Source organism: Eurypyga helias, unplaced genomic scaffold (assembly GCF_000690775.1).
Source record: "Eurypyga helias isolate BGI_N326 unplaced genomic scaffold, ASM69077v1 scaffold10836, whole genome shotgun sequence".
Taxonomy (NCBI): Eukaryota; Metazoa; Chordata; class Aves; order Eurypygiformes; family Eurypygidae; genus Eurypyga; species Eurypyga helias.
The window spans coordinates 4234-66106 of NW_010257221.1; the positions used below are offsets into that span (position 1 = coordinate 4234).

Genomic DNA, 61873 nt, shown 5'->3' on the forward strand with positions numbered 1-61873 from the left:
GCATGCGCGTGGTGCATGCACATGCATGCTGGAGGGTCTGGAATGAGTGCTGGGTGCTGCCATACTCTTAGAAGACCAGAGGAGAGCATGGGGTGAGCAAGGCCATAGGCTTTGCTCCCTCTCCCTGAGGCTGGAGGGAACTTGCAGGGAAGGAACAGCAGCCCATGGTAGTGGTCAAACTGAGCAGCTCAGGTGTGTGATTATTTTATTCCTGGACAAGTGTTCTGTGCCAGTATTTGCTTTTCTTCCCTGTTTGATTAAAAAAAAAAATCGTAATGTATGTAACCCCATACATGCAGGTGTGATGAGTGTCCTCTTCTTACAAGCTTTTTAAACAAACTTCTAAAGCACTGTTTTTTTATCTCAGTATTAAAGTACACTATGCTTGTTGGGCAGCAGGGATGATACCTAGAGTCCCTTTCATAGGACCATTTCATAGGTCTCTGAATAACATTTCCAGAGTGTTTCCACAATAAAGCATATAAATTCAGAAAGCAACTTCCTTAAAGTTATTATATTATCTTGACCACATACCTGCAAATGAGAAGTAATAGGTTGTTTTAGTAATACCACCTAGGGTTTTCTTCAGCCATGTATAATGGAAGTAAAATGTATGGGTTTTTTTATTAATTCTATTTGTAGTAATAAAAATGTGATATGCCGGTGATAAAGGGAAATTGAAATTAAATACAATGAAAGTACTATTGTTGATGCTTTCATTGTATTTCATTGACAGGCTAACTTGCATTGATAGGCTAAGACTGCTCTCAATAATATTCGTGCTCATCAGAATAAAGTCGAAGTGTAATTCATGAAAGAAATTATCTTTCGGTAGAAATTAAATTATATTAGCACTTCACCAGAAGAGTATCTGCATTAGCGTCTTTAAAATCAGCTTGTTCAGCTTAAATGGAAGCATGGTCTTACTACTCTTGGATCCTTTAATGAAATGCACTGGGGGACTGAATGTTGTCAGCCTGGGCCAGGATCTGCTTTTAAGCTCTGTGTCAGTAAGCATGGAATGCTGTGAAGTCAGGCAACACACTTAAATCAGTTTTTATCTCAAACCAGCCTACATAAGACCAAACAAAAGAAGTATTTATTTGCCAAACATAAATATATGACAAACTTTGCAAACATTCAGAAATAAATAGAAGTAACATATAAGTACCTAGTGTTTTAGCTTTCAAGGTCCGTGCCACACTGCAGAGGTCAGCTAGGAAGCTGACAGATGCTTCACAGCCTTCCTGTCAAGCCTGTTTTGTAAGCAACCCGACTTTGTCTGATTGCGTTCATGGAAATAGATCCAGGATCTGTTGTTCCTACTTCACAAATAACGTAATTCTCCTGCTGAGGTTTAACAGAATGAAAGTTCCCTCTGCAAGACTCAGTATTTTGGGCAAAGTTTCAACTTTCCTGCCACCAGAAAAGTGTCTGCTTTATCTAACCTGGAAAAGTTAATGTCTCTTGGGTATGATCCAGAGCTAACCTTATTTTTCCATACAGCAAATGAAGGATTATTTTCAAGGTGAGCTAAGCGAGTAGCTAAGTCATTCACTATGGGGCAAAAGCATTTCCTACTTGCTAAGTCAATGAATGACATCTCTTCACACTGACCCTGATATTTTCTAGGAACATCTAACTGGACAACTACACGTTGTACATATACTGACACACACATTGTACTAAAATACTACAACTTTTTTCTGGCTTTTGATTGAAAGGCAGTTTCAACAGACATGACATTAATGGATCACTTTGGACGGCTGCAGATTTGGAATGTTTTTCTTTGAGCAATAGTGTAACACCAGAATAAACTACACACAGTGACAAGTTATGTTAATAAAGTAAGTTTGTACTGAAAAATAATTTGTGCCTTGCTCTTAATTTCTGGTTATCTACATGGAACTTTTTAAAGTTATGGCTCAATTGTCCTTGCGGCCTATGGGAGACACTTTCTGTAACATTGTCAGTGAATTTTTGAAAGAAGTGTCAATAAAGTATGTGGATTACAGCTCTGGATTTTCATAGCAAATAAAAACCCAAACAACATTAGCCTAATGTTAGACTATGTCTCTGAAAAGGAAAGGACCATAACATATGAGCAGGTAATATTGTAAACATTGCGGTTATGCAAAAAAGGTGACATAATTTGTTTATCTGAGAAGTATCAGCTTGGGTTAGAACCCCTTCTGCCTTCACAAACAATTGATCTCTACATCCATCACAGTGTGCTTGAATACTTGGCTACAACCCTGGGCTTAGCAGCTTATGCATAAATATGTTGCAAAGAAATGAGAAGTGGCAACCTATGCAAAACTTGCATCTACTTTTCCATCTGCTTTTCTTCTATTTTGTGCCTTTTTCCTTACAAGGTCCTCGCAGATTCTGCAGAACTTCAGGCAGAAAGCAATTTGCATATGCAAGTGCAAACAGAATGACATTGGAGAGAGAGAGATGCAATTCGATTATCTCCCTTAGTTAAATGCTGAGAAAATCTGTGATCTGTGGGGATTACTGAGAATGTCTTAGGAGACTGTAAAAACCTTACCCCGATAAAAGTCACTTTGAATATATCATCTAATCTTTCGATGTGAAAAGATGTTTTTCTCCCCATCCCCCTGCTAAATTCTGGCAAGCTCTTTGTACTATCTAAAGCCACCAGCATTTCTGCAGCTTCAGGAAACGATCTACAGAATCCCGAGGAATCTGCATTAGCATCTCCGGGGTTTGGCTAGGTTTTGTGTTCCTTGCAGACTTCTCCAGGGACTGTATACACTTCATGCCAGTGTGTTGATGGATGTTTCATGATGCTATATAAATATTTTCTTACTTTTTGCATTATATTAAACACTGCAGGTGGACATAGGTATTCCATGTCTCAGCTAGGGTGATTGTGACAGACTTTATCAAAGGCCAAGTTAAAACGACTGCTTGTGTTTTAAAATTCATTTCCATTTTGGACACTAAAAATGCTGAGGATGCCACATCTCCTTATTCTTTGTTTATACACTTTGCAGCTGTGCCACTATCCCTAAATATTCCATTATGAAAATGTATGGACTTATTCAGAGAAATTAGTATCGCATACAGGACACAGTTTTGTTCTAAGTCATTTGCTGTAGGGTGCCTGGTGTAGTAATTTTCAAGTTAAAAAAGGCACTACAGTCTATTTCTGTAGGGCTGCAAGAACGGGATTTTATAGAGAGCTATTCCCAAGGGCAGGCCTGTGGGAAAAGTTTTAATAAACTGGCTCCCACCATTGTATTGTCCAGCAGACAAAAAAAAAGCAAACAAATAGGTCCCTTCCTTTCTTTTTAAAGAAACATATATCACTGTAATTCTGTTGTTTAATCTCTATGTATTATGAGTAATGTACACAAATTAAAAAAATCCAAATCTTATCCCAAGCAGCTGCAGCATGGTCACAGATGAGATGCTTTCTCCAAAGAGAAATGATACAATGCTGTCCCAATTCATTGCGAAGAGAGGACGACAACTTCTCAGATCTATTTGAGGCATACCTTTTTCTTTATTCAAAATATCTTTTTCCTTGTTCACTTTTAAAATAAATGTATAAAAACACTGCCACCAGAGCCCATGCAGCTATCAAACCTAGAAAGACTTCCAGCTGCTTCTTGAGAAGGATTGCCTGGACTAGGAGAAATGCCAGCTTATTAAAAAGGCATCAAAACCACAGTCTATGCTGGGGAAAACAACGACAGAAAACATGGCTCAAAGCAGGTCTAAGCTGATCCTCCAGACACAAATGGCAGTTCATTCCTGTGGAGCATGAACAGACCTTGGTAGAGGTGGGACCTGGCTCAGAGGGACATGATTTACCCAGCCAAGAGCTCTGGAGACCGAGCAGGAGCTGGCGTTGTATGCCTTTTACCACATAGTCTAAGGGCTCATGCAAGTAGGAAAGATTGGAAAGATCCTGCCCAGCCTCAAACACTGACAATCTAAGCATTTGCAAGGAGAACTAAGCTGAGATCAAAGGATATTTAGATGATTTCAGGGGCCTGGGCACAGCATCACCCCTGCTTTATGCAAGAGTTGAGATAAGAAATCTAGTCAAGGAATATGAACAGTCAAGCCATAAACAATGTGAAAGCTCTCCTGAAACCTGCCTGTCTTGGGAGCCCTAGGCTAACCCACAGAAGCCTTTTGAAAATACCGAGCCAGGCTGTGGTATGGATGATGGTGGCTTTTTGCATTCCCGTTTTGCCCAAATCCTCTTAGCTAATCCATAGCTAAATATGTCTAAACTGAGTCAAAAAACCCACCTTTTTCATTATCCAAGTCTGTCCAATAATTATTCATTAAAACCAGTTTTCTTATTTTAAAGGAACACTGTTTTTTGTATTTTTCTTGTGCAATCTCAGAAGACTAGTCTTTATGAAAGTTTCCCTCAAGCAAAGCAGAACAGTAGACAGCAGAAGCCTTTCTGCAGTTTGTTTTTTATCTATAATGTTAAAAGTAGAAACATCAACAGGAATTGTCATAGATGATGCAGACTCTTACACAAGACCAGGTTTTGGCAAGGTGAGAGACAGGTTCACAAATCCTCTTTGGAATCTGGACATGTTACCTCCAGCTCAGAACAAGCAGACAGCCATCAGGGAAGACAAGCTGACAGTAACTTCACTCTGGTTTCTTCTTAAGTCCCACCTTCTTTAGCACATGGTAAATATGTTAGTTGTCTCCTAAAATCTTGTTTGGAACAGACTAGTCTGTACTGACACTGTGACGTAGCTCAGGAAGTGCTTTGCTCCGGTAATGATTTCCTAAAGTTTCTCTGGACAAGATCTGAGTGTCCTTGCTCTGCACTGCCTTTAATACTGCCCCAGCAGGTTTGAAGTCCTCAGCTAACCCTTCTTACCTTTACTCCACACCTGAACATATGCAAGGTCTACCATCGACACTCTGCCATCCTGTTGGGCTCTGCAGTATTCTCTGTGTTATTTTAGGTACTTTCAACAGAAAAATCACAACAAATGATACATCTTTCATGGTTCAGATGGGTACCACGTGAGATTCAGAGGACATTAAGATGAGGGCTTTGGGCCAAGTGTTATTCAGCATGCACACAGCTTGTGTGCTTCAAAGAGCATCCCCATCTGCAGTGAGAACGTGACCCGTGCTGCGCAACTTGGCCTGGACTTCAGGGAATGATCCCAAGGGACAATGTCACTGGCAGCTTAGATGTAACAGAAAGTAGTAATGTGCGCTCTCAGTGAAAGCTACTCCTTAAAAAGTTGGGTGAAGTTTCATAGGCAGCTTCAGATTTTTGACTGGGGCATGTTATAGAACAGTTCAAACTGTCAAAGCCACAGGTTACAGAAGCCAGTTGCTGCAATGGAGAGCAACATCCATTCCTCAAACACAAACAGATCTTTGAAGACTGAACCTAGGGTAACTGACTTTTATGACCACCCATCCTCTAGTAAGCACAAGCCCTGTATTAAGTGTGGCTGGATTAATTGAGGAAAAGCAGAAGATTCTCCAAACCAGCCCCTGTTTTTCTAAAAATTTTATTAATTTCTTGCTCTCACACAAAGGAGAGACAGACAGAGAGAAAGAGGAGGAAAAATTAGTTCTGATTGAACTAAATAAAGGCATGAGAGTAACAATTTTGTTCAGTGAAACACATCCCATAGGCAATTGTATTTAATACTCCCTTCCCTGGACATTGATGAAATGGATTTGGGCCAGCCTGTTGTCTCTCCTTCTCTCTCCCATTTTCAGTACCACTGATATGAAATTTAATCTTATAAAAGTCCTATGGATATCTATTCCTTAGATTTAACTCGATATGTATGCCAATACCTGATGAGAATTCTGTTTTCCTAAGATTATTAGGAATTATTTTGCATTTCAAATGCAGAATTACTCAAGCAATTAGTGGAAATGCTGCTAACTTCATAGGCTGAGTTTTTATCAAATGGTACTTCTGTATGTTTCAATGCTAGGTTTCATTTAGTGAAAGAGGCTGTCATTTTTGATTAGTGTGATGTGGGGATTTTTTTTTTAATCAGAGAAGACCCTGGGAAAATTAAGAGCTTAAACACATCCCTTATATTCCTTCTGATGAAAATGATCTGATCTAGCTTGTTAACAAGTAATGCTTGAATAAAAAAAGTTACTTCTATTTGAGATCTAGCTATTTTTAGTCTGCCTGCACTCTAGTCTAAGTTCATACAGCTTCATTCACTCAAGAGAATTCTTAAAGGTTTTTCTGAGGGGGATGGGAACAGGAGGGTGGGAACACTGTAGTAGTAATTCCTTAGTCATTTGCAGACTTCCTTTCTGTCTGAGTAAGATATTTATGCACTATCTGTAGTTGTCAGTTTAATACATTATGGATTCATAGAAAAATCTAGTTCATTTTAAAAGAATCTGATTATGAAATCTGTCAGAATTGCAGTTTTATAAATAAAAATACTTTTATTGTGTTGACATACCTAATCCTTGAGTTGAGGAAAGGAAAAAAAGAGTTAACAAGTTAAATATATCTGAAGTGGCTACTGTTGGCTGTTCCTCAGTATTTCAGAAATGCTCCATATGGAAGGAAGCAGATCTGATACATTTTTTCAAGAGGGAACCAAAAAATATGATGATGAAAATAGACGGAGTATCTTCTGTCATAATTAGAAGCATTTGGTCCCTCAGGTCAGAGAACTAAAGTTTGCCAAGAGAAAAAAATTAAGTTTCCCTGGGAGGAAATAGAGATGACAGTAATACTATCAGTCTCAGATGTGAGAAAAGACCATCAGTCAGAATAATAAAAAATATGAAATCAGTTTTTGACACTGAAATTGTCAAAGAATAGGTACTATTGTGTGGGCTTCCTTGTCTTTGTCATTTTAAAAAAAAATTATTTTGTAGTATTTCTCCAATGAGAGGATATAGATTGAGCATTTATATACAGAGTTTATAAATAACAGTAACTTCATATGTGAACAGTCTCCTACAAACAATTGTCATCATTTTCATGAACACCATATCTTAATCCAATTTAAATTCCGTTGCAAAAAAGTTGGGTTTGGTTTTGAACTGAAGGCTATATTTCACAGTCTCAGTCGATGGACTTGGGTGCTCCTCTTCCACCCAGCCTATCATGGCTCTTCTTCTCTAATCTTTCCCTGCTGAGCTGTTGATGCCACACACATCTTGCAGTCTATTGGAAATCTTGTAAAAACCTACACTCAGGCCTTATACCTCCAGAGGATGGTCATTGAAAGCCTGCCAGAAACTTTCTAAGACTCAGTACTGCTTGTGCAAAGAACAGTGCTGGGAGCCTGGGGCAGACTGTGATGCTGCCTGATGTCTCCACCAGCCAAAAGCTGTGCCGGCTCTCTTCTACCCACTCCTGCGACCTGATTGCGATGGAAAGGTTTCATTTTCTCCTAGCTTTCACTGAGATCAACAAGAGCTTCGACATCAGCTGAATGGGCATTTCTCCCTTTCTGTTTGCTGCCTGCTAACTGCTAAGCTGCCCTGAAATGTACTCTTGATCCTGTAGGCTTAGTGAAGGCACGATATAAGGCAGGATTACAGAAAGGCCTTGGTTTTCTCATGATACTTTGGTGTTACTAAGTAGATTGCCAATTTGTAGATTCCCTGGTCTACAGCCTATCTCACTTATAAATGTACTCCCATTTCAGCGTTTGCCCTACTTCAGTGCTTGCTATGGCTTCTAGAAATGGGTGATTTGTAATACTTTTAATGTCAATCAAAACACATCTTGCCTGAAAAGTTTCAAACTTTGACAGATAACTTACATGCTTACAAATACATTGAAATGTGAATAGAAGGAGTTAAGGTACACAGCTTAGAATCTCTAATTTCTGCTTTGTGTCAGGGTCTGCTTTTCAGAGGTCATGGGGAAGAACTCTGTCTATGGTCTTCACTAAATGTTTTTGATGCTCTGTAACTGAGGTTTTAAGTATTTGAAGGATGGGGCTTGTGATCAAGTTTGGCAGTTAGGATGTGGCAAGTTTAATCAACTTTTAACCCAGGTATTGTAATTTCCTATGTCTACAGATAAACTATCTACAGGTAAACTATCTATAAATGTGCTTGTAGTTTACTTCAGAACAAAATAAAATCGGCTAATTAAATCTTTTGTGAAATAACATTGCACCTGAAATTTTGCTGAAACTTTGATACTTATTACAAGCTTACATTTTAAAAATATGTTTACGTTATTAAAACCCAAAATAGGGCCCTGCTACATTTTTTCAAATAGGACAAAAGGTTTATTTCATGAAACAACTATATCTTTAGCAAAATATTTATTCACAATATAAACACAGTGTCTTGCTTGCCTATCCAGAGAAATAAAAATCAGCAAACATGTTTCTTGCTCAGAAATACTCAGGTATGAGTAAGCTTCTTGTTGAAAAAGCTTTGGCTTCTTTCCTTCTTCCTAGTGCAATATTTCAGCTGCATCTGCCACTTCGCCCTCTCAGAAACCCACAGTTGGTGTTGATACCATCACCTCTACACTGGCTCCTAGATTAGATTTGGAAAAATTCATGATTAGATGCTTGAACAGTAGCCCTTTTTATCCGCATCTTATTTTATTCTGGGCTTGTTGTGCAGTCATGATGGAATACCAAACTAAATGGAGACTTATGAAAATCTCCATCTGAGCGTTAGTGTCTAACATCTCAGTGCTCTGGCATTTCCTTCCAAATGAGTTGTTGTTTTAATATCCAAAAGAGCTTAGTTGGTCTTTTGTTGAGCCTGATGACGTGTGGCTGGGAAATTCACTGGCTCTTTGAGTTGTTCGTTTTGGTTTGAAACTTGTGTCATATTGCAGCCGTTTGCTACCTTCTGCAAAACAAGATGTTGTAAATAAACATTAGAAATACTACTCTGACTCTTGTGTAACATTGATTAGAATATAAACTGTAATGCGAGCACTTCCATGGTGGCTGTCCTAAAGTGACTTTCTATACAGACACCCTTCACATATTGGAAACTCCAACAGTTCCCACTGAGGAGACAGGACATTTACTTTTATATGGAACATATAGAATTGCTGGTACAGGAAAGATAATTTTCCAATGATTATTCTAGGAAAATTCCACATCACATTAACTATACATTTTCTCATCCTTGGGGTCACTTGGCCCCAGCTATTTTTAGCCTTTCTTGCTACTTGGAAACCAGTAAACAATTTTACTTAGGTCCTCGTTTTTCCTTCCACATCATCTATTGTAGTATTTGTTTTCAATATTCATGTATTTTTGGGTTCTTTTTTTTCACTGTTCAGTAACTAATAAGGAATGGAAAATGAGTTCCACAGAGATTAAACTCATACACTGAAAGCATGGTAAATGAGTTTTGTAGTAAGGCAGAACATATATTTTTGTTGTAAGGATGCAAAGTTAAACTGTTCTACACTTTCTACACTGTGATGGGCCAGAAAAAAATGTTTACTCCTTGGGAAAATTAAGGTAATATCTGGAAAAAAATGCAGGCTCTTCAGGCTCAGGTTTCTGCTTCATTGCATGTCTGCTCACTGGTCATACACACAGCATAATGCTTTGCCACGATGACATGTTAATTCACCTTCTTAAAAGATTAAGAGTCTTTTATTTTCTCAGTCTCCCTAGTAAATTACAGAAAGTTAATTTTATGTCTCGTTACCTGTGTGAAAGTAAAAACCCAGACTGCACAGAAAACTGACTTCAGGATAAAGCAAATTGTGCACTGGCTCTGAGCCTCCCAGCTATTCTTCTGAAGGGTGAAGCAAAAGTACTTATTTAATGCATCATATTCCTACAAATTTCCTATTAAACCGGAGGAATGTAATTACTGAGTTGTCGTTGCTTACCTCCAGCTGGCAACTAAGCGCTATGCAGGCACTTGTTTTCTCCCCTACCCTGGGAAAGAATTGGAAAAAAACCCTCATGGGTTGAGATAAAACCAGTCTAATAGGACAGCAAAGGGAAAGGAGATAATAGCAATATTACTGATAAAGGAATATACAAAACCAAGTGATGCACAATGCAAAGATTGTTCATCACCTGGTGATTGATAACCCATCCGTGAGCAGTGATCCCTTCCCTGGCCGTCTCCCCCCCAAGTTTATATACTGAGCATGATGCCCTATGACATGAAATATTCCTTTGTTCTGTTTGAGTCAACTCTCCTGGCTGTGCCTCCTCCCAGCTTCTCTTAGAGAGAGAAGCTGGGAGTACAGGTCCTTGTCTTAATGTAAACATTGCTTAGCAACAGCCAAACCATCAGTGTTATTGACATATTGACAGTCAATTCTGCCACTTTGGGGACTGAACTACACCTTTTATTGGTCAACTACTGGCTCTGGGTTTTTTATGCGTGGTAACAGGGTTCTGGGAAAATAGATGTTCATTTGCTTCCCTGCTAATCTTTCAGCTCTCCTAAAGTGCTATAGGAAAAATACAAAAACCGAAATAATCCACATCCTCCAAGCACTCTGCAGTGTCTCTGCCAACAATAGAAAGCTTGTTATTTCATCCTCCCCTAAAACACTTTACATGAGACACTTAGCTCTGCCTTTTCTTGCCTTCAGTTGAGACCAGTCGTTGTGTCCAGCCATTGGAAGTTGGCATCTGCACAAGAATATTTTATGGGGTTGTGCATGTTCAGATGAAATGTGCTCCAGTGTTCTCTGCTGTGCTTGTGTGTCTGGATGAGCATGTGCTGGGGCAGGAGGAGAGGAACAGGCCACTCACAAAGGGCAAGCTGGCACTTACGTAATGCTATCTGAATTTTGAATGCTGGGAACTATGTACATGTGGCTGTGGATATAGCTTTAAGCTTGACTTTGACTTTTCATAGGCTGGCAACCTACAAACTGTAGACTAATCATGGATACCGAACACATCCCTCCTTCCTGTGTTGTCGTTCAATCTTGCACTTGTTTGCTCCTTATCTCCTCTCTGCTCTGGAGCTAACAGCTTCCCAAACGATCTCTGCTGCAATAGAAGACTGCCTTACAGTTTGGGGGATTGCATTCCTGTAAAAAAGTGAAAAATAAGGAAGTCAGAAAGGCATGTTCTGAATCAGACTACAGTCCTAAGAGACAGTCTCATTAACGGTGCTAACTGCCAAACGCTGTTTCACTTGCCTTCAGAACTGTCTGCATTAATGACTACCTCCATTTGGAAGTTATTTACATAAAGTATTGTTCTCGTGTCACTGCTACAGATAGCAGCTCCTTGCTAGGTGAGATGAAAAAGAAACAGATAGAGCAGGTTACAAATGATTTCAGAGAAAGTTGGGCTTAATACAGTGATGGGAAGGATGAAGTATTCCTCCCATAATGTTCCTACCGTGCACAAAGGCAAACACATCACCACCAGAGATACCCTTCCGTGAGACCCTCACAGGTAGGTCTTCACAGTGGAAGTGCTGATCTGTGATAAGGTGGTCTGTGCTTCACTAGTTCCCATCATTTAGTGTCTTTACATCGTTTCCCAGCCTTTCCTGGCAAACATAGGTGGGACTATGGGGAAAAAATCCAGAGGACATACAGACCTCTCCTTAAGGAGAGGTCATAGGAAAGAAGAAATTGCAGATGTGCTCGGTGTCTGGGCTGGGCAGCACTTTTCCAGAATCCCTTGTGACTGGCAGTGAAGAAATTCATATAGCTAGAGGGGTCACCAACCTGTCCGTCGTCTTCTGTTGCCACACCGCTTCTGCTCGTGTCTTGAATCAGCTTCAGGTGCCTGGTACCAGATAAGCAAGTACAACATACATTGCGTCCCCTCCTTGAACTTAAGTGGCTTCCCAGAGAAAATGAAACGATTCAGATACATAATGATACTTAGGTGTGATTTATATTCTGCTCAAAAGGAGCTGCTTTTGCACTTTTGGCCTGTGGCACAGAACTGGCTGGAGAGATTTTACGTGAAAAACAAACCTTATTGTATAGATGTCCATTGGTAATACAAGCTATGTTTTCACAGACAGTTCTAATATACTTTGAATAGGCTAGTGCTCCAAAGGGTGCTAGACTCTGTTGCTATCATGACAGTGAATGACTCCTCATCTAGGCAAGAGACAAACTGAGTGTAACGCCTGTGTCTAAAAACACAGATTTCACTGCAGTTGTCTGATGCTGAAACGCCAGTGCCTACTGATCTCATTCCAATATGACAGAGCTCTTTATTGTTTTGATTTTTTTGTCAAAAAATATAAAACTTGATGACTTTTAATGGCTGTAATAACTGGAGCCTGAAAGTTAACTGCATTTTTACTTAAATGACAGATATTGTGCATTTATTGAAGGCGGTGGAATAATATATACTAATATTTTGAGAAAATCCTGTGAGAAAAAAATATATTAAAAAGTTAGGTGAATAAATAGTTTCCAGATAGTATGTTCTACAGCTTTGTACAACTCTATTGTCTAATGGGTTTTGACACTTTTCTATTGCTGGCATTTTTATGGAACCAGGGATGTGATTGGGTTGTTGACTTATTTATCAGCAAAATTAATTTTTATAACAACAAGGTTTAAATTAAAACAAAAAACCCCAAACCAAACCAAATCAAACCAAACCAACCAACCAAACAAACAAAAAAAACACCACACCACAATTTTCCTCTTTATCTCCATTTCATAGTTAATTTGCACATGGTGTTGGATATCCTCACTAAAAATGAGACTGTTTGTACCAAATGAATTTAATTTCTTTTCAAAATGAGTTAACTTATTTGAAAGCATACAGTATTAGCTGAGATTTAGAAGGCCCATTCCTATATTTAATCAGAAGTAGCTATTCTGGAACAACTCCCATGTTTAAAAACTTTTATCTTCCTTCAGAGACAGAGCTGGAATTTCCTTCTTTAGAGGGAAATTTCCTTCTTTCCTTCTTCTTTAGAGAAATGCTAAACTACCCAAAAAATGTTTAAGTTTTAAAGTAACACACTATTACCATTTTTCAGAAAGTCTAAGGAAAACATCTTGTGAACACTGTTACTTGTAAGAGAAAAATATTTCAATATTTTGGATGGCAGTACTTTAAATAATAAAAATAAACAGGCACACCTACTGTTGTGTTCCTCAAAAGTTGATGAAGTTCAGAGAAAATATTCTGACCTAGAAAATATATAAGCAACAGGAGCTCACTTGTAACTATGTTGTTTCAGAGAAAAGTGAAATCTTTAAGGGATTCTGTTCCAGTGTTTTGGCATCTACTGATCAAGTCCAGAGAAGTAAGTAAATACTTTAATCTTAGTAATAGTAAATGCTATTTCACAAAGCAGCCACTTTGAGAATGTACTGCTAATTTATAGACAACACCTTTTGGATGTATTTGAAGAAGCTGGAGAGTCCACAGGATAGAAGCAAGTGGAGCTTGCTGGAAACATGGCCTGTGAAGAAGGACTGAAGCAAGTGGGGTTGATTAATCTGGAAACAGCTGAAAAGACTGAAGTTAATAGACTTGAAATTTATAGAAGGCTTCTGAAGAGAGAAAGGGAATAGTCTCTTCTCCATTCTTTAGGCAAATAAGTAACACAGTGCAGCTAGGAAGTGATAAGTGAGACACTGGAGGACATTATTTTAAGAATAAGATTGATATTTATTTGAATACACCCAGGAAGACCATGGGCTCTTACTGACAGGTAAAATCTGACTTGCCTCAGGACTGACAAAGATACTGCTGACTTTGTTCTGGATAGTAGGATGGGTGATTCTTCTAGGCTCTTTTCCTAAAATACCAAAGTAAAGAAACTGGTAAGTTGTAGAGCTTTAAAATTTATTTATTTATAAACTGATAAATCTTAAAGTTTTACAACATAGTTAAAACTTCTGATAAAACATTTCAGTTCAGGTTTCTAGAAACATGGGATAGGAGAACATACAGATAGTTGTAAGTAAGAGGAAGAAAGGTGATCTCTCACAAGCTGAAATGCCTGTTATTGCTATGAGGCTTATTCATCTTTTGTATCTTTGTCATACTACATACTTAATATAACAGGGTTTATCTAGATCCACCTTAACATGGTAAACCTGAGTTACATCCACATCAGGTTAAATACTAGATCTTTCAAAAAATTGGTTAACAGTTGTGGTGGGATTTTTTGTTTGTTTGTTTGTTTTTCCCTGGAAAAACCTTTAGTATTTTTCTAAAGCTTCTGTTTGACAAATTGTTCTAGTTTGTTATTCCTAGAGGTAGGCAGAAAAGGTCAAACAAAAGTTGAAGAGAGAAACAACCAGAAGTGGCTTAAGTTTAACAGAAAAAGATTGCAAAAGACTCTGAAGAAAAAAGGAATAGGAAAAGTACAATAGTCCTTGAAATAAACAATGCAGATACTATGCTTGGCTGAACTCTAAACGGAAAATTTTTGTAGACACTAATCAATTTTGTACATGGTAAAGTAAATATTCCCAATAGATGGATAAAATGTAACGTTATTTTTCTAGAGCAAAAACTTGAATCTTTGTCCTCAAGATTGCAGCAGGAAGTAAATTCTGCACATCAGTACTTGCAGCAAACAAACCGAGTGACTCAAAACTTTTTTTTTTTTTAAACCAGAAAAGTAATGTTTTAGAAAAAGCACTATAAAACTCTTTTCCATATTTGTTTCCAGCTGCAACAGCCAGTGGATTTGGTTATTTTTGCCCCACTGGTACTCTGAGGTCCTGGCTGTCATTGAGAAACACTGCCTGGAATGAACAAAGTGTGCCTCATGTAACTGGAAATTAGGCAAGAAGGGAGGTTTCATCCTTCTGATTATGGTAAATGAAGTTTCTAGGGAATAACTTCAAAACTGGAGCTTGTGCTTTGATGTTTCTGAAGATTATATGGTATGACCAAGTATCGGCTTTTGTGTTGCTATGCTCAGTCAACACACTTGTTCTCTAGATAAGCGATTTGCCAGCTCACTGTTGGCATGGGGTTTTTCTGTTTATTTTTAGTAGCAGCCTGGAGTCAGATGATTGCCACTGGCTATGATGTGTTTGACATTTTCAGGTGTCCATTACCAGTTCTTTGCTGGACATTGTTTTTCCCTCCAGAGCTGGAAGAATGTACGATGAGAAAGGCTCAACCCTTTCTGTGCTGTATTGCCTACCTCAGCTTCATTTATTAAACAGTGGTTTTTAAAGTGTTTCAGGTTGGTCTGGTTGATTTTCTACCAAAACAGACAAGAAATGCTTACCTGAGCTGTTCTTCCAGCTTTGCTCTGAAAGCAGTAACCTCAGGCAGAGGAGCTGTGATGAATGGTGGGAAACTGTAACACACACACAAACTCTAGAGACTTCTCTGCAGATAAATTTTTACTAGAGCTGTAGCTTTGGTTGATTTCCAGAAGTGCTAAGATCCAAAACATGTGTTGAAACAGAAAGAAACTTGTAGTGAGACTGGAAACAATTCATGAAAGAATCAGTCACGAATGAAGCTCAGTTCAAAAACGTATTCAGTGTCTTGAAAGCAAGTTACAATCCTTACTGATAGAGAAGTGTTTAAGGCCATAAAAATGATTGTGAACAGAAAGAATATCCTACACTCTTCAAAGAAGAAAAACTGTGTTTTTTTGTTTTGCTGCTTCCTTCTCAAACAGATTTTTTCATTTCCAAGAAGACTAACATTTAATCAAGTAGATAGCAAGTTCTGATATTTCAAATGCTTTCTTTAATTGCCAAAATCATGATGGCTGCCTCTGTCTCCTGTAGTTGAACTTTGCCCTTATTAGAGCACTGTTATCGCTTTATAGAACCACACACAGAAAAGTTTGAAGTGGAAATGACTATATATTTTTTTTATATAATGAAAGTTAATAGTTTTCTGCATAGTAAATTTGTTTTCATATCTCTTTCTGTTCAGATTAAATGGATATTTGTGATGTACAAAGTCTGTTACAAATTGGCAGATCAAATTCAGGAATCTCTGTGAAATTCTATGGTTTATATGCAAGAGTTTCATGTAAATAACTGGTCAATGTGAATTAACAGTTTGCAACATTCTCATCTTCTTTTGTGCTTATTCTGTCCTTCCAAAGAAGTTACAGAATTCCAGAACCTGGAAATAAGTTTTTCTAAAAAATAAGTGACCTGCAAACATCCAAAACTTGATCTCTTGAGTGCAGGGCTGCTCTACAATATAACTTCTTTCTTTGATGTTGCTTTCTTAATTTACTGGGTTGCTTGCTGCCACTAGGCAGATTTAGTATAATTTAAAACATTTTAATTTTTGTGAAGGCTATTTAACTTTTTGCTACTGTACAGTTTATTAATTTCATTTTTTTAATCTTAGAAATGTAGAAAATTAAAACTTTGTCTTTTATTTTTAAGCCATGTCATGATATTTAGACATGGTATTTACAAAACCACCAGGAAATTTAACAGCAATCTCAGGCTGCATTCAGTCACACTGACTTCCTGCGTTGTTGCTTATCTTTACATTTTCTTTAGAAACATTGCTTTTTTTTTTTTTTTAATATCAGGGATCAGGCACCCACCTCCCCATTGCTACACACAAGGAGAACAATGGTTATTCCTCCTGTTGCTCAATTTGTTTATCACTAAAGAGTTTGCCTGGGAAAGAGGAAAAATTAAATACAGGGCTTCCAACCACCTACCCACCAGGCTGGGAGTGAGGCCATGATCCTCTCTCCCTCTGAATCTGGGTTGCTGTGCAAAATACAGTGTAGTGCTCCTGGGACCAGGGCAGAGGGAAGCTAAAGGCATGCACTATATGGCTTCCCACAGCCTGTGGAGCAATGCTGCTGGTGCAGGGCGAAGAGGCAGTGGACACTGTCCCCCAAGGCCATATGACTCCCTCTTGGTGTCTGACTGGTCAGAGCATGCAAGGCTGGCTACTGGTTAGCCTTAAGAAGGCACAGGCGGTGCTGGGCTGGGTGCACTCCATGTTTTGGGTCAGGAAACAAGTGCTGCTCCTCAGCCTTGGTCAACACAGCCAGGTTTGGTAATGGACACAGAGTAAGGTGTGGGAAGAGCATGGGGCTTGAGTAGGCTTGTGGCTGGAGAGGCAAGGGTTGCAGGAGGTGGTGGGGATGCAGCAAGATGAAACCTAGCAAAATGAGCTCAGGCTATAGTTGGTCTGAACAAGACCAACATGAGGTTCTCCAGAAGGAGAGGTTAGACTTCAGACTCTTCAGGCAGTTTTACAATTAGAAACCCTATGAGAACTGATCACACAAACAAGCATGTGGTTCACTTCACTAGCTGTTGCTATCTCAGATCTGATTGGCAGATATTTTTAGGGGAAAACAGGATTAACATATTTATGCAGCATAACCTTTTTTTCTCCTCTGAGGAAAAACTCCCAGGGAGTTTCTGTGCTCGCAGGCTGCACGTGTACAGCAGTGCAGTACACTTCACAGGCAGGCTAGCAGTACGCCAGTGATAGCTGTGCCATGTCCACATCTGGTGGTCCTGGTGACCTCACCCTTCATCCAAGTTCTAAATTTACAAATACAGAAACTTTTGAGATTAAACCATCTGGGACAATTTCAGAAGTCTAAACTTTTGCTAAACATTTGGAAGTGTTTTCTTCCTAAATTAATCCATCTCAATTGGATCGACTCAACTGTTTACTTCCTGCATAAAAACTGCTAATGGTAGGGCTGCTTAAGTGCAACTGGGATACATGAGGCTTTAATTGCAGTGTATGACTCAACAGGACAGCACGAGGAGTTGTGGTGGGAGCTGAAGGAGGGACTGAACAGTGACAAGACACAAAGGTGGATGTATGCAGCAGGGGAAACCTGGGGCTTTGGGGAGTTTCCAGTTATGGTCCAGGTTGAAATGCACAGGATCTGTTTGAGTCATGCAACCCAGAGTCAGATTTTGACAGTGCAATAACCTTGGTGGCCTGTATGGAAACAGAGATGGATTCATTATAGGTGCCCCCAGGGATGCCGTAGGTGTGTGTGGTTCTGGCACGTGCAGCCATGGAGCAGGAAGGGTGATGGTGCTGAGATGCCAATGGCTGGGGAATGCAGCGCAGGGTGGGGCGCCCAGCAAGCCCTTTGATCAGCCCATGGGACTTGGCAATCCTGAGGCTCGCTCTCGCCAACGGTTGGATTTGCGAAGACATTCTGAAACGTGCAGCCATTCCTTCAGGGTGTATGATTGAAGTTCATGGTAGTTACCTATAATATCTGTGAAATCCAAACACCACTTCCTCCTCCACCCCCCGCCAGCACCCCTTATCCCACACACGTGCACACACTACATTACAGGTACATTAGTGTGCCCACTTAAAACTGTGTATCAGTGATTCTAGTTGAAATGGAGTGAGTACCCAATTATAGCATGCAACAGAATCGTTTATTTGCACAACTCTTTGTTTGATCCAAAGGTTAAATATTTAAAACAAAATCAAGAAAACACAGTGCTCACTGACTGAGGCAATCAAATTCCTCTGGAACAGTATAAAACAAGGCTTTACACAAAGTGCTGAGGGGTACTGCCGTGTCGAAGGGATACATTCTTCCCAACATCTGGCAAAGGAGCAATTGCCCCAAAGAACTCATTGCATTATTCTTGGGGATGCGATTCAAAAGATTTAGATGCTATATCTAAATGCCTTCACCGATGCTATTAATTGGTTTTGAGGCACATCCCCATTTTGTCATTTCTAAAGGTGAAGGCTGTTCTATGTTTTGTTAATGATGACAGCATTGCTGAGAAAAAGGAAGGTCTAAAATATTTAGCTTTAAGAACATGACAGATTAAATAACCTGTGGGGTCCTAATAATCGTCAATCACAATGTAGGAGATGACAAGGTGAAATTTCTAAGATGACATTTTGTCACTTGGGGTAGTCACTTAAACTGACAAAAGCTATACATTCTGCTCTGCAGCTTCTTTACTCTAATTGGGCCAATTTTACTATCATGCTATTATCCTGCGCAGCAGAACTGGCGACAAACAAAGAGGCTTTTGTGATCTCAGTTGAATATTTTTCCATGAGCTCAAGAAAATATATTCTTTGCCAAATAAGAATGAAAATTGTCCCTGTATTTTGTGACTGGCCAGAAGCAGAAGGCTTATGTCTGCCTGGAAAAAGTCTAATCTGTATTTTTAGTTCCTGCCTGCTTGTTGTGGGTTCTTGCAGAAAGGGTCACAAGTCAGGGGACCTATAACTGCATTTGGGATTTTTCCTGTTACATGTTGAAATAACTTCCCTCAGGATATGGCTAAACTTTCATTCCATCACTCTTCACAATTTTGGTAGTCGTCTTTGATTTAGCCTTATTTTCTACTATGCACCAGCACATAATAATTTCTTTTAAGTATATAACAACATGAAACTTGACTGTATTAGCATATCCTTCAATGTAGTTATTGGGAAAAATCCATTTTAAAAACATTTGAACTTTGGAAGAAAATTTATCATTGTCCTGGTTTTGGCTGGGGTAGAGTTAATTTTCCTCCTAGTAGTTGGTGTAGTGCTGTGTTTTGGATTTAGCATGAGAATAACGTGATAACACACTGGTGCTTTGGTTGTTGCTAAGTGGTGCTTAAACCAGGTCAAAGACTTTTCAGCTTCCCAAGCTCTGCCAGCCAGGAAGTGCACTAGAAGCTGGGAGGGAGCACAGCTGAGGCAGCTGACCCAAACTGGACAAAGTGGTATTCTATACCATATGATGTCATGCTCAGCATATAAACTAGGGGGAGTTGGTCGGGGGGCAGCAACCACGACTTGGGAACTGGTTGGGCATTGGTCAGCAGGTGTTAAGCAATTACATTGTGCATCACTTGTTTTGTATATTCTTTTATCATCATTATTATGATTATTATTACTACTATCATTATCTCTTCCCTTGCTGTCCTATTAAACAGTCTTTATCTTAACCCATGACTTTTACATTTTTTACCTATTCTCCTCTCCATCCCACTGGAGCCGGGGGATGAGTTAGTGCCCCGCTGCATGGTGCTTAGTTGCCAGATGGGGTTAAACCATGACAACCATCAACTGCTACATGCAGAGTAGTAAGGAAGTGGTTCTATAAGTTGTCGATGCAGTATGAAATCCTGAAACAACCCGTCTCATTAAAACTGAAAACATCTACTACCATTCAGAAACTTTGGGCAAAAGTATGCTTAGTAATGCATATTTGTTAACATTGAATAAAATTACGCTGGAGTGTAACATGATCCAGCTGATCTAAAATACTGTCATTTCACAGAAGTGCTAAGCTGTTCAAATGTATTGCTACCAAGGAACAGTATTTTGTTATAATAAACATTGGTTTTTTGCATGAAAGAAGTAGGAAAAATGCAATTATTAATGCTCTCCATGTCTTGGACAAAGATTGCCTTTGTTTTCATCCACTGAATGAGATGTTTCCCTTCATTGTTTTGGAGACTCTGAAATTGGAAAACTAAAGGACATTTAAGTCTCCAGGTTTCAGATTAAGTGGTGGTGGGGAGTAGTTAGTCATCATTACATAAGGCACCAAAAACTGTAAGTCAGACTACCAAAGACATTATGGTGGTGTCTGGCTGAAGAGTTACATCTGTTTTCCCAGACATTCATTCTTACCCTTTACTCTGTCTATGCATGTTACAATTCATAGAATAGTTTGGGTTGGAAGGGAACCTTAAAGGTCATTAAGTTCAACATCCCTGCCATAGGCAGGGACATCTTCAACTATACCAGATTGCTCAAAGCCCCGTCCAGTCTGATCTTTAATGTTTCCAGGGATGGGGGATCTACAACCTCTCTGAGCAACTTGTTCCAGTTTCACCACCCACATTGTAAAAAATTTCTTCCTCATACCTAGTCTGAATCTACCCGCTGTAATTATTATCCCTTGTTCTTTTTCTATAGGCCCTACTAAAAAGTCTGTCCCCATCTTTCTTATAAATCCCTTAAAGGCTGCTATAAGGTCTCCCCAGAGCCTTCTCTTCTCCAGGCTGAACAAGCCCAACTCTCTCAACCTTTCTTCATAGGAGAGGTGCTCCAGCCCTCTGAGCATCTTCATGCCCTCCTCTGGACTCGCTCTAACATGTCCATGTATTTCCTCTACTGAGGGCTCCAGAGCTGGACACAGTACTCCAGGCAGGGTCTCATGAGAGTGGAGTAGAAGGGCAGAATCATGCCCCTCGACCTGCTGGCCATGCTGCTTTTGATGCAGCCCAGGATGGACATGGTTGCCTTTCTGATTGCTGGCTCATGGCCAGCTTTTCAGCCACCAGAACCAGCAAGTCCTTGGCAGGGCTGCTCTTAATCCCTTCATCCCCCAGCTTGTGTTGACACCAGGGATTGCTCCAACTCAAGTGCAGGCCCTTGAATCTGGCCATTTTAAATCTCACAAGGTTCACATTGGCCCACTACTTGCTCTTGTCCAGGTCCCTCTGGATAGCATTCCATCTCTCAGGCATGTCAACTGCACCACGCAGCTTGCTGCCACCTGCAAACTTGCTCAGGGTGTGCTCAGTCCCACTGTCTGTCATTGATGAAGACATCAAACAGTAGTGGTCCCAGTACAGACTGCTGGGGGACACCAATTGTCGCCGATGTTCACCTGGACATTGAACCAGATTACCAATTAACAACTCCTGACATCATCAAGAGTTAGGTTGGCTAAGAACTCTCACATCTTTTCCAGGTACCCTGCTGTTAATTCTGCCTTTCTCAACTTTCACCTCAAGCCTGCCTCCTTTCTGTTACATTATTGCTGCTTCCCACATGAGTGTACTCATCTCTAACCTCTGCAGCTATGCAGTACCCATCATACCTCCGACCCACCTGAGCCACCAGTGCTCTCCTCAGGGCATGACTTCTGCTACACCATCAGCGCAGAGCTCCACTGCCCCAAGGACTTGTTCAAGATCATAAGCTCTGCATTTCTTACTGCATCCAGACCAGGAGCCACAGCTCTCATTCTTGTCTGTGCCCCTAAATTCTGCGATCCTCAAATCCGGTTCACCTATCTCCCAGACCACTAACCCTGGTCTCTGCTCCTTCTCATTAGTCCTCTCTGTGCCTCCCTCCTATATGAGCGGCCCTGTATCTGCCTACTGCAGCTTCACCTCTTTTTCCTCCAAGGTTCCTTACCTTTCTCCAAGGTGGGTTGAGAGCCTCACCACGCGTCTCTTCTTCTTAGCCTTGCACCCTTTCATTCTCTCTCAGGAGCAGAGAGGTGGCAGAACTCCCTGAACAGCTCAGTTTTTCCTCCCAGCCTCATCCCCTGTCCTGGGCTTCTTACTGAAAAGGTACAATAAACCATTGAAATCTGAAAGGAAGGATGCTGTCCTTACCGGATAAGCCCTAGTCTCAGCTCAAACCCTCTGTTACTTGCAGTAACTTTTTGAGCTGCTAAATGCCACTTACTGCAAAAGAACTGCATCAACAACATTCAGACTTTTTAGTGGTAGATTAAATTGAAATCCCAATATGTGGCTAATAGCATGAATGGGATGTGGAAAACTGCCTAAAGCAGGGCACAAACAAATTTAAGCTCGCTAAGGAGCTACAAGAAACTTTTAATTCTAAAGCTGGAATAATTTTCATAATCACAGATACAGAATGGATCAGCACTGAAGGCTGACAATGAGGACATATACTTTGGTGGCACAAGACTTCAAAATGCACGATTAAGAAATGAAATGAATTATGAAGGAGCCTGCATTTAGTAGCATACATTCCGGCAGAAAATTCTTCCAGATGACAGGACTTAAAAAAAGATCTTAAACGGGACTGACAGAACGCAATATACTAACTATTTGGCAGTGCATAATATCTTTATTTAGAACAATAAAGTATATGTATATAATGTAAATTCCAAATTTGAACTGGTATAAAAAAGGATCTGGGAAAACATCTATCTTTAAGAGGACACATATATACATACAGGTCACATTTTATAAACTTTCTGGATTCCCTTCAGTCAGAATGTAACTATGCAAGACTGTGCTGACATTTACAATGAAATAAATGAATTTGCCCATGATACAACCAGCAAACGTCTGTGTCTCTATCACTAAAGAGTCTGAAGTTTCCGCGTTCCATCAATCTGATAACATAATAACAACATGCCACCATTACTGTAGATCTGCATTTAATAGACAGTTGAATCAGATTCTTGAATTGAAGAATGTTGGATAATTCTTAAGTATAAATCTAACTCAAAATATCTGTATTTCATATACACAGTTAGCTTTTCACTTTAGTAGTTGTATTGTGTGTACTGAACAGTTTCAGCATATTAGAAAGAGAGAGCAACAGAGAAAACAGAGCTGGTGAAGATCAGAATGTAAAAAATGTGCAGGTTGTACACATACTCCATAGTATAGCACATTTTATAAGCTTACTTGTAACATGACCTTGTGATGAAATAAGTACCATTAATTTATTCAAGTAAACACACATCTAAAGTAGCACATTGAGTTACTCAGTATATCACTGTTTTTTATTCTCACAAGGCCACTATTAATTGCATGCAAAGTTCAGCTACTCCAAAGGAAACCTAAAAATGTTTGTCACAAGAACACAAACAGCTGAAAAACGAATTGGGTCGACCTTTGTATAAAAAATACATCACTCACTTTTCCCCCGTTTCATTTTAAGGGAAAATGTGTTTGTTTTCTAACTGTGTTAATGCATGGTCTCTGTCTACCCAAAAAGAAGACCGAAAAACTGGTTACTCTTCAGAAGTTAAATGGCTTAAACTGGATAAAGAAGCAATTAAACGAATATTTCTGCCATCCCTACTCCCACTGAACAGTAACATTCTATTTCCATTGATTTCAAAGATGTCTCACAATTCAGTAGTCTTTCAAAATTTCACTATGTCCAAAGTAAGGGCCTCCCCAGTAGGCAGACAAATTGGGCACAGAAAATTTCAAATAAATTCACGACCACATTACCAAGTGCCATGCCACCCGCTGTACCCACGAATGTCTAGAAGTGTCCTTCTGCCTTGGGCATTTTCAAAATGACTGAGAACACCCAATGCTTGGTTCAGATCCCTCAAAAGGGGGTGCAGAGAACAGAAAAACCATGAGCTCCAACAACAGTTCTGCTACTCTGTGTCGTACTACTTCAGTGCATATTCTAAGAACAATGTTTGTGATGTGAAGCTGGAAAGGTTTATACATGAATTTTCTTTCTATTCTCTTGTAGGCTTAAATTTGCCCTGCTCTACGGAAGAGGTCAAAGTATTTGACATTATTTAGAAGTGACTTAGCAACTATTTTCAGATGTTACTTTTGGAAGGTGAACATTTTGCAGCAGTCTGTCTAGGTTTAATGTATGTTTCAGTTTACAACTGATATTTTCTATAGTATTGAACAGTAGACTAAGGGGCCTAAAATACTGTGCATTTTGAATATCAAAGTACAGTCTGGGGCACACCAATGTGCAACATTACTATGTATTTGATTCTCTGGAAAGAAAAAACTCATTTAGGACAACCAGCATTCTTATGAACAAAGTACATTAATAAATACATTAATAAAACTGATTCTAACAAAAACACTGTAAAACTTCAAATGCATAAGCTTGCTTTGAGAAGATATTGTATAGCAACATGAAGTATTTAAGGTTTTTGTAAAACGTCTAAGGATAATTGCTTCCATTTACTGTGGATACTTTCCTGCTCTGTCAAGACCAATACCCAGTTATTCTCTACATTACCAATAAGGTGCAAATTTCCCATCAATAAGGTCATTGCTTTCAGGGTAACTCTTAAGTAAGTTTGAAACACAAAGTCTGAGGGCCTTGTGAGAAAACTACACAATGTCAAAGGAGACTGAGCTGTAGATGGGGAATTATGTTGTTGGACCTTTGCAGAGCTAAAATTTGGAATGCACTTGCTTTTTTAGAAGTGATAAGCAACCTTGATTTCTTCTTATTAAGCAGTGAGTGCTCCAGCATCTTCTGAAGGCCTAATTCTCACACTAAGCTTCTTTTGATCTAGTCTAAGAGAAGTTCCTCAGGTGATACAGACCCCAAAGCTGTTAACGGTAGTGAAAGTATGCTAATTGTGTCCCTGCCCATGGCAGGGAGGTTGGAACAAGGTGATCTTTAAGGTCCCTTCCAACCCAAATGATTCTATAATTTATACCAGCTGAGCAGGACTTGAGAGCCCTTTTCTGACACCCAGGAAGTGCAAAAAGGCCTCAGTATAAATAAAAATATAGTTCCACATGATCAAATCCTTGTAACAGTGAATTCATGAGAAGTTTTGATATTGACTTCTGTGGGCCAAAATTCCACGTAGTGTGGCTACATGCACACATAAGCTCTGTCATCAAACATAGTAAGGTTCCAAGATTTTTTTTCATAAGTATGAAAAATGAATCAGTTTTACCAATACTACACACACACGCACACACACACACACGTATATATTATATGTATGTCATATTCTCTTTATGCACGGTTCTCAGAAAATTCAGATGATTAAAATTTCCACAGAATTTTTTTAAAAATTAAGTAACTATATACTTTAAAGAGAACTCCAACTTTATGCAAAATATTAAAAAGGTTGTGGATTGTTTTTTTCAAGTCACTTAAACTAAAACACTTGCTGACCTGGTCAGTCTGATGACAGATGACAGTTTGTCATCTGAAGTGAGCCACCTTTACCTTCTGAAGTATAAACCCCATATACAGACAAATAATTCATATCCATTAGCTGGAAAAAGCCAAGATGAAAAGATGCACAACTACACCTGTAACTTTTACCATGGTATTTTTAGGATTTACTTGAAAATGCATGTCTGTACATCAGTCCTGTACAGACTCCATGGATGCTATAACAGCAACAGATGCAGAAGACAGGTGGGAAACAAAGCCTTTCTCTTTTGTTTCAAGAGAATTAACTTTAAGAGTGGAGAATGCCAGGATATTAAAGCTTACTAATCACTTAAAACACAATGCAAACATTAATTACAGCTGATGTAAGTAAAAGCTAAATACACCCTCGGGATCTTTCAGATTTTCTATGCTATACATTTAAAGAGAAGATATCAATGGCATGCATCTTCAGCATTTAAAATGCATCTCATGGGTTTGTCTTTATTCTGATGTTTGAACGCAATTCAGACTCTTTCCTTTCCCTTGGCATGGCTGGAAATTTCACCAGTGTTCACATACCCAGCAGTTACTCTTAACGCTTTGAAGCTCCATGAGGTACATTCACTTCCTGTTTACTTTGTCTTCATCCAGTATTTGCTGATGAACCCTGATGACTTCTTGAGGCTTTCTGGGGTGGGCAACCAGCCACCTGGCACCTGACAATGACCGCATGTTGCTGCACACAAGACCTTTGCCAGGCATAAACACAGCTCCTTATAAGTAAAAGGCTAGAACATGGGTCCAGGGGATGACTTTGATTTCAAGTTTTATATACAATATTGAAGCGTATGTTATCTGTATCCATTTCTGCGTTTTCTGTCAGTTCAGAGAACTCCATCTGAAGACACCAAGGTAAGGTAGAGGACACAGAACTTAAATTAGGGATGCAAAGGTATTTATGACGTTCAATGACTACACATGGAGGCATTTGAAAGATGCTTTTGTTCAGGACATGTACTTTGTTTGCAAGTATTAATGCAATTAAAAATCCCCAAATGCCACACAAGGTAGATATTCACGTAAGATACAGTCCTGCGAAGTGCACACTCTTCTTGTCGTTGTTCAATTCAGTGTTGGTTTCACAGTAACAAACACAAAATGTCCTCATTCCTATATCATGTCTATGGAGTCATGGGCAGCAACAACAGATGCAGACTCAGTCTGTCACTCCAGAAGGAATACGAATGTGCTTAAAGCTGCTTCATTTATGAAGCGAACATGGAACTGTTACCTGCCTGAAGAGAAAACCAGAAATTATAATTTTGCTGATTAGTTTTCCTCTCTGTATTACTAAACAGTAGAGGTTTTCACAGACATATAACACAGAATATTTTTCTTATAATTTTGGAAATAAATTCAATGACACTTGCATAGACATTCCTTTGCTCTGAAAGAACAATTATTATTAGAAGATGTACTTTCCTGGTCCAAGAACACACTTGCCTGCAAAAGCTCACTGATGTCATGTATGGTGATGAAACAATTCCAAGGTTTTACAGAACCAATGTTTATGCATTTTGATATCTGGCAATCTCTGGCAGCAAATTTCCCTTTGAAGTCATCTGGAGAAGCCAATACCAAACTGAGTTTACATCTTTGGAAAAATCAAATTACTTGTCCAATGCAGTGGTGATTTCCCTTCTCAGTGAGCAGATGTTAGAATAAAGCAGTTAAAGAGACTGGCAAGCTCTTGAGCTGTAGCTAACTTGATCACAACAGGATGAACTGCAAAATCTGGATTCCCTGTTACACTCTTAGCTACTCTTCCCACTCATGATATAAAATGAAGTGTTCAGTGATGCCTGAATCTTCCAGACCCTTGCCAGAGATGCCCTGAGTTAGGCACAGCACAATTCCTGCAGTAAGAAGCCCCTTGCCAGAGATGTGCTCTGTTCTGGAGAGAACAGCAGGGATTGACGTTCACTCACCTTTGCTGCTCAGTCTTGCATACTAAAGCAAGAATGATGTACCTGATAAGGCTACGGAGGCTTCAAACTGTGCTGAGTAAGCAACAATTAAGAGAAGCTCAGGTTTACTTGGCCTCCTAAACTCCCCTGCTAGTTTAAGGATTGTGTTTTTAGGTCATGCTGCTTGGAAACAGCTGCAGGACAACAGCTGAAGGCTTCTCCGTATCGGCTCTTGCGCCAAAAAGAAGCAGTAGCTATTGATTTTGGAATTCTGCTATAATTCATTTTGTAACATTCAGGTTAAATGTCAAATGCCTAAATTAATGATACAGAATTAAGTTAGCTGCTAAAGGTCTTAGGTACAAACAAAGCCTACTAATAACATTTTATCTATTAGCCAAAATGGACTCTGAATCACTTTATATTTCATCAGCCAAAAGTTTTTAATCCTCTGGTAAGACTCTCAACTGTAACAACTTACCAGTACATGAAACAGTAACAGTGTTGAGGGAGGAAAAAGCAACAGCTACACTTGTAGATGTTCCTTTTCTTTTTGCTGCAACATACTGGAAAAGAAAAGGTATTTTATTACTACGATGTTAGTGTTTCACTGAAATAGAATGGAAGGGTTTATCAGTCAGTTACAATAAAAGGGAACCTAAAGTATTAGAATTTATGTTTGCTATTAGGTCTTCCTAGTTATAGATGAATATTCCAAATTTATCAGGGAGGAAGGAGAAAAAAACCCATACACCATATATTTAAGAAGGCTCCTGATGGAGAATGTAACCTGAGTTATTTGTAGCAACTAATATCCTTGATGAATACCCAGTCTTCCACTTTATGTACTGTACATGAAGAAAATTTGTTTTAAGAATGTATTACTCCAGAAAGCTTAAACACTGAAAATTTCAGCTCCTGTGACCTAACAGCTATATGAGAACCTTGCCTGTTTCTGCCCTCCACAGTGGGCAGCACCAGGTATTCACATGGTATGAGAAGCCTACAGGGTAAGATGTATCCTTCTTCCATCTGCCTCAGATCTTTCCCTTAATCCCTCATAGGTAAAATTTGACCAAACACCCTGTAATAGGATGTTAAGTATTACTCTCTCTACTTAAATAATATGGTTTAGCATGAACTATTCTAACTTAAAATATCCTTAAGTCCGTTTCTGAATTTCACAGACTTCTTTGCCTAAGTCATGTCCAAACTGCTTTGAATGCCTTCAGCTGTTATTTCTAAGGTATATTTGATTGACTGAGTCACACAGAATTTTTTCTGCTTAAAAATCAGATAAAGTACTGTTTAAATACAAACATAGCCATGAAGTTAGGAAGTTATTAGGATTTGAATGAGTTCTCGTTAACTCCCCGGAAACACCCCGGAAAACATAGATGCTGATACATGTTACATGGGGAATGTAAAAAAAGTGAAAAAAACATAAAAAATGTTAATGAAAAAAATATTTAAAAGGATTTAGGAGCACAGCCAGGAAAACATTATTTTCTATTTATTTACATAGTATCAACCTAGCTTTACACCACATAGCTAAACCAAAATTCACTTTTTTTGTTGCTTCCCATATAGGTCTCAGCAATCTTTTCTCACAGTGGAACTAAGGACAGATAAATTAAAGGTAGTATCCCCTTAATACAATTTTGTATACAGAAATCTCCTCCATATCAATTTTTGTATTTAAAATAGAAGCTCCTTTAAAGGACACGCCCTAAGCATATAGTTTGCCTCTACAGCATGAGCTTGTGTTTGGGGTTTTTTGTGTTTGTCTAGGAGCTCAAAAGAAACCTCCAGGAAGTAGCTCTCAAAGATAAATTTACATTTGTATATACATATATAAAGTGAAACAATATACCTTATCTCATTTTCCTCTTGACAGTCATGACACTGTGTAGTTTCATCGCTTTCTGGTCTGGATTTGGGATGTGTTTTCTACGAAGGAAACACATTACATATAAATATTGTAAAGCTTTCTTTCACAACTCCCAAAACAATTGTTGTATGTTTCAGTTTGCTTCACATTTTCAAGGTCAAAGTCATCTTTCAAAATGTAGGCCAAACCTTGTCCTTTAGCATACATCTGCTACAGGTATAATTTTACTATTATACTATAGATTACTATGTATTATAGATAGCCTTTATATTGTAGATGGGGGCACAAGGGGAAAAAGTAAAAGAATCCTCTTCCCAAGATGTAATAGCAGAACGGAGTAAGTGGGGGAATCCCATGTTTTTAATTTCCAATCAGACAGCTATCTTGCTGATAAGACAGGGCTCGCACTTTGGTGGTGGAATTTAAGAATTTAACAACGCAGATTTACATTTGCATGTCATACAGTTCAGTGAAGATCAAAAGAGATGTCTCTTGCCTTCAAATGCAGAATGGTTCTGTTCCTCCTTCCTCCCTTTAGCTACCAAATGTAGTATCACTATGTAAACAATTAAATGGAGTATTTCTTACCTTCCAGTATATGGCTCCCAAAATAAAGCCAATAAGAAGAGACAGCAATGATGTCAGTGCTATGCTGATCCCTTGCAGGCTGGAGCTGCTAATGAAGCCAAGTGCCTCTTCTGTAATTACAGATGTTCTCATTAGTGAAGACTGAAAACTATCTTCCGGGCAACACTATTAGCAAGAGCACTTTTATGCACCACCTACATAACAGCATCTTAAATGGAAGAACAGGTACTTCAAAGTGCTGTGTACATGAGGTGAGCTTCATACAAAATGTCACAGGAAATTTTTGACCACAAGGATGCTCCTCCCATTTCTGAAACAGTTGTGTTTAATAGTTCCAACACTCATTGGCTTTTTGGCATTTGTAGAGAATTTTCTCCTTCCTATGCTTCAAAGTTTTGAGTTTATCAATTTTTAAAGGTTTTACTTTGTAACACAAAGCAATTCTTTGGAAGAGAAAGTATGTATCATTTTGTGCATTTGCTTAAGTTCCATAAGACACATCCCACCGACTGCAGCTAGACACTTTGCCTTGCCACTAATAAAGGACCAACACGAGACCTCTCAACGGAGGTTAATTTAACAAAATAAGCCTGACTTCACCTCTAATGGCTGTCTGAAAAGGTCCTGCTGGCTTCAGTAAGATCAAACCCTTGTACCTTGAAGCCTAGCTGTGTGTTATTTTGTTGTAACCATTTCCTGATAGCTCTTTACATTTTCTACAGAAGAGCCCTAGTCCAAGCCTTTTATGTACACAAGCAATTCCATTCCCCTCACAGGGAGCTGTATGCGTGCTGAGACTAAAATGTGGGCCTCCAGTTATTTAATCAAGAGCAGGATGTGAAAATTCTTACGAAGTCACCCTAGGATCCACCTTCTGAAATGCAAAGTGAGCCACAGGAGACTGCTAGTTTAGACACCATCCACCCAGTTTTAGTTCATTTCAAGATATGGCATCTGCAGCTCAAATGGTGGGTGTATTGTCAGATTACAGGAAAAGCACCAAACTGGGAAAGTGTAAGTGATTAGATACAGAAATGAAAATGGTCTGGTAGCACTGAAATTTATGTGACTCATGCGAACAGCAAATGTCTAAGCACATACAGTATGACACACTGGGTCAAGCAATGTGCACTTAGTACATTACTAAACAGCCTCTAAGAAAACACTTTAGTTTAGAAAGGAGCATTCCCATAATTAACTAGCAAGTAATTTTCAACTCTCTGAGATTTTCTGGTTGTCATTTTGCAAGTTTTTACACAAATGTTCTTTTCTGGAGTCACCACAGACAGGAATAAAAGAAAGAAAACAAGAAGTCTGTATGTTATATACTCATATCCTACCTGTATCTCTGTCTCTCATACACTCTTTACAAACCCTAGGTCCTGACTACAGGGGGTTGAATTTTACTTATATCCAGTAGACTCGACACATTAAAAGGAAATATCAGTCAAGCAGAACCACTGCTAGCTTACGGTGAAAGAAATCTGTCTACAGAGGAGAAGGGGAAGATAGCAGACAAAGCTACACAGAGGTGAACATCAGCTAAAAAGAGAGGCTATCAATTAGTCTGCCTCTGTCTGCTCGGACATTAAAATCAAGAGCAGAAATTAACTGGAGGAATATCTTTCCTCAAGCTGTCTGTCCCTGATTAAGTACAGAGGAAGTTTGCTTGCAGAACTGACCTTCAAGAAATCCAGACAAACTCAAGGGGGCTAGACCCAGCCTGAACACCTCAAAAAAAAATTCCTGTCATTACTTTATCTGAATTGTATTCTTAGAAGAAAATTCCTATCTTGCTCTTGTGCTCTAGTCAAGAAAAATGCAACACTCTTTTGTCTAATCATATTAACTATTGCTCCCAATGAGAGCGCCAAGTTATACAACTGAATTATGTAAATTCCATGGGGATGGTCATGTTTTCTGGATTTTGGCCAGCAAACTTCATAAAAAAAGAAAAAGTGAAATAGTAATCAAAGGAAAAAAATCTCCAGGTCATATAAAACATAATTTATTTGATAACATGTTATAGTAGACTGTATAACCTCAAAAACCTTCTGCCTACTCTGCAATTCTCAGCAGCATGTCATGGCAAGCATGCCAATATCTATGTGAAACTCCAGAGAATGTTCTGTATGCAGGGTGATCAGTGATAGTCTGGCACCCTCATTTTTACCATTCTTCACAAACTTTAGAGAATCTTAGACAACAGAAGAGCTCCCTTTACAATGAAGTGCCTAAAATGGAAAAATCTGATTTCTGAGAAGGTATCTCCCATGCAGATGCTTTCTTCAGCATCAATAGAAAACTGAAAGTAATACATAACTAGCTCTCCAGGTAGGGATCTGCAACCCAGGGATGGAACCTAAATACAGTCTCATTGTGACACCCTCCCCAGCGTACCTTTTCAAAATGAAACCAGATTTTTTTTTTCATAACTTGATTATGTATGAATTTATTTGAAAGCTAAGTAACCCCAAGCTACCTTAAAAACAAACAGCAACAGATTATTTAGATACACTTTCAAGTCCAGAAAAAAGACCCTTGAAAGATCTGAAGAGAATGAAATGAGTCACGGCAGGTTTCTTCATGTGCTTTTTATTTATAGTAACATCTAAAACAAAATAGGTTGGAGAATTTTTGGTCTGGAGAACTTCTCAGGGACCTGTGTCTAAATGAAGAAAAGGGAAATAAGGAAAGCAAGCTGGATGCCACTAGATTTTTATTCCTTGCATGAGGACTTTTTCCTCTGTTAGAAACTTTCAAGCTCTACACAGAAAGCTGCCCACTCCCAGCAGTTGTAAAGGCAGAGTAGGAGAAGGAATAGCAGGTACTAGGTGTATCAGTAACTTTGTGAACTACTTGGGCAACACCAGACAAACGGCTGGCTTTTCAGTTAGTATATTATTCACTTAAAACAGACTCTATCCAGCAAGGTGTGAAAGGGGAGTGGAAGCAGGCCAGCACCTCTCAGAGCTCTCACTCTGCACCTTGTGGAAGAAATCCTTAGGAAGTGAGCTCATCTGATGTAGATTTTTGTATAGTCTTCATGGATATTGGGATATTAAGCTTTGAACAAAATATATTTACATTAAAAGCCACTCAGCTACACAATGAAGTTATTGAGCTGCTCTCCACCTTGAGCCATGTGTGTAGGTTTAGTAACCAATTATGATTCAAAGCACTGGCTCGATTTTTTTTGCCATATATGTCTCAAAGGAATTTTCACTTTACCTCTGCTCAGCTCCAACACAATTACCACAAGATCTTATCTAAAAAATTCAGAGCAGCAGTTCATTAGGGTTTTCCATCAACTATAAAGTTGGAACAAAGGAACAAAGGCACAGAAGGCAACACCAATTGCATTAAGCCATGGTTGAACATTTTCAAATTGTAGTGCAATTACTGAATTAAACTATGGTATTCTTTGCTTAATTATAAAAGTAGGCCTTCTTCTTAAAAAAAACCCTTAGAGATCTCTGTGTTTACACATTTCTCAAGCTGTTCAGTACTGAACAATAAAGCCAAATTATTGTGAAGAAATTATAGGCAAATATGGAAGAAAGCAACACTGCACTTTCCATGAAAATATAAATAATACTATGGAACTACACTGAGTGAGGAGTGTTACTAACAGCTAGTAAGTTTAAGCTCTAATGAGGGTAACATGAGGTTCATCTGGTGGGGAAAAAAAAGACTACAATTGGTTGTTTGGTTCAACCACTGAAAGAAGAGATCTGAACTCAAGAATTCTTATCCTGACACTTGTTCTTTACTTAGAAACCATCTCATCTGAATTCTTGAGGCTATGCAAGGTATAATGATCCAGAGCAATATCAGTGAGACTGGGGATTAAACAGTTAATTGGAATTTAAACTGGACTATAGTCATGTAACACAAAGAGAAGAAAACAAACCAACGTAAAAAAAAAAAAAAACCAACACAACAGAGAGGGTGGGGTGTGGTGTGTGAGAATTTTATGGGGGAAAAGATGGAACATGCCACAGACCTACATTCAGTATTAAAACAATGAAAACAGCATTATTGCCATTCAAAAAAAAATTAGAATGGGATAATTGTTCCATTTTACAGTTAGCTGCGGTAATACTTTTGTAGATTTTGTCCAGGTTCTACTCTATTATAGTAGTTTAATTTTATCATTGTGTAATAACAATGAAGTCATGAAATATGACTCTTTCAACAAATGTAGCAACAACATAAACCCCCCCCCAATTTAGCTAATTTATATGGTATACAATTTCTATGATAATTATTTCACAAATGATTTTATTAGATTATGCACTTCAGGTTTGTCTAAGTTGAATTTAGAATAAAGAGCAGTTCAAGCCATCTGACTACACAGACTATTAATAAATTCAAATTTTATTATTAATCTGGAGGTGTTCTTTTGCAAACTGTGAATGCTTCTAAATGGTCTAGAAACCATTAATTTTAAATAGCTCAATTTAAAACTATTTAATATTAAAGAGCGTCATTTAAAAAAAAATACTGCAGTAGTTTCTGTCTGAAGATGCTTTTTTCAGGTTTCCCCTCTTCTCCAAATGTTTTCCTTTTCCAGACATAGATACCAATAAAGATGCCACAGGTCCCTCCGTGCAAAAATCTCCAAACAAATAACTGAAGTGTAGCCTGTCAGCATCCAATGTCCAAATTAATGTACTTTAATCTGATTATGAGTTCAAACTGTCCCCAGTCCTCATGTCATTTCTACATAAGGCTGTTAGCCGATATCCAATTTTCCAATAAATTGCTTAAGAGAACGATAATCAGTTAAAACACACCTGTACAGCATATGGCCAGCCAAGTAATTTCTTTGACATACTGCATTACTTTAATTAGGCTTTTTTCCTACATGATTATCAGTCCCAGTTATAACACAAGATTAATAAACCTGCTTCTGTACTCCCCTCCACAGTACAGACACAGGTGCCACTCCCCATTGCACTGCCCAGCATCCCTCTTGTTACTGTACTGGATCAAACTCCTTTCATCTATGTCTTTCGTTTGGCTCCTTGATCCATTCCCATTGCTTCAGGCTGCAGCTGAATATTCTTCCTCTAGCAGCGACAGCAAAAATTATCACATGTTCAGACCTGAGAGAGACAGGTATGCGCTCTTTAGCCCCCTCCTGGTGCCTCATAATTGGCCCTGGGCTCATCAGGTTATTTGCAGCCAGCTCTGTGACCTCTTGGCAAGGAATTTATGGCAGGGAGACTTCTCTTTTCCAGAGGCAGGCTGGCAGCTAGAAGTCGAAGGTGGTGTTTGTTCCAACCTTCCACTCAGAGGGTTCTGGGGAATGATGACTTAAGACCTGCTCTTAATTAGAAAGCAATCAGGAAGGGCTTCAAATCTGACAGCAGCTGTGAGTCAATTAAGAGCTAGCATGCATGGTTATAAAACCCCAGAGAATAACTAGACTACACATTCCCAAGAGAAGGAGCATGAGGAGAACCCCAGTCTCAGCAGTACCTGTCCCACTGTCAGAAGCTACCATCGTGCCCACCAGGCTACTACACCAGGCTGTCTCCTTGCCCATGTTTCCTTAAGCACAAGGAGTGCCAGCCACACACTTCATCATCACACATTTAGATAACATGGATGCTTGTGAAGTGAAAGGGGGAAATTACAACAGAGGTACATGTTGTCGCCCTGATACATCTGGGAGACAGAAACAAGGGAAACAACAGGATGGTTAAGCTTTAATCACCATTTCAGGAACCTCTAAGGAAAATCCCCTTCTTTTGTTCACACAGAAAGCTCCAGAGTATTCACCTTGTTGTACATGATGTCACTAAAAGCTCCTGAAACATCGCTGTTTCACCTAACCTCAGGTTCCTACACACCTTCTGACTTTGTGACAGTAACACTGACCAGTAATGTAATACACTGATCAAGGCAGATGAGAAACACAGAGATGGCCATGCCAGAGAGAGGATTCCAGGCTGGCAAAAGCATAGTTACTTTGTCCTTGACCCCAACGGAAAGCACGCTGGCGGTGGGGTTGGCACTACTGCGACTACAGCAAGCAAACACGGGGACCGACTTCAGGTTTGGTGTCAAGCTTGGGACTGACTGTGCTCTCAAAATGCATTGTGCAGGCAACCCCTTTGTCCGCACAAGTACCCTGGGCCCAGTTTTGGACAGCTATTCTGATTGTTTGGAGCAAGTTCCTTTCCTGAGAGTTAAAATGAGGTGTCTGGGACAGCCAAGTTGCTGAGGCCATATGACTGGTGAGACCTCACGACAGCCAGAACCAAGAGACCTGCCCTCTCCAAGTTGTAGAGAGCTGTCACATCATTGTAACTTGATAGAGTCCCTAAATTTTGATTACAGAAATTCACTGCATTTCAGTATGACAGCTGAGAAACACATGGTACACCATCAGGCACAAGTAACTTCCCATTAATTTGCACAATTAATGACATCCTTTTCCTCTGAGCTCTCATAACAACCAGCTACCAGAACAAAATGGAGACACATATATTAATTCAATCACTTGTACTTACTGTTACTGCTAGTGTTACTGCCAATGCTGTCATTCCTAAGGGAGCTGGCAGCAACAGGAGGAAACAAAAATGTTTTTGTGACAGCGACTCTGGAATCTAAATAGAAAATTAGTGTGTCAGCATTATGTAACTTGAAATACAGTTCCCTCTATATAAGATCATGGGCTATAGGGCTAGTCTGATGTGGCTATAGGGCTGTTTTAAAAATCTGGCTACAGAGCTGTTTATGAGGTGGATTAAGCCAAAAAAGGCAGTCTTATTAAGAGGGACATGTGTCTACACACTGAGCGGCTGCTGAATAGCTAGTATGGAAAAGCACTTGCTTTCCTAGTTCTTAGGTTATGGCACCGATCTCCTTCTAGTTACTACTGGTGTAACCTGAAACTGCATACCTTGCCCTAATTAAAAAGCTAATAGCTGTCACTAGAGAGAGTAAAAGAAAAGAGAATACAAAACCTCCATTTACTGGAAGGATGAGAATGAACTGCAGGAGCCTGACCTGAGCTTGTTAAATTTTTTAAATGAAGTAAACATGTCCCTTTTCGGGAGGGGTGGGATGAATAGGGAGGTGACCTGAGCCTGTTGCAATTTATAACTGGTCCTGGCTTCCTATCCTTTCAGTGGTGTAATCTTAGGCTCCTTTACTGCCTTATAAAAATGAAATACAGCATTAATAGAAGATAAGAAGAACAACTATGTAAAAAGATGATCCAGGATATATCTGGGATGAAAAGAAACAGAGGAGAGTATGGTGAAATTATTTGGATTACATTAAGGAATAATGTCACTAGGAACGATGGCTCTAGTTTTACTGCCAGATAGAACTTGACTTAGAACAGAAATACAAGCTTTGGTGTTGGTAGCAATTTTAACTGGCAGTAAACAAGAGACATGGAGGTACAACATCACATCCTTAGCATCTCTGAAATCAAAGGATAATCACTCATTTATATCTGCTTAGATTCTGTTGCCCAAAATGACAGCCAGCTTACCATTCTCTGGTGTTTCTACCGTTGAAGGCAGAATACAGTCATTCTTATCCAATGTATCTGCAAACTCCTTGTAGACCTCAATGGTACTATTAAAACGCCTAAAAAAATCCTCAGGAACGAAATGATCTTCTTCATAAAGGTGACCATTTTCTTTTACAAAATCCTAGGTTAAAATATAGAATTCAGCTTGAAAGAAGGTCAAGTGAGACGTTCATTTCAGCACCTCAATAGATGATAAAAATATCCAAACATGACACAAAATAATTTACATTTTTAACCTGCAGAAGACCATATTTGCTGAATAAAACCTTCATCAAACAGAGGGCCTCTGATATGAGGATTTCAATTTAGCTTTCCAAACAGAAATTAATTATTAATCCAGTGTTGTAAATTTACCACAGAATGAAAGGCAGTCTCCCATCCTATGCTGAAAATTCACAGACTTTTTGTAATTTCCTTAATCTAAAAAAAAATTACCTTGATTTCACATTACTTTGCAATGTTCCATATGATCCTTTTAATCTGAACACAGGAACACAACATAGTCATAGCCATTGTCACAACAGTACAGGGAACAGAATACAATAGCTGTGATACACCACTGCACAGAAGCAGGCTGAGATCTCTGATAATGTATCTAAAAATAAGAGCAAGACTATAAACAAGGAAGTTCAATCATGCTAAGGTCTAACAGGCAAGTGCCAGACTAAACAACAAGATTGAGATCCATGTTAAGATCATTGATGGCTATCTTCTTTTTACCTCACTCTGGCTTTCATAACAATTGCTTCTTATGCCAGCAGGTGAAATATGGTCTGGTGTTACCCTATAGTCCCAAGGCGGACAGTGGTAAGAACGTGGTTTAATATGTACTAAGGAAAACTTTCTAGTTTTGGCTCCAAAATTATTTTATGTTTCATGCTGAAAGTACTAGACCAAGATAATTCTTCTCTGAGGAAATCAATAGCTAGTTGTTTCTCTGAATTACAGGATATTTACATCTTCATTTTCTATAAAACAAAATTCCTCTTCCCCAACCACATTTCAGATGAGTGCTTTGACTCACTGGGACAAAAATAGGAAAAAAACCCGAACACCAACATACACTGAAGATTGGACAGAATTCAGTTTGAAATGGAAAGGTAGGGAATGTCTAAATACTCTCAGCAATATCTCAAGGTTACAAGGTTATTCCACTCTCAATGAGATCGAGTACTTTAGTCAATCTGATTCATCCTGGATGTTAACAAGGTGCATTACAACAGCTAAAGGCTTAAGTGACAAAAATAAAGGAATATGGAACATTAAAACCTTGCTCTAAAGAACAAGATGGATTTTGGCCATTTTGTTCAGTGGGACAAAGCCTTCTACTAGAGAACTTATTTTTAATTACTGATAGATTGGTTAGAGCTGAGTAAGGGATTAGGAAGTTAATTTTCCCCCATCATTTTCACCCAAGAGGATCAGATGTCTTTTGAGTGAGACTCCTGGAATCCTTCCAGCTGCTGTTGGCATCCAGCAGCCCATGGAAACGGGCTGATATCCTCTAGTCTTTGCTGTGTCTTTGTATAAAAAAGTTCATTAAACCATGGTGAAGCTTTCAGAACCTCACACACTGTGATACATATTAAGAGTATATTAATAGCTTCAACTACATTATCTTTAAATTTACATTAGGATCACCAGCAAAATTATTAATTTACCCTGGATATACAAGGAAGATTTCTGCCTGTTCAAACAGACCACAATGAATTAATTATCTTAAGGATGACGGTTACATTTTTGACTACTTAAAAACCATATACAGGTCACTGTATATACTATAATTCCTTGTAAGCCATTTTCCTTTGAAACAGGAGATAACGACTAGCCAACATCAGCACAGTACACTCAGTGCATTTCTAAACAAAGAAAGATTTCAGATGTACATAAATAGACATAAGAACAAATCTAATGAAGCTTTGGATGTTTTTAAAGTATTACTGAGTACTGTGCAACAGAAAATTCAAATAAAAATATAAAGCATAAGGTAGAAACTCTGTATTAGATTACCTTATTTTTATCAAAAGCTAGGCATGCCATAAGATCATTAATTATCCTTGTGAGATTATTGATGATTGAATAGTTGCTTAAAACATCGGACATATCTGAAATATCTGAAAACTTCTGGAGAAGATTATGTAGACTCCTTGAAAATTCAGGCACCATCAAATGCAACCAACAGTGATTAGGCTGAGGATAAAAAAAGAAATAGAGGTAGATTAAATATCAGACTTCTGCAAAAACTGTTAAGCAAGTCAATGTGCAAAAGCAGATTAGACTATTCTTTCCAATTTAAATTATCTTGAAAGTCGAAATTAAAATTCGTCTTCTTTAGTGTGGCCAGCTTTCTCTTCAGTCCTTTAGGTAAAATTTCTATTCTCACTGATACTTACATATTTATGGTTGTCTGTTAAATGCCATCCCTTCATTAAATTCTTAATGAATGCTAAGCATCAGTCCGTTGAGAATTTGAGCCTTGGGAAATACTACTGTGAACCCCCTTCCACGCTTTCATTTTTTTCTTTTTTTTTTTTTTTAAATAACTACTGCTTTAACAATTTTCTCCAGACTTTCTTTAAACCAATCTCAATATTCATTTTATTATTGTTACCATACATGACTCAACCCCAAAGATCCTTGATTTAAACATTTTCTGAGGAAGGTTTCTGTAAATGTTTTGCATGAAATCCATGTGTGCTTTTATCTACCTTTAAACTAGTTACCTCAGTTAACTCCTCCTCTTCAGCTTTTTCACTAAATGCCATTCCTTAGAACAGTTTCTAGAGCTGAAAGTTTTTCTTTTCCTGAGTTTTTTCCAACAAAAAGGTTCTGCACAGCTTGTTGCGGTGTCTGCCACAACTATGTCACTGCCATAGAGCTCAAATCCTTTCACTGACACCTACGCAACTAGTTTGCAGGTGAAGTTTGTACAGCTGTTCATGTGACTGAAACCTGGTCATTCATCTTGCTGCTTTACAGGGAGTCACCCATTTCTTTTACTTAGATTTACATAACAGTAGTCAAGTAAATAAAAAGTCATCCAGCCCAAGAAAAGCCCTAACTCAATATGGTCAGAAAAAATACAGATAATGAACTAGTCATACTGCAGCATGCAACTGGAAATCCCTTCCCAACAAATGCTACTTTTTTAATGGTAAATGTTATGAGAATTTATTCCATATATGAAGCTATTTTTTTCAATGGTTGAAAAATGGGTCAGGATCATTAAAGCCTGCCAGCTGTGAGGATCTCAGCCCAGCAACCCCTACGTACTCTCAGTATCACTAAACCAGTTTCCAATTGCTGCTCAGTGGATGGGCAGCATCCACTGAATCCTTCTGCAATGCACAGTAAATGTTTGGTGATGTATCAACTTCTAGACTTACTCTTATTTTACTCAATTTCTGCAATAAACCTACACTGAGATTCCTTATTCAAAAAAATTTATCCGCTACTATCGATATCATCACTTGGCAACAAATTACTTTCTCAGTGACACGGGTGTTGTTCCGCCTTGATTGAAGAGGAAAAACACACTTCACGCTTTCGAAGACTAGCCAAACTATTAGGCTTCCAGACTTAGAGAACTGAATGTAAATACATTGTTCAGCTCCACCTGACTTTGCACTTTTGTGTACAACTGTCACGCACTGTTACCAAATGGCAAGTCAGTATTCTCACCTTCTGTAATTAACTCAATGCTGACTTTAAGAAAACCCAAAATGTGAAATGGATGGCATTTGGCTTGATTCTCTACTTCCCTTTTTTCCTTCAAGAACAGGAGAAGAGCGGCAGAAGCAAATTAATCAGAGAAAGCTTGTTGAAATGTACTCTGTATACGCAGCATGTGTTGTGCCACGTCCCACTGCCCCCAAGAGACAGACAACGCATTTTCCTCTGCTTTGGTGTAGGAACATGGACACAAAACTTCTGTGATCCTCTGAACTTCAAACCTGGAAGCCCTTTCCTCTGAGGTTTTGTGGGTGTGTGTTCCCCTCTGGCAGGGACTAGCAAAAGCTTGCCGCTTCTCCTAGTGAGCATTTGGTGATTCCAGCAGGGAATCTATTTTGTTGCTCCCGCGGTTTAGCATGTGCGTGGGAGTCTCCTCTGACTGAACTGTTCTGACCTACAAAGCTGTATTCCACGAGAGCTTCAAGTTTTCTTTTCAGTAATATCAAGCTGTGCAATCACTTGCTATCTCAATACCTAACAAAACCAGCGATGAAACTGCTGAAATTTAGAAATGTGATGCTATTTGCAAGGAGAAATGGAGGTCTAACTGCTTTTTTGTGTAAACTCTGACCAAGATTTAGATGTTAGGGCAACTGCAAACCTGACTTCCCTTGTACTTCCAGCTAGTTCTCATTTTGGTTTTTCTTTCTACACCTATCTAAAAGTTTCAAGTTTATCTCTTCTTCTGAGTCCAGCTCCTGCTGCTGTCATCTTTGCCTTTTAACCTTCAGGTAAGACTACTCAGTTCACTCCATGCGAGTCTACTTTCAAAGCCACTCAGAGGCCTTGAGCTAGTGCATAATGCAACAACCCTTCTGTTTAATGGATCGGGTCAGTCTGTTCCTGTTACATGCACTACACTAGCTTCCCATCTGCTTTGCATTCACCCTGCCTTCCTACCTTTACTCATCTACATTTGAGACTTGCTACCTTGGGTACATTTCCCACTTTATGCATGCACTTAAGATTGAAATCTGTTGAAAAAAATTGCAGAGCACCATTTTAGTCTTTCAGAGATGAACAAAGGGCATTCACCTTACGCAAAGCCATGGGTTTCCCAGCTTGCAGGGACCTTGCAGAACCCAGAGCAAAATCTACTTAATCACCCAGCCTTTGCTGTGGTATGTGTAACACAACCTGAAAGCCCCAGAGAGGAATTTGGCAAAGTGGGATGTGAATACCGCTGAATACTTCCTCTTGCGAAGGCATGCGGCCAAGAGCTGCACCTTCCATCACCACTGTGGAAAGTGGCAAAGAGAATATGGAAATCCTGGCTCTGAACTCCTCTTCTTCCTATTTATTTCTTGGCTGCTCATTGTAAATGTAAACTGGTTTTATGTTTTTGGACATGATGCAGCAAGATGACATGACATTTAAACCATAGGAAAGAAACCGTGTACTGGCAGAGAAAACTGAACCACGGAACAAGGTAAGAGTTAATCAGTGAGAATGCTCAGTACTCATTGCTCAAGCAGGCTCCCTGGCCTTCTTCATCAGCAGCACCAATCTGCCCAGGAGCGCAGCACAGGGAACAGCATTGATCCAGCCAGCCTCTTGCTCATCAGATGCTGTGCTCATCCCAGAGGCTGGGAAGCAGTGCTCAGGCTACGGCTGTCCTCCACAGACGTGAATCTCATCACATCAGGCACTAAAATCATTGAATTTCGAAAAGCTCTGCAGCCAGGGGTGGGAGTAGCCAGTCTTGCTTCCTTTTTCTCTGAATATTGGTGATTTTCAGAAACGGAAATTTTTCCATTAGCTTCAATCATATTATGAGATCTAGTACCTGACTTCCATAGCATTTATTCTGCAGAGTTTTTCTGTGTCTATGGAATCAAGTCTGAGCTGGATTTTCTCAAGTACTCTAAGTTTTAGTAAAAGCCTCAAGCTCCCAACAAAACTCCTAAGAATGCTACCAGATCTGCCGAAACACATCACAGCTCAGGGCCCTTCACTGCCCCACAGCCTCCTCTTCCTCCAGCCATCTTCTTAACCCCTGCCATTCAGGAATGAGAGAATGTGGCTTCTGACATCATTCTCCAATATCAATAGGGAATGTTGCTGGATTTGCCACCATGTTTTAGGACAGTAATTTGTGCATAACACACAGATTGGATGTTCATAATGAAAACGTGTACAGACACAAACAAAGCTTCTTACATCTACCAGGTGATTTCCAACTACTGACATATGTATATAATGATTATAATTTTATAATATTATCATGCCACTATTAAGATATGCAAAATATTGTTCAGTTTAATTAACAAACTAGTCCTTTTCTTATTTTCTTTCCTTAAAAAATATAGTACAGTATAGCATTCAGCATGTCAACTTTCACCTTTTTCCTTCTTTTTCTTGCAATGTATGCAACAACCAAGACAGCATTTTCAATGCATTATTCTTTAAAATGTTCTTTTTTAAATTAAGGAAAAACATCTAAAATATTTAGTAGAATAAGAAATAAGATAGTATAACCAAGTTTTTAATCCAAAATGTTCTAACATTTTAAAGAACGTGTATGATGCTTATTTGAAAGTATCACTATGTATTAACTATGGTATTATATAGAAAGAATAATACAAAGCATGTTTGAATGAAATAATGTCCTCACTTTCTACCGGTTTGTTTAGTTACTGACACCACCATTTGCTGAACTAAGGGTTCTCTTCACTGACTGCTCAGTATTTGTTGTGCTTTAATGGCATTTCCACTGGCTTAAATGAGAAAGACATTCTACAGCAAATTCCAAAGTACAATTAGAAAGAAACTACTTGCTTAAGAAAGCAACAATTTTCAGTTCATATGATCATAGAATCGTTTGGGTTGGAAGGGACCTTAAAGATCAGCTAGTTCCAAATAATGATGAAATAATACTGTAGTTTGACTTTTTCCAGAGAAAATGTTGAAAAAAGTAATATGAAAAAAACAAACAAAAACTTCTAAAACTCCTGTAATTAAAAAGGAGTCTGCAGGAGTCTCTCTACATTTCTTTCAAAAGAATACTTGCGAAGTGTATGGAAAGTGAAATAACCATTATTTAACTGTAACTTACTAAGTCATAGAAATCAGTATAAAATGTTACAGCCCTCACTGGACCTAGTGGGCTATTTTAGTGGGAGTAACTTGAAGTGATTGTACATACCAGACTATCCATCTTCGGGACATATTTAAGGGATATCATATAATCACTTGGGAGATTTCCAACCTACAATAAACAGATAATAAAAATGTTATTATTGACTACACAAATACTTAATTTCCATCACTCTATTCCACAAAATCTACCAATATTCAACACAAGTTTTCAGTAACCTACCTGGCGCAAAAGCTTGCATACTCAGTTTCCTGTGGAACTACTACTGACTCTTTTTTGCTCACAAGGGAAGCATCTTTCCACATCGCTTTAACATTCCCGATCCAAATCTGATCATGTCCAATGCCACCACTTCCCAGCAGAATTAAAGTCAGTAATGTGGTGAGGATAAGTGATCCGAGGTTATTCATTACTGCAGAAACTCCACTGCATTTTCATCCTCTAATGAATGGCATGTCTTAAAGTGTTTACGTGAGAATTGTAACTCCAGCCATTCCAAACAGTAGAGGACCCAGTAGTCTCTAAGCCTTTCCCCTTCAAATAACTTTCAATTTCAGCAAGCTTTTGAACCTAAAGAAATACTTGTCTGCCTTGTACTTAGTTATGCACCAGGACAGAAAAACACTTGAGCACAACTACAACTTTGAAGCTGTGCCTCTTACTAATGATGAGCAATATAATTATATCACAGCAATGTCCTGGGGCAAAGGAGAGCTTCTGCACACATCAACTGAGCGCGGCTCTGCAGGTATGGGTGAGAACAGGTAGTGCTGAAGCATGGACAAGGAGGGGAAGTAGGGTTCTCACTGAATTATACAATGCAATTTCCCACAGATGGAATCCAACAATACTGTGAGACATGGTTGATTTGGGGAATGTGCTGAGTGGGGAGATGAAGAGGGAGACGCTGCCACAATCCACAATCTCTTGAAGTACTTTTTTCAAAAGGTCTACCAATACTGTGATGCTCAGTGATACAGAAAACCTATTTCCTTTTGTATCACTGAAAGATTCAACTGATAATTCACATCCTCATTTGAAATTCATTTAGTCCAAAGACAACAAGCACACACAATTCCTTTGGTGAACCAGAATCTACACTTTGTTTGGCAAAGCATTTCTACTTCTTAGGGTTAAAGATCATTCTGTTATGGCTGATTTTGAATCTGCTGCTATAGCAACCAGAACAAGGATTTTTTTTTTTTCCTGTGCAGTTTTTAGGGAATATTTGGTTTACAGAACAGAATGTTTTATTTGTCAATTAAAATTTTGTTTCAGTTAAAAATGAAAATAAAAATTTCAAAATGTTATGGTTCTAGAAGGATAGAGGACAATACTTATGCACAGTCACTAGTGAATTCCAAACAGTTTTTTATTTACGGTGTGGGCTGAGCCACAATCCTTCACTTCAACGACATCTACTCTTCTCCTACAGCTTTAAAAACCAAGTTTTATACAAATGATCCTGATAAATTCCTTTCCATAGATCAAATTTCTTCTTCTTTTTTCTTTTTATAACTATACATTCCCAAAGCAGAGAGCCACTAAAATCCTCTATTTCAATTTCTATTTACCTGGAATTTCTGGGAGTTGATTCAAGATCCTACAAATATTGAAAAATATTGCAATACATTTGTTCTCTCTTCAGAGCACCTGATTTATTCTAAATCCTCATCTACAATTTTTTGTATTTTTTCCTTCCTCTAAAAACACCCTGACATCATGACACATAAATAGGTAATGCAGTTTCTTTTCCAGCTTGCATTGCGTGCCTAGAGAGGTAGGATTAGCAGCACTTCAAGCATCAAAGACAGTGAAGATGCTACTGTATGTGCAAAGTTTTCCACACTCACTCTGGAGGGATTCAATACTTAGCAATGTCAGCAAAAGCACCGTTCTTTAAGGAAGGTCACTGGAAGATTAAATTTGTTCCACATCAACGAACACTACAAGAGTTGATATGCATTATGTATACAATCTACATTACTGGCATCAGAGCCTGTCAAGCACTTTCCATGCACAGTTAAAAAAATGTAACTGCCCAAGATCTTACAGCTTCTCAAACAAAGGCAGAGAATACAGCTCAGCCTCAGATATTTTTCTCCTTGACAGACTGTGAATCAGAAAAGATATTTTTGAATTTACTACTAAAAATGAAGATCGCTGGGGGGAGGGTGTCAAACACAAAATATATGCCCTGCCTCAAAATGAAACAACTTGTTAAAGTTTTATTGATTAAACTCCACATGCCAGATGCTCCGCTAATGGTAAATGATGGAGCTCAGTCAAAGCGAGGGAGTTATATTTGTGTCCCAGTTGGACTTCCCAACTCACGCACAGAACATAGGGTAGAGACCCTGATGTAAGAGTGAAGTATAAGTTTGTACTAAATCTGTGCATTTTGTGATGTCTTGCTTTCCCAAAATGAATCCTGAAATTTCATTGAAGACTAATCTCCAAGCCTGCAATCCAAAACCAACCACTTGCTTTTCAACTGCTGAAATGATCCTGCATGGAATGAAAGGACTCTGTGCCAAGTGCCTGACTGCTGTGGCTCCCAAGCAGGGGACTCATGAGACATAGGAAAGAGGGCTCTGAGCTGCCTGAACAAAGGGGTTGGAAAGGGACTGTCCCCTGAAACGCCCAGAGTCCCAGAACAGCTTTTTTTTTTTTGTTCCTGCACTCAAGTTCTTAAGTACATTGACAAATTTTGGGGCAACAAAACACCTACAAGCTTGACTATCCTTGGTTTAGACAAAAGTAACAGTTTTGTTGATTACAGAGAATGTCAACTAATAATCTTGGAAAGTAATATATAGAACTAAAATAAACCTGCATTGCAATTAAAATGCCACAATAAATTTTTCTGATTCAGTGAGTGTGTGTGGTTGTAGAAATCCTATCAAGCTCTGAGAAGAGGTGAAGAAGAGGGAATCTAGACTTCCATCTTTAAATCCACATAAAACCAGCATTAAGTGCTATATTCCCAGTTGTAACTAAAATTCAAACTGGGGAATGTAAGATTCCTTATGACATACAGAGGTCTGAATATTTAATACAGCACTGTTAACAATGTATAACCCAAATATACTTTTAAAATATGCTCATGGTCACACAGACAGGGAGTTGAAAAAAGGATGTTGTAAAAGCGATTTGTGTTCCATAAATTACTCTTTCACTGCAACAGCAGAACAGAAATGAGATGACCCATCTCTGCAGTCAAGTGCTTTGAAATGAGGGCTACTGATCTTGGAAATTCTCTTTATTGTGACTGTTCCGAAAATTTTAAGAAGACAAGCATACATATAACTATTTTTTTGTACACAGATCAAAGATAAAGTAAAAATTCCCATTTACCACTGTCAGTGATTTCTATTTTTCCCCTGAGGCCTATGGTGGGAAAACCACATTCCTTTTGGCTACCATTTCTGCTTCCCATCTCACTCTTCCTTATTCCCCTATTCTATTCTTTAATGTCTCTGCATCTCTCTTCTTTGCATCCTTGGCTTTTCTTTTTCTGCAGGAGCTTCCACTTGCTAGGCATCATCTCTCTGCAATCTATCTATCTCATCTGCTAATGAAGCAGTTAATAAAATCCTCATCATTTGGTTTAAGACAAGATGCTAACGATTTCCCTTCACACTTCCAACAGCCACAGTGGCAGATTACTTGGAGGATAACAACACTGGATCATTTTTTATAACCCCTTCACTCACAAAGTTAGATCCATTTAAAAATAAATATCAAATACTGCAGCGAGCGTAAAGTACACATTTACAGCAAAGACATAATGTGAAGGCAAAAAGTGTTTGAAACAGCATGTCTCAAACAAGCAACCTGGCCAGTAAATGCTGACTATTGTTTGGGCTTCCAACATTCAAAAGAAAAAGAATTGCTTTAGAGAAGCAGATCATGGAGGAAGAGGTGAATATCTTAGACTTCGTTAATGGATGAAACCAATATACATAGGTACATTCTACACATACTGCACAGCTCAGTGAAAATCCTACTTATATGTAGGTTTGATGTTCATATTTAATAAACATATATACACCATATTCCTAATTCTTATGCAAAATCAGAGCAACAATTACAGCAATGCAGCTTTCTGCTGACTTACTGTGCTGAAAAGAACAATGGGGACAGGCTTTATTGACAGGTGCTGCAATTACAGTTTCATAATACAGAACATTTGTTCATCAGGTAATGTGTTTCAAAACTACAGACACCTTCATTAAAAAAGAAGCAGGAGTTCAAGTGATTAGAAATTCAGAATGAATACTCTCTAAATACTTTCGATCCCTATAGGTATGAAATTATGCTCTTTCAAAGTCTCACTATTAAAAAAAGCAACCAAACAAAAAAATGATTGCTCAATTCTTTGCTTCTTAAAATCATTTTACTTAGGACACATTCTTTATATGACAAAATTATAAGACTTGAATAAATTCAATATTAGAGAAAATACAAGTAATTTTTGTATGAAGAGATACCAGTGTGGTTTGGTCTTAGGTTGGTTAGTGCTCAGAAACATTATTATTATTGCAACCTTCTCTTTTCTAGTCTAGTACGATGCCAGTGAAAATCCAGATTAACACCACTGAAAACAAGTTGCACTATACATCTGTCCTCACTTTATTACTCAACACAAAGTTGATTTAGGCAAATGACCCACATTTTCAGGTACTTCAGAGCATGCCTTATGTATTCTCCAATAGCTTAGGCTTAGACATCTCTGGTCTATATTTGCAGAAAGGGCTGACTGAAGCATGTACTTTTCACAGTCCTAGAGTGCAATACAGTCGAGCAGAATGCTGCCACAGACATGCTCAGCGGCTTTCTACCAGTGATATCGTGGCTTTACAGTGCTTGAAACAAGAAGCCCAGGACCAAGTAAATGAAGACTAGCTTGGATCAAGCTACAGGCAAAAGACTTTGGTAGGCAATTGGGGTACTGTTTCACTAGCTGTACGTGAACTGCAGAGACAGAGAAGAACAGAGTAGGAAAAATAAAGAAGAGGCACATGGATTCATTCTGCAAAGAATTTTAGCATGAGATATGAAGAGGATGAGAATCTGCCTGGAATTCATCAAGGAGCATCCTTCCTGCAGCCATGAACAGCGTAACAGATACCTTGGAAATAATGAGGAGAAGCTAGGACAGGAGGTCAAACTCAGCATGTGTTAAGACATCACAGGCAGTGTTAACAGTTAATGCCTTTGAAGACAAAACCAAGAAGCTTGCCGTTGCTAACGAAAAAAAGGAGGAACAGCTTGAAGGAAGTACGTAGAAGATACAGGGTCAGAGCAGCAAATTAATAAACAGAAGGGTAAAATTGTAGAAGTTGAAGCCAGAAAAAGACTTTTCAGTAGACTGGATTTTTTATCCACCAAGAATTTGGAAGAAAAGTGAATTTGTATGCACAGAGAGCCACAAAACCATTTTTTTGTTATGACAGGAAAAACAATGGAGGTTTTTTTAAGTGAACATACAAGGGTCTGTGAAGTGGCAAGAGCCAAAATGGACACCTTTATTGCAGACCTGAATGGCTGGGGAGACATGGTGATATACATTTACAGTGACAAGAAAAAGCCTGGGGAAGACTAACATTTTGGGGAGATCAAAGAAGATAGATGAATCATAAACTGTCTCATTGAAGGATTCAGGCCATACTGAATCTAAGCTGATCTCTGAGCATTTGTGATGATAGGAGGAAGTGAGGCCAATTTCCTAAGCTAAACTATGGGGCTTGTGTACTCTTGCTGAACGGCAAGTTTATTGCACATAGATATGAGACTATACCTGCTCAAAACTGTGAACAAAAGGGCTTAAAGAACACTGAAGAGTGGCTGAGTAGAAAGCCTTTAGAAATAACTGTCATACCACTCTCAGAAAGTGTGACAGAGCTTGTGGGTAACATCACAGTAACTACGGGCAGTACACGTAACATCAGCTTCCGTGAAATCCTTGGTGCTACGATTTGTTCTCAGTGTGAATGGAGAGGACATTTATTAAAGACACTATGTCCTACTGCCACAAATTCTTTCGATCAGCAGAGAAATAAGAGTTTTAAAGGCCAATTGGATCAATAAAGAACCCAAACACCTATGAATGCTATGTCTAATTTTGAAGATGTAAGTCATCAGAATATAATTTCTTAACTCAATGCATATATTCTGTTTCGAAAAGCAGAAGTGGTGCAAAAAAAATTTACAGTAATCTATAAGAGTTGTAGGACCTCCTGAACTATATTTTAAAGCAGTATCATGTTGGAATCCATATTATATGTACTAAGGATATACTTCATATAGCATAAAAAAATAGTACATTTTAGCAAAGTAATGTGATCAGTCAGTATTCTCTGTGAATTTCTCCCTTCTCATACTCACATTCTCAGATAATGATATCTGGTTTTGAAAGTACTTGAAACCTTACTATATATTTTAATTCTATTCTCAACATCAAGTTGTCATAGAGTAGCATTTCAAAAAGGAATGGCCAACTTGCAATATAGTCAGTTTACCTGAAACCAAGCATTCTTATACTAAATTTATGATACCAAACTTATTGGTTACGCTTTCAATTCTCAAGTGGCTTTATAGAAATGTCTCTATAGAAATGATTTCTGCATGAAATATCTATGCAAATGTTAACACAGACAGAGAAAACAGGGACACAGACTTCCCTTAAAACATTCTTAGATGCACAACTCAAAACAGAGAATCCAGGTGTCTGGGCTTTGTATTATCTGCATCTCTCTGTTATTCCTCCAAACCAAAATATCTTTGAACTTGCTGGTTAACTTCACCCAAATTTTGCATCTGGTGGAGAGATCTGAAAGGTATGGGTGTAAGTGAGGAGAAGCATTGTACATCATCCTCACTGAGGAGCGGCTGGAGGACCTCAGCCCTACCCCACTCTACTCAGACTTGGCAGCAGCAGTAGCACAGCGCAAGCTGGACAGGTGGGAGAGGTTGTCTTTCTGGATGAGCCATACACATACACCATACACCAGAACAGTCACCACACAAAGTCCTTCCTGTCCAGCTAGCAGCCCAAGAAAAAGGGGATATAAATCCAGCAAGAGCTCAAAACATTGCTCAGGTAGACATCATGCCTAGGGGGAATGGGAGAGAACTACCAAGAACACTGCATGTGGAGAACTAAGAGGGGATGTGGAGGAGGGTGGCAGTTTGGAAACAGTAGTGCAGGTATATGTGCAAAAACTGCAGTTGCTGGACTAGTCTGGAGGAAAATGTAGGAACATGATATGGTAAGTCACAGTCAAATTAAAGACTAACCTAATTTTTATGATACTACGTTTCTTTCACAATTTATCTCAACAGCAAAGTGTGAGTGCTGAAGCTTCATGCCAATTTGTGACCTGTATTTATACATTTTTGAAGTTTAAACTGTACTAAAGGAAAAGTTAAAGCATTTGTTCTGAGAATACGTAATTGACAGAAAATTATTGCTAAACCTGTACTAGACAATTTCACCAGCCCTCACAGGAGTTCTGTTGTTCTGTCATGCTTTCAACAGCTTTAAATCAAAGCTTAATACTCTTTAAAGAGATGAAATATTATCTTGAATAAGCATGCCAATACTTCAGAATTCTGCCTGAAGGGACTAATGTGAAGCATTAAGTATTTGAGTAGGACGATAGAGCACCCCCAGAGACTTACACTATGTGCCAGTGTATGTAACAATGCTCAGAGAAAACGAGTTCAGAACACTGCACTGGCGGCAAATGCAAGGGACTCCAAATTAAGTGTTTGATAACATTAACGCTGGTATTGCAAACATTTTTCCATAATGAAGCCATTAATCTTCAGCTGAAGCCAATATCTAGATGAAGATATGCTTGTTAAGTGTTCAGTATATATTATTTAAAAGCTTTGGTGTTAGGTTCTGCACTACTGCAAGTTAGCATGATCACTGACTGCAGTGGAGTTAAATACCAACTGACTTCACACAAGGAGATGCAGTTTTTCAGGTTAATACAGTCTTCAATTAAGTAACAGTTAAAATGCACTTAAACGAATTTGGTTCTTATATGAACCCATGAATCCTTCAGAGAGAGAAACACATAATGAGTGTAGCCCACTCATACTGTTTAATTGTTATTGCCTTGATTGCTACAACAATTTCTAATATCATACTATTTTTATACATGGCACAAGTTTCTCACACACCTAAGGTAGACTTCTGGTTCATTTCAGTTGTGTTTGGCAGTGGTCTGCTCCACACAGTTCAGTAACACAAAGACAATAATTGTTCACCTGCATTGGAAACAATTTGATCCCAGACAATGTTTGAGGAAATTAAACTTTTTGACAATTTTTATTGAAGTTTGGAAGGAGGGAATCACATATGGACATACATTCCAGCTTGGTCAAGAAGGTCATCTCTTCAATGAACTATTCTCCAGTCTCTGCAATAAAGGTTTTGGTTTTGATCAAGTGACAGACATTGATGAATATACATACATATGTTTAATATTCCCCTAGTTCTAATATAGATTTGTTAACTTTGCTTAAAAATGTATGTGCCATTAGCCACTGATTATTGTTTAACATAAAGAATAATTTAAAATAAAAGCTACTTACCAATTTTGCAATGTCATTCACATCATCTGTCACTGGATTCCCGCAGGAACTCTGGGCTTTGACAAGAGGATTAAGTAGGAGTAGTTGAAGACAAAAGCAAGTGATAATCCAAGTCTATTTAGGAAAAAGAAAAAAAAAAGAAACCCCAAGTAAGCAATCACCAAAAACGAAGTAACAACAGATTGTAGTAATGTTTTTCATATACAAAGTCTAGATGTAACAATACCCTTCATCTCTCATGAGGACTACTTGTATCAGTATAGTATAACCTTCATGGCAGAGATCCACAGAAATGCACTTAATTGATCTTTTCTGGAAGTAAGCACCTTTGGAATAATAATGGAACACCTGGTATTGAGCCATCAGATTACTTTCACAGGATCCTGCTTAGGTGAGTTTCTGCAAAGTTTAGAGATACCAAAGAAGAGAAAGAGACAAACTTTGCAATATCAACACAAAGCCAACTAAATACTTGTCATTCATCTGGTTAGGTATTTGATAAATATTTGCCTCTAATGTGATAATGGATGGGAAGGAACAAAATGGTACCAGATCACAGCAAGATAAAAAGAGAAAGTTCATAATCACAGCCATTACATTTGGGTACTTAAACTGCAAGCTAAACCACAACTGGACTCTGCCCAAATACTGACATCTCAAGCAGCAATACAACACATTTTCTGTAAGTGACGTGCCCTGGCCTCTCGGAAGCAGTAGCTTGTCTTTGGCACTACATTCCCCTCCTAAATCCTATTAGGAAGAGCTATGCAATGTACTCACACAGGCCTGTGAGACACAACCAGAAAAGCACCAGATAAGTAGCTGTGACGCACCTCAGTGCCTCCTTGGCTACACTGCCTCAACTTCCTTGCCTTCTGTTTTTCCTTGTGTTTCGCTGGTTTCCCACAGGGCCCTGTGCCAATCTGTGCAGATCTTTATTTCCAGAATGTTAGAGCATTTAAGTTATGGATAATCAAAAGTTGCCTCGGGTTGTGAAGGTTCTTGTGCCAGCTGACTGAAGCTGTCAGCAAGAGCCGATGATGGTGTACATTTACTGCAAGTACGGAATTTGCCTGTGCAGGCTCCTGAGCCTCCACAAGGGCAGAACTGAGATCAGAATTTGCTTTTGCATGAACTAAGATGCACCTCAGCCCTGTCTGTTCCCTGGGACAGGTAGAGAGCTCCCGTCTCCTGACCTTCCTTCAAACAATGTCCAACCTTTCAATTTAAGACCAAAGCAAATCAAACAACATAGACGAAGCTCTCTAGGAAAGCAAAGAGAGAAAATCACAGATTTAAAAGGTAAAGTATCATTATATATAGTAACCTGGAGGGGCTAAGAAAGCATGATGATAAAGATTGCTCGGGAGATACATAAACATGACAGAACAGTGCCAGGCACTTTCCCTAGAGCTGTTAAATGACAAGTAAATCTCTCCCTTTGTATCTTATATCTCTTACATCTTATATGTATCTTGCATCTCAATGAAAACCGGTCATTTGCTTTCTTAGAACATGGCTTCCTGACTCATTTAGGCAAAACCAGTGTGAGCTGCTACTGGAAAAGCCAATCTAGCCTCCTCCCCCTGCCTCTTGCACTGGCACTGATGAGATGGTCTAGCCAGCTGTACCAGGCAGACAACTTCCAATTTTGTTTTCCCGTGATATTTTTCAGGCAAACCAGCTTTCTGATCCAGGTAACTGAGACAGAAGAAATGCTCCTCTATAGATGGGACAAGCCAGGACTGCCCGTTTTGTTGGAGCCTGAACTTGGTTTTCCCTAAACTGTACCTTCAAACACCAGAAGATCATGTCGATCAATAGACTTACACAAAAAGAAATTGAAAAAATTCTAAGCAATGTACACATTCAGTATGCAGCATGACTTTTAAGAATGTCTCTTCTTTCAACATAACTAGCATTTAGAAATACTTTTAATTCAATATTTGCACAAATTATTATTGTGAATAATTACCTATGTGAGGAATTGAGAATCAGTACCTCACCTGAAGTTAGGTACTTAACAGTCTTTCTCACAGAACCTCTATGTCTTACGCTATAAAAAGCTTAGCAGTTATATGTATATGAACAATTCAAGCTCTGGGGAGATGCAATGAAGATGCTGCTAGTCTCTGAAAGGACTCCTGAGAGAGAAACATCTCCCTGTCCTCACGTAAGCTCCAGAATCACAGAGGAAACCAAAGGGAACCTCAAGTTAACAGACTACTTTCCACTGCGATGTTTGGAAAAGAATTGTTATAAAAAGACAGGAAATTAATGACAACCATCACCAAAATGGACTAACTATACAGTTTTCAACAATCAAAAAAAAAATTAGTTCTACTTTTAGAGTTTAACATTACATTAGCAGTGACACTCACTGGGTGTTGTGGTTGAACCCCAGACAGCAACTAAGCACCACACAGCCGCCTCCTTGCTTGCTCCCCCTCCCTGGTGGGATGGGGGAGGGAATAGGGAGGGTAAAATAAGAAAACTTGTGGGTTGAGATAAAGACAGTTTAATAGGAGGTAAAGCAAACACTGCACACACAAGCAAAGCAAAACAAGGAATTCATTCACCACTTCCCATGGGCAGGCTGTTGTTCAGCATCTCCAGGAAAGCAGGGCTCCATCATGCTTAACAGTTACTTGGGAAGACAAAGGCCATCACTCCGAATCTCCCCCTCTTCCTCCTCCTTCCCTCAGCTTTATATTGCTGAGGATGACAACATATGGGATAGAATTACCCTTTGGACAGTTGGGATCAATTGTCCCGGGTGTGTCTCCTCCCAGATTCTTGCGCACTCCCAGCCCACTCACTGGTGGGGCACTGTGAGAAGCAGAAAAGGTCCTGACTCTGTGTCAGCACTGCTCAGCAGCAAAAAAACATCCCTGTGTTATCAACACTGTTTCCAGCACAGATCCAAAACACAGCCCCATACCAGCTACTATGAAGAAAATGAACTCTATCCCAGCCAAAACCAGCACACTGTGGTTCAGGGACATTTCCCTGACATATCCTTTGGAGATGGAGCCCATGCCAGAAATCACCTATTTCATTATTGGGTTGGTCAGTACTAAGTAGTAGGTAAAGGAAGATGGTATTTCTTCACTGACTTGTGTCACTGTCATATGACAATGTTTAACCTAACAATCTACTAATCAAAAATGTAAAAAAACTCTTTATCACTGAGTAAGATTAATAAAGGCAGCAGCAAACTCCAAATAAAACCAGAATGCTGATGCACTTTGTCAATTATCCTACTGCTGGATCTAAAGACAACCCATACATGAACCTTAAAATCACTACACATTTTATAATTGTGCTAATCAATAAGAATACACTTTTTTTTTTGCTATGTAAATAATGGGATTTAAAAGCATAGTAATTTTTACAACTGCTATTAAAAACAAATGCGTTGTAAATTTTGAGATTATTTGAGGTTTTTCTTGCTTATTTGTTCCGTCTGTCATCCAACAGGAACTGAAAATCTGCAAAATACTGCTAGTTTCAACATGCCTATTACCCAAAATCTTTTAATTATTTGCACTTACAAAATATTTATATTACACATGCCTACAGGCACATTGTATGTAAGGACTGCATAGATCAAAGAGCTAAGCTATTTTTGTGTTATTTACTAATGACCAAACCTGCTGTTTGAGCAAAACTTGAATAGACTGAATTAAATCAAGGACAGAATAAAAGGGAACCTTAAACAACAGCTTTATAAATAGAGGTTCCAGTTTTACACTTTACTAAGCATAAATGAAAGTTACCCACACAGCACTCATAACAGATTTCCATATGTAATTACTTCTAAGCTAAAACGGGATTTTCAAAGCTGACCACAGGACTTAATCACACATCATCTACTACCATTAAATTGAAGATATATGGCAGACAGGAGGAAGACCTGTATACCAAAGCGCCTGTTCCTATTTTTGGCTCAGATACTATACAATTGCTTTTATATTCCAAAATCTCTTAAATACTGCATATTTAAGTTGCTTTTATGAAAGGGGAAAAAATAGTTATTAGATTGGAAAAGATAATTCAAATTAAGGATTTAAAGCATGCAATTTTGATTATTCTGAAAATTATTTTTATCACTGCCTATCTGCCACAATGTATAATTTCAGCTAACAGCATTTTAGAGGCTTAGCTAACGATCCAATGTGTTGAAGACCATCCTTTCAGTTGTAAATCAACAACTTGTCCATTTAAGTTCTTAATTTATGATCTGCAGTACTGACAAAGGCTGCTGAATGAGTCCTTTACCATCTTTTTCACAGTATGCTATCAAAAGATAATCTATTACTGGTTAATGTTCAGCTAATTCCTTAAGTGGAAAACAGCGAGGGGAATACCGCATTACTAACTAAGCAAAACATTGGAAAGCCTGGACATTTCCAAATATCCAGTTTGTACTGATAACAATTCTAATCAAAAGTAGGGCGAAACCATCCCAAAAAACTTGCAAATAATAAAATACACAAAAAAATTAAGCACAGGGAGAGGTATTAACTGCACAGATGAATTGGTTCTTCATTACAAAATTTCTTGCATTCAAATTATGTTAGCCATGGAAGTTTTAAGCCCAGTTTCTTGAGCAAATCATCTAATTAACCACAACCAAGCCATGTCTGCAGTAGGGTTAGCTCACAATGTGAAACAATATCCACCCTGGGCCAGGCTTCCCAAATTTATTTCTTACTTGTGCTGATGCTGGGGTAGGAACATCTCTCAGTATTGGCTCCTCAGGCAGTGTTTGCATGCTGCTTTGCAGAGGCACTGCTTGAGAACTTCTGCCACAGACACCACTCGTCGGTCAGTCACAACTGCCTAACAATGTTCATACTTAGGCTTTAAAAGCTTTTATTGAGAAGATTCAGAGAAAATGAAAACAGTAAGAAAAGATCTTTCTTGCCTTTTTTTTTTTTTAAACCACAAAGCATTCAGAAAAGCACAATAATTATTTCATATGTCTACTAACCTATTTAGTTAGTTAGCTGTGACAGAGATAATTAAAGTCATGAAAAAACTGTCTTTAACCAATTAAAAAATTTACTGTCAGCGTGGAGAAATCTTAAAGTGAAAGAAGAGCATTTATACAGAATGTAATCCAATTCTCGTTTTCATGGTATTCAGTGATACCTTCACCCATGCTCATGACGTCACTAACTTTAGTACTCTAAATGGCTGTGTCTAAATACTGCTTAAATTCTAAAGCACCAAAAAGAGTGTGGAAAATAATGTCACCCACCTGTGACCACCTAGTTCTGGAAGCAGTGATTAGTTTGGCAAGCACCTTTGGAAGTGGAAAGGGCCCTATATGCTTTCAGGTCCAGAGGAGAGGACTTCAGTGCAGTTGGAGGGACCACTGCGTGATACCTGAATTCAGTGTAGTTGAAGTGTTAAGTCCCATGTGCACCCACTATTGTCCTTCAAAAGACTGGAACTAGTCTCCCCAAATATAATAGCCTATCAACTAGGGTGCTCACCAATGAGTGACAGACCAGTGTTAAATTTCCCCCAACCAAGGTAATTCCAACTCACAGGAGTTGGGATCTGTTCCTCTGCTATCTACCTCATAATTAACACCGGAGGCACTTTCCTGCCTATGATGGTTTCCTAGTCAGACGGGGCTAAATGGGGACACAATTCTATTTCTGACCCTTATTTTTCAAAACAGTTAAGCATTTTACACTGGCAATCCATTATGTAGAAAAAAAGGAGACATGTTCGCTGCACAAGCATCAGAACATTTATGTGTATCCTCGTCTCGCACATGCTCCTCCATCTGGGCACCCTAACTTCTGGGAAGCTCCCCAGTCAACATGCGCATGTTCTTGAACAACCTTTTGGCAGTCCATTGAGCAAAATGGAGGCAAACTCCAGCTCAGTGAGTCACCCTGCTGGGGTGAGACACCTAAAAATCTCTGGATTACACCCTACATGCTTTGTTGTGACTACAAAAAGCAGATGCATACTTTTCCAGTGACTGGCACTGTTCTTCATTTTTTTTAACAATGATGTGTAGTAGGGAGAACAATGATAAAAGCAAACAAAATTTATCAGGGAGCATCACAGTGATTTATTTGGATTCTGAGTTAAACACAGAGTACCAAAATTGTGACTTTTTCAGAATAAGTTTTGGAGTGCTTTAGACATGAAATATTTGAACATGTATTCAGTTATTTACAAAATGCCAAATACTTTTCTACCCAGTTCTGCATATAATATCAAAACACATAATACAAGGGTACTTCATGAGGTAAAGGGGAAGCAAATTAATGACTTACTGTTACAGTTGTAAGCAGTGAAAGGTTTTGTTGCCCCTACATTTGAGTCCAATGGGCAACCTGCTTTCACAGTCTTTTGATCTTCCTGTGACAATTCCGTATTTGCCTTTACATGATGTTCTCGACCATAAAACCTCTCCTGCCTAACCTTTGCACACTCACATGCTTTCTCATGGGGAACTTCTGGAAGGTATGACAACTGCTAAGAGCAGGATTTTTCAGCTAATTGTTCATTTTGTGGCAGAATGCTGAAGTGGCACTTGCTGGACTCCACCAGCCACATGTGGAAAAGAAAAGCCAATTGCTGTATGCCGGTGCCTACAGACCTTGTTCCCTTCTAAGGTACAATGTTAATGAATCAGAAATAACTCTATTCAGGTCAAAGGATAAAAATAGTCCCAAATCTGTTAAATGCTAACACAGAACTACTTTTCCTTCACTTTTTTTCTTCAGCTGGAAGGAGAAACCATTCTCTAGTTCTGCCAACTTACGCAAAACTTTTTCCCAAGACAGGCAAATTTAAGATACATGGTCTTACTGTACTGAGAAAATGATGAATCACACTATTCTTTCCCACCATCCAGATCTTGGGAAAACTAGGAAGCTGCTTAGACTGTACACCACCTTCATTTCATGCAACCTCAGGCCAATCATTATCATCCTCTACCCCTTCCAGCTCTCCTTAACAGATGTAGAAGCAGCAGGCTGCTCTAGCCAACGTGCTGATGTTACACTTAGGAAGGTGCAACCAAACTCCTGCTGTGTTTGGTTTGTGCGTTTCAGCCAGAACCAAGGCGAACATGACAAGCAAGAAGAGGTGCAAACTGATACAGTATTTGCCTTGCAAATCAATGTAATCCAGGTACTTTGTAATTAGATCCAGTAAATTACAGAACAGTGTTTTTAATGTGTAAATTAATGTATTTATTTTCCACCCCTGTAAGGATACCAATGTAAAATATTTGGCTGTTCTAAAAATGTTGACTCTGGCAGTTTAAAAATGTTATCTGTTCCATAATAAATTTTGTCCAGTTTTTAATCTCACTTGACAATCAGGGATTCAGGCAGTTTCCATGCATCCTAAATCTGTCCTGGATGACAGCCAGCTTGTTTAGTTCTCAAACACTGGGAAGTGAAGTTACCAAGAGACAGGTAATTATATATGGATGTTGCCTCTGGAGCTTGTGTTAACAGCATCCAAATAAATATTTACTGATAATCATCCATCAGGCAGCATTCTGGTTCTGCAAAGAATGAGGAGTTCTATGGACAAAAACGTTTCAACTGGAAGAAAGCAATGTATTTGGAAACACATCTTCCTGTTAAGTCATAACCAGAGATTACGAGGACCTTCAGAGGTCCTGCACTTAGCACAGTCTTTTTAGGACAACGTACTGGCAAGATATATTTTTTTCCCCTCCTTGTGAAGCTCCATCACAATCATGCAGGATTGGTACTGAAGTTTTACATTTTTCTATGCCACTTTAGAGTGATAAAGACCAATACTTGCTTGTTCTGTTAACAGAGACATTGAGATCCAAAATATCTACATAATCAAAATAGAAATAAGCAGAAGACCAGACTTCAGTTGACTCAACAAAACCTCCCACAAACTCCAAAGAGGAAGTTGTCTTCCCCCCCCCTTCCTGGGAACTTACAAAACAGTTTTCTAGCATAAATCCAAAGGTATTTTTAAGTAATTGAAAGGGGAAGGCAAAGTAAGACACAAGATTATCTTGGCAGGGAGGACAAGATTCTCACACTGCATGGAGGTGTATGATCTGACATCCTCAGGGAATGAAAATACATTCTCTTAAGTAAAATACTTAATTAAAGATTTTTTTAAAGATCTATTTCAGATGTCTTTCTTGTTTGCCAAGTTTGTGAAAAAAAAAAAAATCCACTATCTTGAATATTCGTTTGAATTATAATGAAAATGTATACAGAGCCACCCTTTCTAATTTTAGACCTTCAAGTTGCACCAGTAAAGGCAATGGAATCCTCATAGAGAAGCTGAGGAAGTGTGGACTGGACTATTGGGCGGTGAGGTGGATTGGGAACTGGCTGAAGGAAAGAGCTCAGAGTTGTGGTTAGTGGGGCAGAGTCTAGTTGGAGACCTGTGGACAGTGGCATCCCCCAGGGGTCAGTGCTGGGTCCAGCCCTATTTAATATATTCATCAATGACCTGGAGGAAGGGATAGAATGTACTCCCAGCAAGTTTGCTGACAATACCAAACTGGGAGGAGTGGCTGCCACGCCAGAAGGCTGTGCTGCGCGTGACCTGGACAGGCTGTAGAGCTGGGCAGGGCAGGGAGAAATGAAATTCATTAAGGAAAATTGTAAAGTACTGCATCTGGGGAAGAACAACCCCATGGATCAGTACAGGTTGGGGGCTGTTCTGTTGGAAGGCAGCTCTGGGGAAAAGGACCTTCCAGTCCTAATGGACAAGAGGATGACCATGAGCCAACAGTGCCCTCATGGCCAAGAAGGCCAATGGCATCCTGGGGTGCATTAAGATTGTGGCCAGCAGGTTGAGGGAAGTTATCCTCCCCCTCTACTCTACACTGGTGAGGCCTCACCTGGAGTACTGTGTCCCGTTCTGGGCCCCTCAGTTCAG

The 61873-nt window shown here is 38.9% G+C and overlaps 1 protein-coding gene across 1 annotated transcript; it reads right to left on the bottom strand.

Moving 5' to 3' along the window:
- Positions 1-28001: 28001 nt before the first annotated feature.
- On the bottom strand, positions 28002-54763 carry KITLG (KIT ligand). Its single transcript, XM_010153943.1, has 9 exons — positions 54743-54763; positions 52952-53065; positions 44390-44452; positions 39523-39702; positions 37471-37633; positions 36479-36574; positions 29955-30064; positions 29349-29425; positions 28002-28041 (listed from the first exon to the last, which is right to left on the bottom strand). The coding sequence occupies exons 1-9, from the start codon at positions 54761-54763 to the stop codon at positions 28002-28004; spliced, it is 864 nt and encodes a 287-aa protein (XP_010152245.1).
- Positions 54764-61873: the final 7110 nt, after the last annotated feature.

Excerpts from the sequence above, each read along its gene's own strand:
- KITLG (XM_010153943.1), bottom strand. The coding sequence starts at position 54,763 with ATGATCTTCTGGTGTTTGAAG. Across the intron at positions 39,703-44,389 it reads TCCCGAAGATGGATAGTCTG|CCTAATCACTGTTGGTTGCA; the intron begins GTATGTACAATC and ends TTTTATCCTCAG. Across the intron at positions 28,042-29,348 it reads CAAGAGGAAAATGAGATAAG|TATGTTGCAGCAAAAAGAAA; the intron begins GTATATTGTTTC and ends TTTCTTTTCCAG.